We start from the raw sequence: 72,089 nt of genomic DNA, 5'->3' as shown, positions 1-72,089 counted from the left end.
ATTACATATTATGGTGTAATACAAGAGATATAGGAGGTTGATTATACCATCTTTACTATTCCATTGTTCAAAAATGTATGTGGGTTTACAATAAGAGTATTGTCAAAATGGATGAATTAAGAATGATTGTAGTTAATTTTCGAAAGGTGGATTATCGAGACGAGCCATTTATCATGTCACAACAAGCATCTCATGTTTTTTATGCTAAAGATCCTGCATCTGAACATTGGTTTGACGTTCTTCATGGAGAAAAAACAAATTGATGTTACTGAAGAGAATCTTAGTAATCTTAATATCACTAACACCCACCCATTTAAAAGAACGATAAATGTTGATGAAATCCCTTCAGTTGATAATGTACATGCAATTCGAGAAGATCACGATGAGGGAATATACATATGACCAATCCATAACTTTATGTATGAATTTCATATTCTTGTAAAATTTTACATGTTTTGTTAAATAATGTTTTATATGTGATTTTATATGTTGCTTATTAATGTTTTGTGATGTTTTCTTTTCATAGATATATGACTGAACATCATAATTCATTAGAGGATGAAACACCCACTAAGAGACCTACCAGAGGAGCCACTAGGTTGAGATAACTCTTAATTAGAAGACCTAATGGTGAGAAAACACTTGTCAATATTGACGTCGACACTAATATAACTATAGGTCCTCCTTTTGTGGACGTCTTCAAAAGCTATTTAGGAATATTGGCATGAGATAGAATATCAATCCTTACTCCATCTTTTGATTATGTGACTGAAGTTGATTAGAACATGATATGACAGGATTATCAATTACTCAATTGATAATTGTGTACATTGCACTAATTCATAAAAGTGGATTTTATATGTTACAAGAAAAGAGAAAAAAGGCTTAAGGAATAAAGGCTCTAAACAAAAATTAGAACATATTGTCTTGTGGTGGGTATAGAAAACCTAAAAAGAAGATAATGTCAAAAAAGAAAAAATTTAGGCCCCCACCTTCTGAGGGTGAGGTTCTAGCGCCTGCTTCACCGGCACACTGTCATGAAAAGTGGAAGTTAACTTGTCTACGCACATCGGTTAGCTACACTTCTAACACTGCACTTGACATCTTCAAGAAAATTATATGATATAATTTTTCTTTAAATATCTCATTTGTCATGTATAAGTCTTTTATATTGTATGATTGTCTATAACTTTTCTTTGTTACATTGTAGGACTCGTTGGTTGAGCAGAGCTCCCAAGAAGGATTCACTCCAGAAGGTTGTCATGACATACTTGTTGCTGCAATTAGATGGCTTGAGCACCGTGGACGTGTGCGTGGTGCTGGATCAGGAATTGGTATACACCAATATTTTGGTGCCTCCTTTCGTTAATCTTCATGCAGACACACAACTGACTATGAAGAAAGACTAACACAAGAAATCACTAAGAAGGTGACTGAAAACGTTATGCGCCAGTTTCGACAACAATTTGAGAGTTATGGCATTCGTCTACACTTATCTCCTCCACCATAACCATTTATGCCTCCCACGGGTAAAATTAACAATCTTTTTTCTATAAGTTATGAATTGAATAAATGATATTTAATCCAATAATTGAATAAAATTAATAAATCATTGACTTTGATAAGTAGAAGTGGAAATGATAGTTGTTCAGCTCCACCCATATCAAGGGATGACATGGACAACACTCATCCATGTCCGTTATATATTTAGGATTGTATAGTAAAGACACTAGTGGCTCATGGAAAAGAATTTGAGTCGGCCATAATTTTTCATGGTATGGAGTTATTAGAGGATGTGGTTAAGGCCACAATAGAAAAGGTTCTCGTGTTATTTGCTTTATTTCTTCTGCCAACAAATGAGGTATATACTATGGCACATGCATTCCAATGTTTCCTAGCATAACCTAGAGGTTTGATTGATTATAACCCCTCGGTATAGACTCTCAAACCCACCATGAACTAAATTTGTATGTTTACATGTTAATCATATTCAACCTTAAATTGTGTTCCATTTAACCTCAGTTGCATCGACAAGAAAATCCTCAACCAAAGAAGATTCCTCTCTCTTTGGACAATCCTCTTAGTGCATTACACCAACTTACTGAAATCATAAATGAAAAAGTCGATGCAGGTTCCTTGGGATTCTAATTTTTTGGGAGAGACCTTGAGATCCCACTATACTTGCATAGACAAGATGTCTTGGATCTTGCATTGGGAAAAAAGGAATTGAATATTACCATTATCTAGTTTTGGATGATGTAAGCCTTTCAGTTATTATAGGTATTTGATTTACTTATCTATTTACTTATATCAAATCAATCGTGTGTTAGGTATATGTGTGGTGTCACTGAAAATACGAGACTGAATTATCTATATGGATTTATAGACCCCCAACTCACTCATGAAAGCAACAAGTTTGATGATACCAAAAACATATATGACCAAATGCTTTCAACGAGGAAAATAAATTGATTTTGTCCCTTACATTTCAAGTTAAGTCATGTTTGTTAACTTGTGAATATAATTTGTCATTTTAACATATAACAATGAATTTATTTTCTTTTCAGGCATCATTGGTAGCTACTTGTGGTTTCTCTAAGGGAGAACTTTGCTATGTTGTTTTGCTCCTTGCACCTCCCTCCCCCCAACCATCTTAGACAAGAAATAGATTGGTAAGAACCTCATATGAATATTCTTTGTTATATAAAAGTATCCTAACACATTCCCTTTATCATAGTTCAATTATTAGACATAACATATTGTTAGGGAGATCAACGGCTAAGGCAAAATTATTTGCATGGTTGTCCCTCCAGGTTTAGTATTTTTATCCTTATAATTATAGTTGTTTGATTTCGTTTTCTTCCTTAATTATTCATAATGGTGTTGATATATTGTAGCGTAATAGACAAACTGACTCTTATGAGTGCGGTTACTATGTAATGCAATAGATGACAACCATTGTGTGTGCATGTATAACAACTAGTTGGGAAACTAATATATTTGAATTGAAACAAATACTTTGCAACGTTGCCTTTCTATATACTAATTGAAGTTAATGTATTATTTTGCAGTTATTGAAGACTACTGCACAAATTCCTGTGAAGTCCATAAAGTTTAGTAGGATAACATGTGTCAAAAACAAAAAATTTATTTAAAAAAGAAAAAATAGGACATATGGCCTCACTTGCTACACCATCTAAAGTAGAAAGTGACATGGCTTTGGTTTATACCATAACCGAGGCCAAAAAGCAAACCATATGGCTTTAATTCAGACCACAACCGAAGCCATATGCCACTTTCTAATAAATTCTAGACTATATGGCTTTGGTTCTAATAACAATGTGGGGTTTCTGCTTCGGTTCACACTAAAGGCCAAAAGCTTACCCTTTTTGGAATCAGGGTAGAAAGGTAAAAATAATGGTGGCCAAATCCCCTTCCTCCACTGGTACCTACCATATTTCTTGGTCAAACATTTTTTCGATTATCCTTCGGTTCTTGTTAGTTATAAGGAACACATAGGCTTCCTATTTTGTTATGTACCTAGGTATTTTGCCCTCATTCAATCCAAATCTCCCATCATTTCTTCAATTTAGCCTACCTCATTCACACAGGTTCCCCCTAAATTTGTTTGGCTAAGCTTCTTTTAGCTCATGTATATGTTGGCTTTACTAAAGTTGTTAATCTCTTTACTTCCAAAAAATCATTGAGGAACCTTTTCGGCCCATTATGGTTCATTCAGCTTGGGTTGGTCTCAATTTTCAAACCAACCCATGCCTTCGCTAGAGCGTTGTTTCAAGTGTTTATGAAGATACTCACTAGCAAGACCATGAAACTTTGGAACAAAGTGTATTAGTCTAGTCTTAAAAACAAATAGTACATCCTCTTCAGGATACTGGATACACAAGCTCTTATATGTGAACTTCGATGCAACCAACTCCCTAAGTTTCCTCCAATGAGGTGGAGGTTGAACCATATTACGAGTATGAAATTCCAATTGCCTAGATCGCTAAAAATGCTCGCAATGCACAAAATGCACATAATGCTTAGGATCCTCAAAGTCAGAACTACCAGGGAATGTAATAGAATACTCAGACTTTAAGATGCATTTCTACTATGCCTAAATTGATCCATGAAATGTCCTATCTATTTTAGGGTCAAATGGTTGTAAGATCCTTGGATTTCCCCTAATTATGCACCATATGCTGTAGAATGTAATAATTCATATAGTATCTAAACAACATAGGGTAAAACTACAAGTGCAATCAAACGAACTCCACATGACCTAAAAATTTGTGGAACCACTCTAAAATCATGAAAACCTACCACACAAAACGTGAGGTCAAAATTCAAAAAGTCTAACTATATGAACTACTTTCGAAATTTTGGAAAAAAAAAGAAAAATAAACAAAATGAATAGAAAAAAAAGAAAATGGCCTTTTTTTGAAAATATAAAAATATAGTCGACAAAGCGGGGATGCTAAAGCATTGGTTTATTTTTCTAACCCCAAATTCACATATAATTTGTCCAAATCTAACAACTAGAGAAAAAGTTATATGTGTTTGATGTTTTGCTGAATATGAGTATCAAAAATTTTTGTGACTTTCAAACAAAACCAAACTAAGTGTTTTTGGAGTTTTTTCACACAAAAAATGGATTGAAACAAGTGACCACACACAATTTTAAGCAAAAATAACAAGGTTAGCTATCAAAATAAAAAATCCTAATTAATTAGACAAAAATAAACACAATTCATTTGACTTAAACACTACTCATCTATTAGAACACTATTCATGTGACTGTCACACACCACCCAAAACACACTATCAAAAAATGAAAATTTCACTACCAAGAAACACAAACAGACCACAAAAAATAACACATAAAAGACTTCACAAAACAACAATAAAAATTAACTTTGATGAAAATAATGGTCCTTGACAATAACGCCAAATTTGACTAGTTTTATACCCAATCAAATTAACAGCTTAAAATGCAATACGAGGAGTTCTTCCAAGGTCTTCTCCTAGTGACCACTATTTTCAATCAAAGGTTCTAGCACAATTAAGGGGGTTTGATAGATTTAGAAACGTAATTAACTAAATAACGAACAATTAAACAGTGATAAAAGCGTATTGACTCCCTAATTCAAATGCAATTCCACTTATCATAGGTTACCAATTTATTGCTTTGTTAAGATCTTATTCCACACAAATTTAAACAACTAACCAAAGATTATACGAGTTTCATTATGCAATTAAGCAAAACATACATCAATTAATCTCACCCTCAATGATTAAGCAATTGTTAGAGTGTCAATAACACAAACCATAATCATTAAGCATGAACAAAAGCTTAGCTAACACAAATGCCCAAATTACATATTAAGCATTCACATATTCGTTTCACTAAATAAAGATGAAAAACAACTAGGAAGAACAAATATTGAACAAAACCTCCAAGTTTCACGCATTCTCTTCAAGGAATTAATACAAATGCTTAGATAGCCATGAAGTTGTTCTTACAACACAGTGGAAAATGAAAATGCATCATAAAGTGTAGAGAAGGCAGGGACAAATGTGAACCAAAGGAGAAAAGGAACACCAAAAACATGAATTGTGTTGAGTGTACAGAAAAACATAAAACCCTAGGCTGGGTGGTCGTTCAAAAAAGTTAAAAGTCATAATGAAGAGGGGAAAGGGGGTTGTATGTGGTCACATAACTAAACCCCACTAAACCTTAGATTTTCTTTGGTCTAAGCCCAAAAATGGCCCACAAATGCACAACCAAAAAATAGAAAAGCAAAGAAGAAAGAAAACCAATACTAATAGGCAGTTGATGTGGAAATTTGGCCTAATCAGATGTTGACATGGCAAAGATGACGTGGCACTCCTCTCTTTAGCTAGGAATAAACGCCTAAGCCAAGAAAAAATGTTTCACAACAAAATACGCAAAATAATTAATAAAATCTGAAATACTAGTCCAATGAAGCCCAATTGATGAAAATTCACTAACAATAGACAATTAAGTACAAATGAACAATTAAGATTGGTACAAAACGTTAAGAAAATAGGTGAAAATAATGGCTCATCACTTCGATCCAACCCAGGCATCTCTTCAACCTCAATCAATCTTTCTTTTATTTTCCCACTTATCAGTTTGTTGACAAAGGTGGGCATCTTGTGTTCTTCATCTTCTAGATTAATTTATTCAGGTGGATCTTGTGATTCCACCTTTCTCGAGATCTAAGTAACTGATCTCTCAAATCCAAAAAGTTTGTACTTACTTCTTCATACTTGATTAAGTCCTCTTCTTTGTTTACTACTCCTACTATACTATTTGGTCTCCCCTAACCATCCCCGAAGCTTTCAACATAAGCTACCAACTACATCAAGAAAGAGGAGTACAAATCCTTATCAACCATTTTCATCATCCATTTTTATGTTGACATCCACATCTTCTTTTGCCCTTAAAATGAATCCTTTGTCGAGGTCCATTTCGACTTTCCATGGAGAATGGAATTTCTTTGAATTAAAGTTCATTGTAGTTTCAAATTAGATCAACATAGGCCACATAGTGATAACATTTTTTTCTACCTTTTATTGGTATTAAGTTTCGTGAATAAAATCAACTTCTCAATAACTTTTATCTTGTTTAATCCTGAAGTTTATGTTGTTTTTGCATTGTTTTGTATTTTAGTTGTTTTATGCTTTTTACTTCTAACCTCTATTATGAGTGTGTGAAATAAAACAATAGGAAGCAATTTTGGTGGACGAAAACAAGCTGAAACTCAAGGAAGCATGATTGGACAAGAAAGATTGATTTTTAGACAAATACCTGTGTCGGGGGACATTGAAATCAAGCCCAGCACTGCAAACATGGACAAAGGACTAACCTATAGGTATATATTGCCTTAGACCACCTTGGGCAAGCTAAAAAATGACCATTGGGTGCCAGACCGACTCGCTAGGCGAAAATGATAGTCTAGATCTGTAGTATTCGAGTCGTTGGGCAAAAATATGGCTCGCCCAGCAAGTTACATGTTTGAAAACATCGATTTCAGGCCTCACTAGGCAATAATATCAATCCCAATACGCGAATATGATTATTTAATCATGTTTTTACGAGAGTTTTAAGGGATTCCTCTTTTTTGCATGAATAAAAACACTTTAGGTGCTTGGGAGAGGCTCTTGGAGGCTATTAGGGGTGTTGGGAAACTCTCCCTTCTCCTTCTTGGATTTCCTTCTTCATCCATGGAGGTTTTACCCCTTTTGGGTTGGAGAGGATAAGGGGCTATACGAAATTGGAGGTAGAGATGCGAATGAGATCAGGCACAGTTGGAGCATGAAGCAGTTGTCAAGAACCTTGGGAGAGGGATTGTTTCAACTTTATGGTTCCAATTTCTTCTCTATTCTTCAATTTTGTAAAACCCTAGGTTCTCCATCATGGAGAGCAAATTCTAATTGTTGAGATTAGATATAAAACATTGAATTCTTGTGTAAAATTGTGTTGTTAATATATATATATATATATATATATATATATATATATATATATATGCTTTACCAATTCAAGTTAGTATTTGATTTCCATGCTTAATGCTTAATGTGGATTGTTCCCATGCTTGATTTGTGATTCTTGAGATGTTGGGAAACATCTTTAGAATCTAGATTTGAAATTAAATACCTAATGGATGCTTGTATCTAGGAATAAAACTTGGTTCATTAGTAATGTTAGATTTTTGAAACTAATGCATGATTTCAGTTGTTGAGGATTCAAGGAATTGAAACTTGATGAGTGATCATAGGCTCAAAGGCTTTAGGAATAGGATTTGAGTATTCTTGTGAATTTATTTTAACATCAATATGGAATTGGGATAATTTATAATGCATGAGAATGAAATAGTTGGAGTCCAATCTTGACAAATTGTAAATACACTATATTAATTGTTTGTTGCACACCAACTGTTTGATAAAAATATAAAAAAAAGTTTCCATTGTGTTTGTGTGAACTTTGTGTCTAATTGAGTTGTGAATTGCGAGAGTTGTCATGCATTGCACAAGTCCCTTGGGAGAGAACGATAAAATACTTATTACTTGCTATGTTCGACCAGTGCACTTGCCGTGTTGGTTTTTCACTAACACATAGTAACTTTGATCTCCTAATATCACCTCGAGGTGCCCATTTAAATTTCACATGAAAAGTTTCTCATAGGCTATCGAAGTTATTGCTCCCACCCCATGGATAATTCTCTCCCTAACAAGACATTAAAGTTGGCTTAGGACTGGATGACCACAAAGACTATAGAGTGTTATCATCCCCCTTAAGCTCAATGATCTCCTATTGAAATCAATTACTTTGATGTTGTTTTTCACCAAGTCTTTTTCGCCCTCACCAATCCTTTTCAACATTGTTTTGAACAAAATGTTTACAATAGCTCCACCATTGACCAGTAATTTGTTGACCATATGTCCTTCAATATCCACTTACAATATCAATGGTTTAAGTTTGAATCTAGTTTCTTCAAAGCATGATTTGATATAAGTTGTATCTTGATGCATCCTTTTTGCATGTGGTTTTTTGAATCCACATTACCTTAGGCGCCATGTCAAGGTTATAATGATCCTTTCAATGAAATTTGTATAGCACAAAGCAATTTCGTGTAGACTTCCGAACTCCATAGGTAGAATGGAAATAACTCCTTCATTGAAGTCTCAGTAACTTTAGTTTGTGCTCCCAACCTGTGTAATTGAGATCTCAACAATGATTTTGTTGCTAGGATGACTTGGATTAACCTTCTCGAAGCCTCAATTATTCTGCACTAGCTTCCAAAATGGTTTCATCCACTTTCACCATGGTGCCTTTTGATGAAAAAAATCTTTAGAAGAGAATATTGCCCCATAGTTTGGACTAAAAGACAGCCTGTCAAACATATTCTTGCTCCTAGTTATTATTTAATTCCTAGGATAAAATCGACACCTTCCAACACACTTATTAAATGGTACTTTTGAGGAAGAAAAATATTTAATGGCTTTTGGCTTGCCTCAATCTAAGTTACTTGTTGTTTATCCTACAACATACTTGCTTTCTTTCTTTTCTCAATCTCGAAAGATTTTGTAACAAATATATCGAACACAACACTAAACATAGGGCATCCTTAACTGTATTCCTAAAATGCACACAACTATTAATCATATGAGCGTAAGTATTATGGAATTTACTATTATTTTTCCTTTCTTTTGGTTCCATATAAGGCAATTTATGGTCATCACTCAATTTAATTTATATATCTTTCAATAGCATATCAAATATTTGATCAACTTTTGATGCATCAAATGGATAAACTCTTTGAGCCACTTCATCATTTGCTTCACCTTTTTGCAATAACTTACAAGTATAAGGTGGCCATACTTTCAACTCGATTATATTGACAACTTCACATTTCCTTGCATTGCCTCATCAGTTTCATAATCCTTACACAAAGCACTCTTTGTTAAAGAACTCGGAAATATTTTATCTTCAAATTCTAACTTTGCATTAAATCTCCAAACTCAATTTAATACCTTGCAACATGTTCCACTATGGATTCACCCATTTCCCCCAACAAATTTAGTGAACTTGGGTATTTTATAACCTCTAGGAAATTCAGTTTCTTGTACAAAATCTCACAATGGAAATACAAAATAAGTTTGATTATAAAGCCCAATCTCCATGCCTAGATTTGGCATTGGATTTTCATAGTTCGTTTGTCCATTATTCATGTTATAATTATACCCAAAATCATCTCTCATGTAATTTATATTCCTTCTTTTGTTGTTCTCGTGTGTAAGAGATTATCAACATTTTGACCTCTCTTAAGCATTTGAACATTTCCCATTATGTTTGGGTTCAAATCAAGATTGCCTATATTCTTATGAATCCCAAAATTAACTTGTCTTTGTTAATCGAGATTAGTATGTTGCCTTGAGGGATCTCGACCATTTGTAGTAAGGAAATTGCATCCCATATTTGAGACAATGGGTCTGCTACTTTTTGAAAACTCTCGATTAAAGTTTGAATCAAAGGGTTCAACACAATGACCATTAGACTCGATAGCATGTTCACCATCTCATAGTTACTATCATGAATTTGTTGTCTTATGACATCCAAAGATATATTCGACAACCTTGTTCCTATAGTTTCGAGTTCTGAACTATCCCTCCTCAAATTGATTTGATTGGAGTTTGGTGAAGTAGGCATACCCCATAAATACCTCTCATTTGGCATTCTCATAGATCCAACTCCATGAAGGTTACTTACACTTCCACCATGTAGTGCATTTTCTATTTGTGTGCTTACAATTGGTCCAACATATGTTTTTATAAGGTTACACAAAGTTTGAGCAATGATTTGAGAACTCGAAACTCTAATGGTTTGCCCCTTAGTTTGACTAACATTCGAAAAAGGAGGGGCTACAAACTCATTGTTCGTGCATGATGTTCTACCTTGTGTATTCTAAGACATAGTTATTTTCCCACTAGTGACTAATTATTTTTTGTCTCTAAAATTGGTTGTTATTTGGTGATTTTCTAGTAGTGGATATTATTTAAATTCTTACCAAAAGGAATACATTCTTGTAACGCTTCCCATCAAAAACTTTTATTACCTCATAATTACCATTGTTATCACTATCTTCCCAGACCTCCTTCAAAAGTAGAGAAAAAGGTATGAGAAGAGAAATGAAGCTTCCCTAACATAATTTTGTATACTTTATAGTTCCCTACTTTTTACATTCCTTGAGTTGGATGCCTCTTGCATATTTGTTTATTGGATTAAGACTAAAAGGGAGTCATCTTTAGAAAAATATTGTAAGAGCATCTTACAACTTTATTTCCATCTTTTTGCTTCAATTATCTATACCTCTTTTTTTTCTCTATATATTGATTCTTTGATTTATGTTATGTTTAAGATGCTCTTATATATAATTCTTATAAGTTTTTTATTAAAATGCTTTGATTTATTAAGTACTCTTATATTTTTGGCTTAATTACTTCTTTTGTCCCAAGTTTAGTTAGAAAGTTTCAAGTAGGTTCCGTTGATATTTTTGTTTCAATTGAGTTTTAAATTTTTGTTAAAATGATTCTATCAAGTCCTTTTTTTTATAACAGAGCTAAAATCATTAACGAATGAATGATTAAACATGCTTATTTGGCAACTGTTACATACATGGCTCACTATTATTTTCTAATGTGGAACTCAAAAATTGGAAGTCCTTCCACATAAACAACACTCAATCTCCTCTCATTTTGTCCATTTCCAAAGAATAAAGAACTGAGAATAAAAGAAAAATTTGGAAATTTGTAGGCTCCAAGATCCCTCATTTTGTAAGAACTCATTTTGACTTTATACTCCAATCTTCATTTTGTGCCCCTCAAAGGGTTCAAATCCTCAAATTCACAAATGGGCTTTATGTTGATGCTAATAGACACCATTTTGTTCTTGTTCTTTCTTGTGATAGCAATGGTGGCCTCTTCCTTTTAAATGTTTCTACCTTTCTCATGATGCTCCAGGAAAAAAGTTTATACCTTTTAAATGGCGCTTTCTTTTTCTATTTTTCTATTTGTATTAATATGATTGCATTTTAGTATGGATCCTGTGTTAATATGAACGATTATGCTTTTGGGAGAAGACAAAAAATGGATATTGTTATCTTTTCTGATGTTTGGATATTTGGACCAAGAAAAGCTCTAACCTTTTGGAGTTACTTCAACCCATTCAATTATAACCAATGCTTTCTTTATTTACAAGGATCTGCCATTATTGTTGGTTATTATTACTATGTACTAGTACAAAAAATTGTCCTTTTGTTGTTGTTAGATCATGTTGAATTGATTTCATAGCTTACATAGACCTACAATGACGAGGAAAAAATGAGCTTGAAATTTTCATAATGAATCGAACATGAGAAAATGGAAAAAAGAGCATAACCGTAGAATCAAGTGGATAAAGAACCATACCAAGGAGCCCTCATGAAAGAAAATTTTTGTATGTTTTTTATTTAACTTTAGGTCCCCTTAACGACCACACTACATCCCCTTCCTCTATCCTTTTCCTCTTCTTTGATCAAACTTCTCCACTCATGAATTTAAATACACATAACACTAGCCCATCCCTTACTATTTTATTGATTTCAATTGCATTTCTCAATCCTATCGTGAGCGAGGATTATGGTGGTGTGGAGGAGCATAGGTGACATAGTTTAAGCTTCCGATTATGGCTGAAGTCATCGAGGACAATTTCAATTGGGTGGAGGTGACAATGTCTTTGTGATTGAGGAAGGAAGAAGCCATAGGTGGCTACTTTGGTGTCATTCGTGTAATGAGGAAGAAGAAAGAGCCACAACATTAAGGCAAACATCATAAAAGGCATAAAAGGCAAAAGTTGACATGTAGCACATCAAATTTAAAAACTTTGACACATATCCATTACACTTTGCCAAATCAGCACCCTCGTAACGCCATTTTTGGAAATTATACGAAAAGGACTTGATTGAAGCATTTTAACAAAATTTCGGACTCATTTGAAACCAAAATCTAAGTAGGGACCAATTTGAAACTTTCCTACCAAACTTGGGATCAATGAGTAATTAAGGATATATGTTTTTATAAATGCTTGTATACTTTCTTTGTGTTTGTCTATATTTTGAACAAGTAGATTAGACAAATTCTTTCGTAGAAGAAATTGAAATTAATATATTTAGGAAAACATGCTCTAATAGTGTCATAGTTTTTTTTTCTAAAACAAATTCCTTTTTTATTATACAGGCTTTGATTTCTTTGGAAAAAGATATCAACTATTTTCTTATAATCACAACTGTCATTTATAAGTTGAATTCCAAAAGTTCTGAAACATTTATAAATTTATGAACAAAACAAAGTAAATTATACGATAAGATAGACAATGAGTAACATGTTTCATTCTTAAACACAAAATTTGTATTATTTGTCATAGTGAAAACGAGAGATGTTATTAAGGTATACACAATTTGGTACATGAATAGATGATAGTTTTAGATGGTAATGATGCAAAGCGGGTGCAAGTTTTACTTCCCTATCTCCATCCTTGAATCTAGATCATCGTCCATCCACCCCATACTATTTTAAATATTAATTAAATATTTTTTACAAAAAAATATTAATAACACAAAAGGAAACATGATATTATCAATGATTCAATGTTAAAAGGATACACAATTTCTTTTTCCCAATGTCAAATATCAAGAAAAAAGTATAATTTCATAAATTCCAAATTGAAGTATCAAATAACAATTGGATAAAAGTCAAATAGTTATATAAATGAGTACAATTGATCAAATGTGAGCCCTAGAAGTAAGTTAGAAAAACTAACGACCAAAGACAGTTAATATAAGTTTTTAAGATTACCTAATAAACGAAATTTGTTTTAGTAATTTATGACGAGGATCTATGAGCGGGGACAAGTATTATGATGGTTATAGGGAGGAGATTTTGCAAATATGTACATCTATATCCTTGTCCCCACACCTAATTTAAAAAGTTTGACATTGATAGAAGCATCCCTCCACTCTCCGTGGCAGTAGAAGCATAAAACAGAAATGTATAGAAATTTTAAACATTTGCCTAGCTTCTCAATGGAAAACTCGGTACTAAAACCTCCCTTCCAAGGAAGATTCCTTGGTAGAGAGTCTAGAAGGAAATACTCCTACAGAGATGACTTTCGTGTACTTGAAGAATAACAAGATTGGCACACAATGGGGTTCTCAATTCTCATTAAAAGCAAAAGTTGGTGGTGCGATGTGCCTTTAGAAGGAGGGGGAAATGAATAGAGTCTGAAAACAAATTCAAAAGCTACGTGCACAAGTATACAATTACAAATGAATTCACTACTTAAAAATAAAAGTTTAGGGATAGAGAGAATGCACACAAAAAATTTGTACTGGTTCACCTCCATTTGAGGCAACGTCCAGTCTCTTAAGCAACCTACTTAAGAAGTTTCGCTACTCAACAACTTTGATTAGTAACGAGATTCATCATCTCCAGGTTACACGAGTTTTAAGCTTTTCAAGTACACGAGTACAACCTCTCCAAGCTACACTCAATATCAACCAAATTACATTCTTAGTAGGAATGTACTACAAAACTCACAAGTACAACTTCACTCAACGAAGGATAATACAACATTCAAGCTCTCAACCCAAATTCTTCAAGACAATATAGATATGCAAAATTTACAACACTTTGTTCTTTTTCTTTTCTCTTGTTCGTCTTCTTCTCGTATGGATCAACCTTCATTATATATATGTTACTTCAGCTAGCCTTTGAGACTTTGAATTGTAGCTCCTCATTTCATCTTTTTTATATGGAATCACATAATCAATTGTTTGATTCAATTCTTCAATTAGAATCTTCAATCTCTCTCTTCAATACTTCAATTATGAATCTATGAGTGCTCTTTAGGTTATCTTCTTTCCCTTTGTGATCTAGCTCAGACTTAATTTTGAATTATGCTCTTTTTGAATTATGATCTCTTCAACATTTACAAATTATCTTGTTAAGGAAACTTTGTGCAACATGATTCTCCATTTGAATTCTTAGAGCAATAACATCTTTCATTCAGTCAAACAATTCATTCATCATATTTCTCACAATATTTATTTCATTGGAACGTTTGATTCAAAAAAAGTCTCATTCTAAAATGATAGTATTCATTTTAATTCATATCATTGAATCTCTATTTTAAATGCTTGTATGAATAAGTTAATTCACATGATTAATTAAATATCAAAAACATGTTTGAGACCATCAAAGCATACCATAAAAATTCCAACATTAAAGGTCGTCTAACACTTAGATCCTCTAATACCTAAGTCATCTAATACCTAGGTCGTCTGACACTTAGGTTGTCAAATGACTAAAGTTATCTTGGGTTGTCTAACCCTTAATCATCTAATGCCCTAGTTGTCAAACACCTTAGTCGTCTAATAGAATAACTTAGGCTGTCTAGACACTTAGGTCGTCTAGTGCACTTGCTTGATGATTTCTATTGTTATATTAATCTTACACCACGACTCCTTTAATCATTAGACTCGCCTAATGCTTATATTTGGCCTTGCATTACCAAACTTATTGTTTTCATTTCTACACATAATGTATGATTATAAATCAATTAAGCACATGCAAGCAATACTACACATCATATATTTTGAATTTCAAACAACATTAATTAATTTCTCATTCTCACTACTTTTGTAGAAGCTCTCAATTAGTCGTCTAATCAATTTTCCTTTTGACCAAAGACTTACTCGTTTGGTAAAGTTCTTTTGCCATCAAAACCTTATTGATTTTTAGGGCTCATCTACGTAACAAAAGTGAGTACAAAGAGCGACCATGCCTCTTATTTCAAAGTGTAGAGTCCATAAACACTCTAGGATCTAGGGGATGTGGGACTAAAAAGCACAAAGTGCAGCTACACAAGTTGTTGTACAAGTTAGTTTTTATTCCTATATTCTAGCTTGATTTGCATCTATCTCAAAGCTCCCAAAAAATACTTTCTTGTACTCAAATTAAAGCTCTTTGAGTCTAGAATCCAACACAACGAGTTTCAACTCAATTAGACATATGTGGACAAAGTTATGACCAAAATAGTAAGCAAAGTTAAAACCTGAGATGGATTTTCATTTCTAGCCTTGTTCAAGTCCAACATCTTTCCAAACTTGCTTTTTCAAAGCCATTATGAGCTCCATTTGCAAGGATGAAGTGCAAGATTGTGTTAGCTACATGGAATAGTCATGACATGCTCCTTGTTAGACTCTACAATTAGGATTTTGACCACCTAATAGAAAAGGGTTGAAGTTCAGTGTCAATTTTAAAGCCTTGCTCCTTGAAGTCCCACATTGGATAAGTAGTGCTTCTCTGATAATTTATAAAACTTGGCTTGTTTGTTGATAGTATGGATGTGTGAATAAAGGCTTAGCTATCCATTATATCCTCAATGAAAACTCTTTGAACTCCTAATTCTTCCACTTTTTACAAAAGAAAATATATAGCTATACATGCATCTACAATATAAAATTACTCAAAACATATTTGTACAAGACTAAGAGGAAGGAAAAAATTCTTGCATTCCACTCTTCAAATGTAGAGTCTTCCTCCATGAGGCTTCATCTTCTTCTATTTTCTTAGTCAGGGTTTTGGTGGCTGGATGGTTTTCCATTAGACATTCTCATCCTCATACTTATACTAAGTTAATGTGGAGATTCTTTGTCAAAATTTGAATAAGTTCAAAAAATACTTGTGAGGATGGGTTCATTTTTCGTCCTTAATTATAGTTTAATTCTTATCAATCAATATAATCTTCTTAAGACTACCCATGATTTTTATGATAACGAATAATACTAAGTTTACATTCACTTAATCACATATACAAGTTTGAATAAGGAAAACCAATTTCATGATAGAAGAAAAATTGAGTCCAGAAAAGACCATAAGTCTTTTTAAAAGTGTAAAACAACTAGAATTTATACAAGACTAAATGAATATTATACGAAGACTATATAATGTTAGCACTAATTATACATTGAAAACATGTAAACCTGAAAAGACATAAATTTGATTTTAGTTTGTCTACTCTTCACCAACATTCACTTATGGATTCCCATGTCGATTTTAGCAACGCAAACAAATCCATTATGAGTTTGTATGTGTTGTAGGATGCACTAATTGTGCCATTGTAGAGGCCAGGTTGGTCAAGTTACAATTGAATCGTGGTGCTTGGGCTGCTACGCTCTTAAGTAAAAGGAGTTGTGTCCTAACTAATGGCTATAGCTTTTAGTATAGAGGTAAGCGATCAATCAAAAAATTGGTATCAAAGCTAAGGTCACAAGTTCGACTCCTAGTGCGACAATTGCTGGGGGGAGATTGTTGCAACGTGCACCAATTATCCTATGATGGAGGCTAGGTGGGCCAACTGGCGTGTAGGTTGCTACACTCCTAAGAAGAAAAAGTGTCGCCCTAAGTAATGGCTATAGCTTTTGGCCTAATCATAAGCACTCAATCCCAAAGTTGAGTGATAAAAGGAAAGATATTAGCAAAACAATCATACTCTAATAAAGAACTAACAAAAGGACAGAAAATTTCTATTAAAACGTTGGTAGTTTTAACCATAATTAAGTATGGAATCTATGTCATACTATGTGAACTAATTGATTTGCACACAACAATCACTTGTAGAGCTTCTTAATACAAGATTAATAGAATTTCTAATTGACAATATAAAGAGAGCGACATTTCTTTGTAAAACCATTACTTTGTGGAGTATTCTTCTTTTTAACAAAGATTGGTTATAGATTATATATTTTTACTGAGTTTTTTTTTTCTGTTGAATTTCCGTAAAAAGTGATAATTATAAAATTCTTCACTATTTTAGGCTTACTTATAAAGGATTAAAATTACCTTTATTAATTTTGTGTTTTTTTCTTTTCTATTTCTCCAATACTTTTTTACCACATCAATTTATTTATGAGCATTAAATAGTATTAACAACATTAATTGGCATGGAAAAATATTAGAAAAGCAAAAATCATCAAAAACTACAAATAATTTTAATCCTAGTTCCAAATATCACGAGATTAAGTTGAATATGACATAGATAATAATAAGATAAAATTATATTATTTAACATAAAATTAAAACTATATTTACCAATATTAAACTAAACTTATATTGAAAATTTTTATTTCAAGTTAAAGTTATCCTTACTTAGACTTAAAAATATTTTATTGAAACTTAGTTGAATTACTAAAGAGGTCATCAAAGTCTAGGACATGGTGAGGAGTATCAAGACAAAGTTCAAGGTTTAAATCTAAGACTTTGGTTTAAGGGAATTTTCTAACAAATAATAATTGTGTCCAACCATGTGATTATACCTATATGGATCCAAAATTCATAGTACAATCAGATGTTAATCTTAATGAATTCACTCATGATGAAAATAAAATGGAAAAGCGCACCTAAATTTTTCATTGGGAGTGATGTAGATAATGATATCAATAACGGGTATGGGATCTTCTAAATGTAAAGGACCTTACATATTGCTTTTGTTTCTCTCCTTATAGGGACGAAAAGAATACATAGAATATAGTGCATAATATTAGCTTTCATATAAATGGGGCCATATCCCATTTTGTAACTTTTGTCAATTACATTCCATATTTTAATAACTATAATTTGACCACTCATCAAATCAAAATATTACTTTATTGTATCTACACAATAAATTTCCATGACTATTATTCTCTCAGTCATAAATATAATATTTACAAACCACTTTATAACTTTAACTAAACATATAACGATCCTAACATACGAGCAATCTTCCATTGATCACATATGTATCCTGACAAATGTGTCAAACTTTATTATCTAAAAATTTTCCATTAGATACTTTAGATATATCAGTTATATCAATACATAGAACCACAACAATTTTCATTATATAAATTATAACTAAACTCATCAATGATTACTATTATTGACATAACTAAAAGACATAAAGTTAATTAAATTTGTAGCATGAAAATCACATGAAGGTGGGTTGTACATGTCAATTTTCAAACAGTAATAGTATTATAGAAGGTGTAATGATTGAATATCAAAATGTATATTTGGTCGAAAGAAATTATCCAAATACAAAAGTATGCAAACATAATACCAAACGTAGAATGTGAAATATATAAATGACTAACTCCCACCAAACTAAAAATTCCTTAAACTGTGAATACCTATCTAAATAGTATGTTCATGAAAGACCTTGGATGGAAGACCATTCATAAGAGAATCCACTATCATGGAGTGTGTTTGTATATGTTCTATAAAAATGTGTATATTGTGTACCATTCTCTTGACAACTAGAAACTTAATGTGAATGTGTTTTGACTTGGTCAAACTCCTATTACTATTGTAATATAAGATGACTAATACATTGTTGATAAAGCTCTTGTCACGTAGAGATTTAATCAAAACTTGATTTCCTCACTAATACTAACCAATATAGTATAGTGATAAAGCAAGAATAAATCTGAAAGATAGGCAAAAGCAAGTGAATGATTTATTGAACTTGTTTTGTGAAATGGGAGGAAATCTAATAAAATCTACTAAAACTGAAACTACAATGAACCTAAAATGGTATGAATGTAGGTGAATGCAAAGTGTTTGATGAAGTGCTTACATGAACTAAAATGCACCTAAAGTGTTTAATGGAAGTTAAAGATGAACTAAGTGTGTGCATATGCGTAGATCAACAATGTGGATGTCCTAGCACAATCTAAACATGCATGATGCCTCTAACATTGAAATGAAATACAATTCAACCACTAGAAATGAATTAAATCTCAAATATACAAGAATAAAAAATCTGGAAAAGTTTCCCGAGAACATTCATGTGCGTGGGTGCACGACAACATTAAAACTAGAATTCTAATGTATGAAATGAAAATATGATGATACAGAACGGTTCAAAGCAGTCTCTATTTATTATGCGAACAATAATCATGCAAAACAATTAAGTAAAGCTCAAATTCTTAAATTACGAAACCTAATTAACGATTTTAATGAACAAACACGTGAACAATGAATTGGATGCAATGAATGGTGAATTGAGTGTGGAAATGGTTCAGAAACATTATGTATAATATTACGATGAAGTTACAAACACAAATCAAGCATGAGAAACACAATATTATTGAATCTGAACTTGAAATACAAATGAAACAATGAACGTTTTCTACAAAATTCAGTTTTGTGATTCAAGTTGTATGGTTTATGTATAATTGAGCTTAGATAAAAAAACATTTGATATCTAAGTAAGGTGATGGTTGCACCTTTTGAAATTCAAGAAGGCTTCATCCAAATTTCAGTATTGAAGTGGCTCAATATCTCTAAACTAAGCATACTTGAATCACAAGTTCAATTTAGTAGAAGAAATGTGAAATCATAGCAGATGAACAATGGAAACATAGAGAATACATCAATTTATTAAAGAAAATCATGCTTACAATAATTGATTCAGTGTAATTGGATTGAATCACCCAAAACAACTCCACGAATCATCAAAACAATGGCAGAATGTGGAGAAAACAATGAAAGAAGAAACGTGGTTCTGTGGTGGAAAGAGAATGAATGGTTCGCGTGATGGATGGAATGGATGGTGTGTGTGTGTGAATGGTTCAAATGGATCTGTTTGAATGAATTTAGTGGCGCCAAAGCTTATACTATGCAACACTTGTAACTAGTTCCACCAGTTTTATTACTAACTAAACTAACCTACTTCACCTAACTACTTTGCAATATCAACTTTTAACTCAGGTGGTAGGTTTCCAAGCAGTTAACATTGGCTAAATCAGGTCCATTCCATCATGTTTGGTGCTATCTTGTACTCCAGGACTTGCTACAACAAGTAAGCAAAGCCCACTGGCTCACAACAGCTTTACCTTTCCTTCTTCGAAGCCCTTCACAAGCTAGGCCTTCTTTCAACTTTTTGCCGATTTAATCATGGTCAACACTTTCACCAAAAAGTCAACTTTGCCATTTTGGAGCAAATTGACTGGATCATATTTCTCTTATGGTTTTCCATGGACATTTGCAATCTTCCTTGATCTTTATCTCTGTATCAAACTCAAAAACCTCAAAATTAGATGTTAGGCACACTAAATGCTTCCTAAAAGCGTCTAAAACTAGACTACCTAGACCAACTCTATTTCTATGCCTATATATCTAACCTAGAACCAAAATAATATGCTACTATCTATTTGTGAGCCTATCTTATATGCTAAACTAGATCGAACTAATAGTACTTCTAAGGTTTATACTAAAAATGCATTAAAAACACCTAATTAAACTACTTTTGCAAAACTAGACTAGAAACCGAACTAAACTAATTCAAGACTAATAACTCCTAATTAACATCTTAACCTACCTAAAACAATGCAATAAGGTAAGGAAAAACTCTAGAGATAAGGGACTTATCAATTGTCACAATATAACTTAAATGATCTTTTAATTCCTTTCAAGACTTGTAACCTAATGACAAAGTTCCTTAGCCAAATCCCATTATTAGATGGCTCATAACAAGCTACAAATTTTGTATCATGGTAGATGATGTAGTAAACGTTTGCATGGCACTGTGCCAAAAAACAACACCAGTAACCAACAGATAGATCTAGCCTAAAGTGGGTCTCAAACTACTTTTACATTTAGCAAAATCTTAGTCAAAATATCAAATAATCCCCTCCTGGTTTTGACCTCTCATATGTGAGCATGTAATCCTTTTTGCTCTTTATATATCTCAAAACCATTTATGCTACTTTCTAATGATTCATTCTTGAATTGCTTAAATATTTATCCAACATTCCAACCATGTATGCAATATCTAGATCCACACACACTTGGGGAAACATCAAACTCCTTGTAGTTGATGCATAGGGAATCTTTTACATTTCTTGAATTTGTAAGTTTCTTTTTGGGCATTGATTGAATTAAAATATTCTACCTTGGCAACTAGAGTATCCCTTTGTTAGGACAAATAAATTTGATGCTTGGAGATTTGATGATGATATTGCATAAGCAAACTTGATGAAGATATGAAGTGTTGATAGATTGATGAAGACTTGAAGAAATGGTGTGTTGATCAAGCTTGATGTGTGCTTAATCTGGCTTTCACATGAAGATCTTGAAGCCTGAAGATTGGAGCTCCATATGAAGACAATTTGACATAGTATAGGTGTCTTATGTTTGGTTGTAGTTTTTTAACTTGTTAAATGGGTTTTAACAGATTAATTAGCTAGCCGTTATAGTTTTCTTATTAACATATTCACTCAACTGAATTAACTTTCAAGCAACTAATTTTACTTAAGTCAAGTGAAATCAACAAATTAAATAGATAAATTAACCTATTGAATATGCTAACAGATAGAATATAAAGTCATGATTTTCAAAGAGAGCAAATATAGTTGACATTTTGAGCACGAAATTAATGTGAATACTTTGGAAAATTCTCTATCTCTTAACTATATAGATCTACAATTGTTCGGGTGGTGATCTTTGATTTCTTGGAGCATTTTTCTTGGTGTAGAGACTTGGAGAAAGAGGTTTGGTTGGCTAGTTAGAGCTATCACCAAGGTTTGATCTTTCTTAGCTTTCTTAGTGTTGCTTGGTGGGATTCCAGGTCTATAAGTAGGATTCTTGATGTGCTTTGTTGAGATTCTTATGGGATTCAAGAGTCTTGGTGTTTTTTTTTTGAAAGTGTAATCTTGGTGGATTGTGTAGATCTTTTGAAATACTGCAAAGTCAGGCTCAGGTTGCCTTGACGAACTAGATGTAACTCAAGTTTGTAAGTGCGAGCCTTGATGTGCTTTGTTGAGATTATTGTGGGATTCAAGAGTCTTGGTTCCATTTTTTCTTTTACAAAAATGTAATCTTGATGGATTGTGTAAATCTTTTGAAATGATGCAAAGTGAGGCTTAGGTTGCCTTAACTAACTAGATGTAACTCAGTTTTGAGTGAACCAGTATAAAAATTTGTGTGCACGTGTTTGATCTTTCTCTCTTTGATTTTTATTTGATAAAAAGTTTCAAGAAATTTATTTTTAGTAATCTTTGTATGGTATTTAGGTGATTTGATATCATTTGAAGCTCTAGCTTTATTTGGATTACTGATTGGAATCAATCTTGATGAATTGCTAAAATTGTTTGAGTTTATCATCAATTTCATTTTGGCATAATTTCCCATTATTTCAATCGATTGTTTCTGTCTTTTAGTCTGTTGAAAAATATTGATTTCTTTGGTTGACTTTCTGTTTAATGAAATTAACTTGTTAACTCTATCTTCAACCGATTGAGAATGCATGTTCCAGAACTAATTGTATACAAAGTTCTTGGTCATTCTGATTCAATCAATAGTGTTTTTACAAGTTTAAAAGGAACTAAAATTTTCGAAAAGGCTAATTCAACACCCCCCCTTTCTTGGCTAATCACTTCTTTTATTACTTACAATTGGTATCAAAGTCGGTTCTTAAAATATATTCAAGTTTGATCCTAAAATTGTTTTTGAAATGGCTGAAAACAAACTTCCTTTCGTAGAAGGTGCTTCTATGCATAGGTCTCCTATGTTTAGTGGTGTGAATTATCAGTTTTGCAAAATTTGAATAAAAATTTTCATTGAATAAATTGACCAAGGAATTTGGAATGCAATCATGATATGGACCATTCATTTCTAAGCATATAGTTAATAATGAGCAGAGTGACAAGCCTTGGAACCTCTGGATTAGAGTTTCTTAATGTGGTTGTGCAAAGAATATGTAGGATGTGCTTAAGGTCACACATGAAGGAACCAATTATGTGAAGAGGGCTAGAAAACATGCATTGAAACAAGAGTATGAGTTTATCAACCATCTCAAAGGCTTGGGAAAGGAATTTGACAAAGAGGAGCTAGACATCAAGGTCTTGAAGTGTCTTGATAGAAGTTGCAACCTAAAGTCATGGCCATTTCAAAATCAAAGGATTTGTTAACCATGACCATTTTTCCTTGTTAAAAAGCATAAAAAGCATGATATTGAGATGAATATGTTGAATGAAAAAGATAGTAGTAAGAAAAAAGGTGAAGAATATAGAATTGAAGTCAAACATCAAGAAAGATGAGGAAAATGATGAGGGAGTGGCTAAATCAAGTGAGAATGAGAATCTCAATCTACTTGTCAAGAAGTTTGAAAAGTATCTCAAAAGAAGAGGTAACAAAGGTAACCAAATGAGGTACAATTCTAAACGCAATGATTCAAATATTACTACTAATTTCACTTGTTACAATTGTGGTAAACAAGGACATATAAAGATTGAATGTCAAAATATTAATCTAAACAAAGAGAAAGGTGTTTACATGAAAAAGGAAAGCAAGCCCAAGGAAAGACATGCTTATATTTCTTGGGAAAATAATGATGATTCAACAACTAACTCATCACAAGAAGTAAGTGAAGAAGCAAACTTGTGTCTCACGTTGGATATGAGTCATCATCATCAAGCCAAGTAAGTTCTCTATCATAAAAAAACAAGCATGACAATTACCAACTTGTGTTTTTGGAAAGGCTGGAATTGGCTACAATTCTTTTAGTGAAAAGAAAGTCAATAAGTTTGCTAATTTCTTTTCCACTAGCAAGAAAGGATTAACCATGTTGGACCCCATCTATCAAGGGTAACATGTAATGTAAATCTATTTTGCAGGTCATAAAGAGTGACAAGAAAGATTTGTGGTATCTAAATAGTGGATTTTCAAGGAATATGATAGGTGATCAAACAAAATTTGCAAAGTTGAGCTTGAAGGATGAAGGATTTAGGATTTGTAACTTATGGAGATAACAACAAAGGAAAAATACTTAGAACTAGAGTCATAAGCAATGGATCCTCATTCAACATAAAAAATGTGCTCCTAGTTGAGGGGATAAAGCTTAATTTGATAAGTATAAGCCAACTTTGTGATAAGAGATATAAAGTAGTGTTTTAACCTAGTCATTGTCTTATCTTTGATGCATGTGGTAGCATTGTATTAACAGGAAAAAATTTAACAACATATACTTGTTTGATATGCAGCATGCATCAAATAGCATACATTATTTTCTTACAAAAGAATATGACAAATGGTTATGGATAGAAGATTTTGTCACATTCATATGCCACATTTAAACAGGTTGAATAGAAAACAATTGGTTGAAGGACTACTAAAACTTAAGTTTGAGAAGGATAAGGTATGTGAAACATGCCAAAAAGGAAAACAAACTAAGGTCTCTTTTAAACCTAAAAAGTGTGGTTCATTTGAAAGACCTTTCGAATTGTTTCACATGGACCTATTTGGACCTTCACGAATCATGAGCCTTGATTGGAAATTTTATGCATTGGTAATAGTAGATGATTTCTCTAGGTTTACATGGACACTGTTTTTAGCATCCAAAAATGATACCTATCATGCTTTCAAAAGACTTGTTGCCAATGCCAAGATCAAGTGGTAATTGATGTAGATGAAGATGATGATACTATTCTAGAAAGTAAGTTGGAATAGAAAATGAATCAACGAAAAAAGAAAATCAATCAACTAAAATTCATGTTAACAGTAACTTACCAAAGGATTGGACTACTCCGAAAGGGCTGCTAAAGGACAACATCATTGGTGACATTGATAAAGGAGTATCTACTAGACGCAAGCTTAATAACTTTTATGAACATGTTGCTTTTGTATCACAAGTTGAACCCAAAAATGTAAATGATAGTAATTGGATCATTACCATGCAAGATGAACTTAATCAATTCACTGTAATGGTGTATGGCCTCTAGTCCCTAGAAGTGATGATATGAATATAATTGGTACAAAATTGGTGTTTATAAATAAAATGGATGATGATGATAACATAGGTAGAAAAACAAAGCTAGTCTAGTAGTTAAAGGTTATAATCAAGAGGAAGGTAATTTTGATGAAACATATGCATTTGTCGCTTGGCTAGAAGTTGTGAGATTTTTATTGGCATATGTTTGCATGTGTAATTATCTTGAGTGGGAATATTTTGAAGAGGCTTTAAACTTGCTTTATCAAAAGGAATTATATGAATCAATTTTGGAATTGTTACCAGTTCTTCCTCTAAGACAAAGTTCCTAACCTTGTTCTTCCCCTAAACTCAATACCTAAAACAATGTGGCAGTTCCTATCTGAAAAAAATTCTCTTCAATTTGGGATCACAAGATTTAAAGACCTTGAATCTTTCAGAATAACCAATAAAGTAGTTGCTTATTGTTCGAGAATCCAAGATTCCATTTGTCACAAGTCGATCAACTCAATTTATAGAGATGTGACCTATGAACCTATGTCATAATGCAAGTCAGTATTGTCAATTTTAGTATTGACCTTATGACATACTAGAGACAAAAAGCATACATTTCTTTGCACGCCAAACATGATAATTGGTACATTTCTTCTTTATATGTCCAAGCTTACTACAAAAGAAATATTTGTTACCCTAATTTTGTTTCTTTTGTGTTAGATCCTTAGCAACTTCATTCTTAGGATCTCAATTTTCTTTTCTTTTTGTCCTTGTCATTAGAGGTGCTTACAAAATAAGCATTTTGTGTCATCTTCTATTTCAGCCTTTCCATTTCTTGAACATGGTATGAAATGAGCTCATTAAGAGACTATTTCTCCTTTCAACAGTAATAAGATATCTTAAAATAACCAACTTCTCATATAATTTTTGTGGATAAAATTGCAAACTCTTCCCATTCAATTCTTTTGTTAATAAAATTACAATCCTTTCTCATAAAATATTTTTTGGAAAAAGTTGCATCTTTACTACCTTAAGTTATGAATCCATATTTGACATTTCTATAATGTACTCCCTTGCATTTCTTTCTCCCTTATACTTTATGGAAATTAAACTCTGAAAAAGAACATTTGTTTCTACCTTATCGTTTTTTTTTGTTTGCAAATTTCTTTTTTAATTTCAATCAGGGAAACCTTTGACACTTGTTATACCTTTAGATATGGTACCTGTAATGATCACAAGACTCATGAGATTTGAGCAATCTCATTTTCCGTAATCTCTCCTCTCTTTAGAGGTACTAGAGCCAATAAGAGAAGTGAGTTTCTCAATCCTTAATGCAAGATCCATGCACCCAAGAAAAATGTCCATGTTCTCTTTTCAATCCTTGAAATTTATTCCATTAAGATTTGGAATCAAATTCAAATTAGCAAATATTAAAGCAATAGTAGCTTAATTAAGATCAAAATAAGTAATGTGATTATGTTCACAACATAAACAAAATCCTATCACTAATACATTCGAATAATGCAATAATTCATCTCAAGACACCTAATGCACCAACAATGTCAAGTCTTTGGACAGTGATGTTAATTGCTAGCGGTACATAAACATAAATAGATAACATTTTTGACAAACAATTTTATACAAGAGAGATCACTTTGATGATTTCTTATTTTAATTAGCTTATTTAAAATGCTAAAATTTTGTACAAAATAACAACGACTAAAATTTGAATGTTGATGTACCAAATTCAAAAAAAAATAACAATAAAATAAAAATTAAAAGATTTAAAAAAAAGAAATGAATTATAATTTACATTGGGTTTCATCGTGAATTTGGAAACCATGAATCTTATAACATATTGATAAGCATAAGAAAAACAAATTTCAAAACTTTTAAAATCATACATGATTACAATAATGAAGGGTTTTCTAACAAATCATTATTGTGTCCAAAAACATGTTTTTAGCCATATACATCCAAAATTCACACCACCATTTAATTCTTAATGAATTCATATCTAAGTTCATGATGAGAATAGAAAGTGAAAGCATATCTGAATTTGCCATTGGGATGGTGTGAATAATTATATCAATCATGGGTATGTGATCTTTCAAATATAGAGGATATGGATAATGATACTAATAACTCTCCTTATGAGGATGAAGAAAATACTTAAAATAGAGTACTTAATTCTATATTTTAATAATTGTAATTTGTGTAAAGCCTATTAATTTCTGTCCAAATAGTTAAAGGGTTGTCCCAATCTTTAGGGCCTAAGGTCGGCCCATGAGGTGCCCAAAACCACCTAAACCAACCCTAACACCCTCATTCTGCCAACTTTTAGAAAAAATTGTTCCTCTACTTACTTGTAGCTAAAAACGTAGAGCTCTATTAGGGCATCATCGGAGCAACCACTGTTTCACTCTAAAGTCTCCTCCAGTTTTACTTCACTGGTTTAAGTCGTTGTACTCCCCTCTTATCAATGGACTTCTATGCTAGCATTTTTAGCCCCACCCGAGGTAAGGGAAGCTAGGGTTTTTCATGTTCTTGGCATATTATTGGTTATTCTTCTGTTGTTTCATGATTCTTATACTTGTATGATGTTTGGATTCGTATGAAAATGGTTTGGACATTCTGTTGGATTGGTGTGTTGCCATGTATGCGTGAACAGGGGCGAGAACTGATATTTTCGCCCAAGCGAGCTCGTCTCGTCTAGGCGAGAATAGCAGAAACTCGCCCAGATTTCTGCTCGAGCACTCGCCCAGCGAGGGGCTATGTCTTTGAGCGATGAAGTTTCTCGCTCAGGCGAGACAACCTCGCCTAAGCGAGAGCTCTCGAAATCCCCAGGGTCACTGTCGTAGTCCCGCTTAAGCGAGAGTTTACAGCTTGAGCGAGAGCACTCCTCTCGCCTTAGCAAGGGCTTCCAGCTTGAGCGAGACCTGGTAGACTCTTTAGAGCATCAACAATTTGTGATTCAGCACATGGGGGCTCAAGGTTGGTTGCTGAGGATGCCCATAGGCAGCACATGGAGGCCCTCCGCTAGTTGGAGGAAAACAGGACCGCTGCCCCTGTTCACGGTCCTGAACTAAGACCTCTCCATCGGGAATGGGGTTTGGAAGACTTCCTAAAGCACCATCCAATCAAGTTCAATGGAAAGACCAGTCCAGATGTCGTAAATCAATGGCTAAAAGACATTGAGAGAATATTTGATGCTAAGATGTGCCATGAGGAGAGTGGGTTGGCCTCTGCGGTGTACATGCTCACACGTAAGGCTGAACTTTGGTGGATGAGTATGAAGTCTATCATGGAGGAGAGGTAGGAACCAGTTACTTGGGATTTCTTTAGGAGAAAGTTTCTCTTCGAGTACTTCCCCGACAACGTCAAATATGCTAAAGAGGTGGAGTTTCTACAGTTGACTCAAGGGAATAAATATGTGGCTGAGTACGCAGAAATGTTCAAACATCTCAATTGTTTCTACACCTTATCGCTGGATGAAGAGTGGCGATGCACAAAATGCGAGAACGACCTCCGTGGGGATCTTCATTTCATGGTGGCTCCGTTGTCCATCAAGGACTTTGCAGCCTTGGTGGAGAAGGCTAGGGTCATGGAGAAGATGAAGGTGGAGGTGGAAACCCAACACCCACACCAGCAGAGAGTGGGAGGGCCATCTGGGTACAGGCATACGCACAAAGAGAGAAGGAAACCCTATACTTGGCCTCATTTCTAGTCTCAAGGGTCTAGGGGGTCTTCTTCCCAACAGAGTAAGATTTAGTGATACCAGTGTGGGGGACTACACATGAGGAATGTCTGCCCCCAACTGGTAGGCTTCAAGAGGTGCAACAATTGTGGAAAGGAAGGCCACTTTGGCAAGGATTGCCCCACCCTTTCGAAGGCAGCGACACGTACCCTAGTTCAGGTCCTAGCCCAGAACCAACAGAGGAGGCAAGGCAATTTGCCTCAGGCAACAGGCAGAGTGTATGTCGTGACTAGAGAAGAGGCAGCGGGCTCAGGTAACCTTGTCATGGGTTGTTGTATGATTGTTGGTGAATATGTGTGTGTATTGTATGACTTTAGAGCGACATACTCTTTTGTGTCTGAAACTTGTGTGCAAAGATTAGGTCTGTCGGTTTGTGAGCTACAATGTGACCTTGTAGTATCTACTCTGGCATCCAGTTTGGTCAGGACATCGTCTTTGTGTGTCAGGTGTCCTGTGGAGGTAGAAGGACGTGTGTACAAGGTGAATCTAATATGCCTACCTCTATAGGAGTTGGAGGTAATCTTGGGAATGGATTGGCTCTCTGCCAATCGCATTCTTATAGATTGTCAAGAGAAAAAGTTAGTGTTTCCCAACTCAGAGGGGCCTGAGTTGTTGTCATCTCAAGGGGTTATGAAGGAAATACAAGGTGGCGCTCAGTGCTTCATTATCTTCATGTATCTAGATGTGGAGAAGGAGGAAAAGATGTATGATATCTGGTAGTGCACGAGTTTGAAGATGTTTCCAAAGGAAGTGCTAGGGTTGCCTCCCAATAGAGAGGTGGAGTTCTCTATCGATTTGGTGCTAGGAACCGACCCAATGCCGATGGCTCCACATCGTATGGCTCCAGCAGAATTGGTAGAACTCAAAAGTCAGATTGAGAAGCTTTTGGGAAAATAGTTCATACAACCTAGTACGTCAACATGGGGAGCACCAGTGTTGTTGGGGAAGAAGAAGGATGGAAGTTCACATCTGTGTGTGGACTACAGGCAATTGAACAAGATGACAATCAAGAACAAGTATCCCCTTCTGAGAAAAGATGATCTGATGGATCAATTACATGGGGCGTCAGTGTTCTCAAAGATTGATCTACGGTCAGGGTACCACCAGATCTTGGTGAAACCGGATGACGTATAGAAGACAGCCTTTAGATCCCGATATGGACAATACGAGTACGTGGTTATGCCTTTTGGTGTGACCAATGCTCCGGTTGTTTTTATGGACTACATGAATAGGATTTTCAGACCAATCTTAGATAAGTTTGTCTTAGTCTTCATAGACGACATACTCATCTACTCCAAGACTTTGGAGGAGCACGCAGAACAGCTGAGGGTAGTGCCTAGTATCTTGAGGGAGAAGCAGTTGTATGCTAAACTATCCCAGTGTGAATTCTGGATGGGAGAAGTGCAGTTCTTGGGACATGTGATATCCGCCTAGGGTATAGCAGTGGATCCAGCAAAAGTTAAGGCAGTGGTAAAATGGGAAAGTCCCAAGTCGGTAACTAAGATCAGAAGTTTCGTGGGTCTAGCTGGCTACTACAGGAGATTCATAAAGGGATTCTCCAAGATAGTGGCGCCTCTAACGCAGCTTACCCGGAAGGACCAACCTTTTATTTGGACGGATAAGTGTGAGGAAAGCTTTCAGGAGCTTAAGCAGAGGTTGACGAGTGCTCCAGTGTTAGTCATCCCTGATGTTGGTAAACCTTTTGAGGTTTACTGTAATGCTTCCCACCTAGGACTTGGTTGTGTGTTGATGCAGGAGAAGAAGGCAGTGGGCTACACTTTTAGGCAACTTAAGGTACATGAGAGAAACTACCCCACTCATGACCTGGAGTTAGCAGCCATAGTGTTTGCCTTAAAGATCTGGAGGCACTACCTCTATGGTGCCTAGTTTCGCGTGTTCAGTGACCATAAGAGCCTAGAGTATTTATTTGATCAGAAGGAGTTGAACATGAGACATAGGAGGTGGAAGGAGTTCCTAAAGGACTATGAGTTTGAACATTTGTACCACCCAGAGAAGGCAAATGTAGTAGCAGATGCCTTGAGTAGGAAGACAGTGCATACTGCACACCTTATAATCAAGGAGGTGGAACTACTAGAAAAATTCTGAGACATGAAGCTACAGGTGGAGTTGGGATCTGAGTTCATTAGATGTAGTACCCTGACTATATCTAGTGACTTTCTGAACTTAGTCAAGGAAAGGCAGTTGGCAGATGCTAGTCTGCGGGAGTGAGAGGAGGCTTGGATCAGATGAAGCGAGGGATTTTGCCTTGGGTAGTGATAAAGTACTAAGATTCCAGGGAAGGGTGTGTATACCTGATGATACTGAAGTGAAAAGGTTAATCCTTGAGGAAGGACTCCAAAGTCGTCTTGGTTTGCATCCTGGCATGACTAAGATGTATCAGGATCGCAAGGAAACCTTCTGGTGGCAAGGTATGAAGAAGGATGTGGCTCAGTTTTTATCCGCCTGTTTGACTTGTCAAAAGGCGAAGGTAGAGCATCAGAGACTCAGTGGGATTCTACAGTCGTTGGACATACCCGTGTGGAAATGTGATAGCATAGCTATGGATTTTCTGACCCATTTGCCACGAACCTTTAGAGGTCATGATAATATTTGGGTTATAGTGGACCGACTAACCAAGAGTGCTCATTTCTTGGCAATGAATCTGAGGATGTTTATGGCCAAGTTGGCCCAGTTTTACATTAAGGAAATAGTGAGGTTGCATAGGGTACCTTCGAGCATAGCCACAGATAGAGATTCGCGGTTCACTTCACAATTTTGGCAAACGCTATAAGGTGCTTTGGGTAGCAAACTAACCATGAGTTCAGCATATCATCCCCAGACTGATGGTCAGTCTGAGAGGACGATTTAGTCGCTTGAAGACTTGTTGAGAACATGCATACTGGATCATTTCTGTGCTTGGGATGAAGTTCTACCCTTAATAGAATTTACGTACAACAACAGTTTCCATGCGAGCATTGGTATGACACCATATGAAGCTCTCTATGGCAGGAGGTGTAGAACCCCTTAGTGTTGGTATCAGGATGGGGAAGCAGTATTGGTTGGGCTAGAGGTACTAGAATAAACTACTGGGAAGGTGAAGATGGTAAGAGATAGAATGCAGGCCACTCAGAGTAGGCAGAAGGCTTATGCAGACCACGAGAGCAGTATTCAATTTGTGAACTGTGCAAGTCAACTTGTATTTTGCTGAAACAAATAATGTGTTCAAATTCAATCAAGACTGAATCATTCTCTTTTAGATGCTTTTTCTCATCATACATTCTTTTTCCACTGATTTCTTTCTCTTTTGCTTTTCAGCTCTCAAAGATTTTAAACACAGCTTACAACAGTGCCAATGTGCTACTGCCAAATCAGTGATCAAATGCATATAACAAAGTTCAAAGTTGATTCAACTTAAAAACAATGGAAACAAACATACAAGAAAGGAAGCCATCGGCCAATAGATATAACTCAGCAGTATGCAGCAGAATTGCGTCAACCAGAATCCAGGTAATATGACACAGATTGCAACAAGAATCAACAAAGAAATGCACAGCTAGTGCAGTGAACTAGCAGAATTATGCATCAAAGTTCACAGAAATTGTGCCAAAGACAAACTGTCATAGATGATTTAGCAGAAATAAAGTGCTTTTAGCAAACATAGATGCACATGGACAACATAATAGTGTTGCATAACAGATACAATCTGATGTGGAGTAAAGGAAACAGATTTGGCCAAACAACTTCACTCAATACTGAAGGCCTGAAATGATGCATCAAAAACAGACTATGCAATATTCAATGATGCACAACATGTTATAAAAATTTGAACGAGTGCACATATGTTGGATCACAACTAAAAATACAAGCATGCTACAATGCCATCAGAATCAGGACTCAACCAAAGATGAATTTGAGCAATTATGCACAATGAAAAATCCTGATTCATAAGACAAAAACAAGCACTACAACAGAGACCAGAAATGAAACTATAGGAAAAGAAATCTAGGTTAATCACAGATCAACAAAAATTGTGATATAGCAAACATACTACAAAAAAAACAGATTACAATGTCAATGATGAACAAGGAAATATCAACGAAGACTCCAGAGCATAAATTTGACTCTGACACAGAGTTAATGGTTCAAACAGCAACTGGAATCAAGTATAAAGGCACCATATCATAGAATAATCACTGAAAAGAAGAAAGGGTGTTGTAGCTTTCAAAGAAAATATACTCATGCAGTTTTCAATTCAACTTCAAGTATCAACATGAATTTGACAACAAACATAAGGATATGGTTCAAATTCAAAGCACAATGACACAACAATGGAATGGAATTGCAACATGCGAATTCAGCACATGGATATAAATTGATATACTCCACAGTCAGAATTTAATACAGGCAACTAAAGCAATGAATCAATTATTGAAATTCTAATTTGTATAACAACTTTGAAAGCAACTAACATTGAAAGAAGGAATGATTATCACTGCCTATGCACTGATTTTAGCAATACTGAAGGTCCATTTGAACAATCTGAACAAAGTCAGATATATGATTAGTTCAGGGGAATACAACAGTACTATCAGCACAATCCTTGGCCAGAAATTGCATTGCAGAAACAACACAAGAACAACGAGCATGAGTTATGAAACATGAACAACATTGGAAAGCAACAAGAAGACATTAGCAGCACGAATAAACATGAATCAATGTAAGTGTGCACTGCAGATAGTTGCTAAAATTCTAAAAGCAACTCTCGAACATACAAAACAGACACAGGAACATAATTACGTGAATGAAAACAGAACATGGACTGAAGCAAATGCTTAAACATTGAACAAAACACAAATCAGCACACAAAAATTAGGGACAACTCTATGGAATCAATGAAATATAAAAAAACTACACAAACTAAGACAAAACAAAGATTATAAAACCAAAAGCTAGGTAAAGCAAACGTGAATCAATTTCAGCAGGAAAAACATCAATAACATGAAATCAACGGAGAATCAGACTAAAATAATCACGAACAAGACGAAATCGAACATATAAAGAGAAAAACAATAGAGATAAGGCTCGAATACTTAGCTTTGAAGACATTCGAGAACCGAGTGGCTCTGATACCACTTGATGAGGCTCCTCCGTCGCGATACTCGCCGGAAAAGCTCTCCAATCAGTGTTCCACCGATTGAAACTCGCGGAAGGCAAGGGAAAACACAACAGAAGGCTTGGTTATGGTGTTTAAGCTCGGATCTCACTGGTTTGGTAAACCCTAACAAGGCTAAAACCTAATCTAGGGTTTAGGGTGAGCTAATGAACGGAGGGAGTGATCTCTACCAAAAATATCATTCATCAAAGCTGAAGTTACAATGAAATGGCTTGCCCTTTATATTAGAGAGGCAACCGGAAAACAAAAGGAAGAAAGGAATGTCGTCTAACAAGTTCCTAACGGCGAGAGAGAAGAATGAAGAACCCTAGGCTAAGGTTTGGGTATTGACGACGTTATAGAACCCTAGCATAAGGTGTGAGACGCGTGATTTGCAAACCTATCAGAGGAAAAGTGGAACGCGGGTTTGAAGTAAAGAAAACCCTAACAATGTTGTGAACCCTAGCTGCGCTGCATGAGTGAAAGCATTTTGGCAAAGTGATGCACACGCGGAGAGATATTGGGCTGCTGATTGCAGACCCAATATTAAGGCTTTAGAAAAGGATGCACGCGTGACGTGAAGAATGTTCTTTAGGTGTTGTTTGCAGCCAAAAATCAACAATGCTGACGCGTGAAGGAAGATATGAATGCGTTAGATGTGTTGTTGGGCTACATTTGTTACTCGTGGAAAGGATTTCTAGTTGTAGGCTTGGTGGAGCTCCAAAGGTGCATGAAGAGCTCCATGGGCAGCGGAAATGGATGAAGGAATGGAGGCAAGTTGGAAGGCACTTGCAAGCAATGGAAGGTGAAAGAGGTGATAGGATTTCCTAATCTATGCTAGCCTAAGGAAGGTGGCTAGAGGTAGAGAGAGGAAATCTCTAGAAAGTGGTGACTCTTAAAGGCAATAGAGGGAGGAGTGCTCTCAACTCAAGTTGCATCTATTGCTTAAAATTTCAAGAGTGTCTACAAATGAGTGAAAATTTGGCTTTTATATGAAGCCATTAACACATGAGAAAGGAGAGCCATTGGATGGAGTGGGCCTTGATCTTGGCCCTTAGATTAAGCTTGGAGAAGGAGGCTTGATCTTGGCCATTGGATGATGCCTTGGAAAAGGAGGAAGCATTCCTAACCCTTGGATGCTTTGGATCCATGAGGTGTAGGAAGAAGTGTTGACTTTCACTTAGTCCACCTTGGCTCTTTTGATAGTTCATGGCCAAATCTCCTATTGGGCTTAGTCAAGCCCAATTTTATCAATTGAACTACTCATTGTTTGACTTATTATTCTAGAAAGCAAGGCCTAAACAATGGGCCAATCTTATTGCTATTCTATTGCTCTTTGATACATCTCTTCAAATCTTCATATCTTCTTTGGCCAATGTGAAGAGTGTGAGAAGCCCAAGTGGGTTTAGGCCATCTTTAATGAAGCCTAATTGGATCTTTTTGAGCATGCTCCTTGTTATTGGGCCTCTTGATGGGCTTGGGCTTGAAGGTGAATGTGGGCCATGTATTGGGCCTTGAGCGTGATTTAGGCCTAGGCGTTGACCCAAGCTATAAGCCTTGTTGGGATCACATCAAGGCCCATAAATGGCTCACTTAGGCATATGGAGGAAACGTGTTGGATGCTTGTTGGATGTAATCCACTCATGTGCGCTGATGTACGTGGACTTGCTTCATAACAGCTATGTTAACTTGGGCTGGTGGACTTCAAAGGCCTACAAAATGGGATCCCAATTGGGTGCACATGGATCAGACGTGGATCATGATTGGTAATGGGCTGCGCAATAAAAAGGCCCAATTAGATGCACTCATTTATTTAATTAAAAATAAAGAAAATAAAAGAAATTAAAAGGAATGGGCCTAGGCGTTGGCCCAATGCTATAAGCATTATTTGGATCACATTAGAAGGGCTCTCTGCTCAAGAAAGTTATCACCTAAGTTCCTTGGACCATATCAGATCTCGAGGACGATTGGGCCTGTGGCTTATGAGATTGTCTTGCCTCCTCAATTGGTTAATCTCCATCCGGTGTTCCACGTGTCACAGCTGAGGAAGTATGTTTTTGATCCCTCTCATGTGTTGGAAGCCGAGGATGTATAGATCAGAGAAGATCTCACAATGGAAGTACCACCCATATCTTTATAGGGTAGTTGAGTGGAGGAACAACGGGGTAAACCAGTCAGTCTAGTCAAAGTCATTTGGGATCGGAGGACTGATGATTCTACTTGGGAAATAGAGGAGGATACAAGGAAGTCACACCCGCACCTGTTTTCCTTATAAGTTTTCATTTTCGAGATCGAAAATTTTTGTTGTTGGGGAGAATGTAAAGCCTATTAATTTTTGTAGAAATAGTTAAGGGGCTGCCCCAATCTGTTGGGCCTAAGGTCGACCCATGAGGTTCCAAAACCACCTAAACCAACCCTAACACCCTCATTCTGCCAACTTTCAGGAAAAATTGTTCCTCTACTCACTTGTAGCTGAAAACGTAGAGCTTTGCTAGGGCATCATCGGAGCAACCACTGTTTCACTCTAAAGTCTCCTCCGGTTTTACTGCACTGGTTTGAGTCGTCGTACTCCCCTCTTCTCAATGGACTTTTGTACTAGCATTTTTAGCCTCACCCGAGGTAAGGGAAGCTAAGGTTTTTCACGTTATTGGCATATTATTTATTATTCTTCTGTTGTTTCATGATTCTTATACTTGTATGATGTTTGGATTCATATGAAAATGGTTTAGGCATTTTATTGGTTTGGTGTGCTGCCATGTATACGTGAACAGGGGCGAGAACTGATATTTTTGCCCAAGCGAGCTCGTCTCGCCTAGGCGAGAATAGCATAAACTCGCCCAGATTCTGCTCGAGCACTCGCCCAAGCTACGGGTTGTGTCTTTGAGCGACAAATTGTCTCACTCAAGCGAGACAGCCTCGTCTAAGCGAAAGCTCTCGAAATCCCCAGGGTCACTGTCGTAGTTTCGCCTAAGCGAGAGTCTGCAGCTTGAGCGAGAGCACTCCTCTCGCCTGAGCAAGGGCTCCCAGCTTGAGCGAGACCTAGCTCGGGCTCTTGTGTTTTCCTTACATGAATGTTATTGGTTGTTTGATTGGTTGGTTTGCTTGGTTTTAAACATAAAGGGAGTGGATATGCATGTACTACGTATGTTATGGGTTGGAACTAATGAGTTGGTATTGAGCTTGGCATGAGATATGTTTGATAATTGGTTATTTATACGAAATGACATGTTATCGGTATGCATGGGAACTTCATGATTGGTTGGTAAGGCATGAATAAGGTTTGGGTAGGACGTAATCCATGACCCTTGTAGTGGAAGCTCATGGTGGTGCCTCATCATATGGACGTAATCCCATGGACCCTCTTAGGGGGAGTCCATGGTTGTGCCTCATCTATTGGACTTAATTCCATGAACCTCGGGATGAGAGTTCATGGTGATGCCTCAATGTAAGGACGTAATTCCACGAGGGTATCATGGTGGTGGCTCAAGGCCAGGACGTAATTCCACGAAGGCCTCGTGGTGGTGTCCCATGTAAGGACGTAATTCCACGAAGGCCTCGTGGTGGTGCCTCACTGTTAGGACATAATTCCACTGGTCCCGTGGTGGTGCCTCATTATACGTATCCGGATAGTCAAGTCTTGGAGTCTTAAATGGTTTGGTATGGATATGTTTGGTATAATGTATACCTTCATATCCCAAACTTTGTACTATCTGAATATTTATGTACGCAACATTTTATTAATTTGAGGTTATCCAAGGGACGTTACAATTTGGCATCTCATAAAATTAGAATATTATTTTATGGTATCTATATAACAACTTTTCATACAATTATGTCATTAATCATATAATATTAAATTGATAATAACTTTAACAAATTTAAATTATATGTATGTGACCCAAAAATACTAACAAGGTTAACTTGAGAAAAGACTTTTAAAAAGGTCCACAACCGAAGTACCAAAATAAAAATATTAATATTATTTTTGTAATTAAAATTTGTATCCAAAACCATTTAAAATGTATAAACTTAACCACTAAAAAAAATTACCTTTTTGAAACATATAAACATTGTAATTTTCTTTTATTTTCTTACAAATAAGACAAAATCTACCAAAATAACTCTAAGGTTATCTCTATTAGCGTTTTTACTTTTATCTCATGATTTTATCAAAAATTTCCAATTCTTGTGACGATCGTTCTTAGATTTATCAAAACTTTGATTTGTGACATTTTTCTTTATCCAAATTTTCTTTATTATGTTTTCAAATCCTAATTTCCTAATTTAATTAATTATAATTCCTAAACGTTTACATCAATTCTATTTGGAATTGTATTAATTACTCTAATCAGTTTCCATTAAAACTACCTTAGGTAAAATTGAATTAAATTTTCCTTTACTCAAAATCAAGTTAAAATTACATTTTTTTAACTAAAAAAGAAAAGATTGAAGCATTAGAAAAACATTTTTAAGCCAATCATAAGTTGATCTTTCTTAAACCTTATAGTAGGTGAAGTTGCGCAGATGGAAAACTTTTACCCCCTAAAAAGTTCCTAAATCATTACAATAGACCAATTGAACAAACTCCCTTTTAGAACCAAATTTAACACTCCAATCTTATCGCCTAAAGTTGTGGTCGAAGGTTACTTACGCAGATTGCGTTGGTTTATAATCTTTGAAGCACGTGTTTCAAATTTTGCTATGTGATTCAAACGCTCTTGCAGGGTGATATTTTGGCCTCAGTGACTACACAATATATAGTGATGGTCTTATTCACCTTTTGTTTCTTTCTCTCCACACTGCATATAATTTCCATTGTACTATCAGAGTACTATCGGTACACCTCACAATAAAGTTTTTCACTGAAAACAAAAATATTATGATTTGTTAAAATCGTTAATTTGGTTCACAAACCTCAAAATCATATGTTTAAGTAGGGTTATAGTTTCTGGAAACCTAAACTACAGACATAGAGTTGTATTTATCTGAGACAGTGTGTGTAAACAGAGTGTTGAAACAGTGATTCATTAATGCATGGAAGTTTTACCGGTCAAAAGAATTTAATAAGATTCTATAAATGGGAAAAGATTATAAAAAATTAAAAAGAAAAAAATGAATGGGAAGCATTGAAAGTTAGATAGAAGTTATCTCCTAAAGTAGCAGCAACAACCTTGTCCTGATCCAAAGTAGGCGACATGGTGAAAGCAAAGAGCGAAAGCAGAGAGAGCCCCACCGTTTGTCTGATGAAGGTGGAAAGCAAGGACATCACTTTCTGTTACCTTGAAAAATTGCATAGCCCTTTAAAAATGGGGCCATGAAATGAAAGGTGGATAAATGATTGAAAGGGTTGCATGGCCCATGAAAGTTCCTACAGAAGGGTACCTTTCCATTCTGGCCTCATCCCCTCCTACACAACTTTCCTTCACACTGTGCCCACAACCCCAGCAGCAGCCTACCAAATCTCCCTCCACCTTATAAAGGGTATTGGATGCCGTACAACTTCCACCATTTCAAATTCTTCCTGGGACCCTTCTTTCTACACTTTTTTCTTTTTCATAAATCTTAATATTAACAAAAATTCATACTTGTTTCTACATATTATAATATTCCTTAAAAAACTATTATTCTTTTAGGTTATAATATGAATGTATTTTTTTATCTTTATTCTAATATTAATTTTGGCATGTTCAAATAACCCAGGTTGAATCATCTGGTAGACTAATGGGTTCTTCCACTTTTAAAATGAAAAGTATAACATAAAAGAAATAAAAAGTGATATTATTTTATTAAAATATGGATCAAAGTTTATCTATCAAATCATTCTATACTAAAATTATATATATATATATATATATATATATAAATTAAATTTGTTACTAAATCTTAAATATTTACAATTACTTTTTATTTACTTTGAATTGAAAAAATGCACCACAATAATTCTTCTAATTACTGACATATTATTATCATGACAATTAATTTATCGGTAAACTTAAACTATTAATGAATTATAATAGTTATTATTGATGAAATATTACTGATAGTCTAAATTCATCGTTAATACCAACGAGTATTTACCAACGAGATTTTTTAACAAATTCATAACCATATGTAATAACCAGCGAATTTTTCTATCCGTTCGTATTCTATAACAGATTTCTCTATTCATGTAAAATATGGGATGAATCTTCTATTTTATAAACTTTCATCATAAATATAACCACAAATTTTGACCTTCACAACATTTTAAGGTATCAATTGTAAGGGAAGCTTAAAATGGATGATGGAGAGAAGGGGATGATGACTATGTGGGAAAGATCAATATGAGCCATAACTTTAATGAGTGGTGTGTAATAGAAGGAAAGAAGAAGAAAATATGGGAGAGGGAGAGAACTTTTTTGCATAGATATGAGAAGAATTGTACAAAAATGCAATACATTAATACACATAATATTACATGGTAAAAAGTAAAGGAAGAAAATAAGTATTTTTGTTAGAGAAATGTTAGTTAGGACATTATTTAAGTTATAATTAATTATCCTTGATTCTATTATATTTATATTGAAACATGAAATAATTAATTTCACTAATTAAAATAATATAAATGAGGAAAGTTAACCAGTCCCTGTGAATACTGTTTAAGGTATGGTTAATAATTTTTTATTCCACTATATTTATGTTGAAATCGAGAATAATTAATTTCACAAATTAAAATAATATAAATTCATATAACATTGTAAACACAAAAATACCCTTTTACTTTTTATGCCTGTAATTGTTTTATAAACACAAAACAAACATTTTAGAATATGTAATATTTCTAAAAAAACAATAAAAATATTTTTTTATGCTTAAATATCTTTCTTAGTGAAAACTTGAAAAGTGAAGGTTTGAATTGTTTTTTTTTTTCTAAAATATTTAGATATTTAACACTTAATTACTTAATAGTGAGTATACAAAGTTGTTTACTTTTTTTCATTTTCGTTTGTTGCTTATTTTTTTAATTTAACTTTTTTATGTTTAATTTTTTATGACTTTAAAATGAAAGAGAAATAATACAAAAGTGTTACAATTAACTTTTTTTTTTGTGTTTCAAATAAATTATCAATTATAATTATATAATACTTATAGGTATTTTTATCTTCTAAATAAAATAAAATAGCATTGATGATTTTTGAAGTCAAAATTCATTTAATGTCATATTTAACTATAATTTTTTGTAAAATTCAATGTTTATTAATTATTTTTAATTAATTTTCTTAAAATACTGGTTAGTGGAATATTTGTAAGACTCACTTTTTCTGTTCCTTATTTTAAAGGGCTGCCCCAAATCAGTTGGACCTAGGGCTTACCCATAAGGAGCCAAAGATCCTAAACCAGCCTAACACCCTCACTCTCATCTCACTTTCAGAAAACATCAGTTCTCAAACCCCCTTGTTCTCAACAGAAGCTCTACTAGGGTTTGATCTTTAGCCTCCGTCAAGTTTCCTCAAGCTCTTTCGACTCCACGTAAGTTGTTCCTTAGCTCATACTAGATCCACTCTGGTCTTATTTTCGTGTTTACTCTGAGACTCATCTCAATGACCTCGTTCTGTTCCATTCTGCTATGTTTCCAACTCACTAAGTCATTCCCGGAGTTGTGGTGCTCACTATTTGCGTATGCGAGTCATTTGTCTAGTTATTTCCAAGTAAGGGAAGCTAGGGTTCCTCATATTTTCTAGTCTGTTGCCTGTTTTTGATTTGCCTCAAGCATGTATGAAGTGTATGATGTTGTGGTTAAATAAAATGCTTTGTTCTGTGTTTTAGGTATGCAAGTATGGCTAATGTAGGTACGAACAATGGCGAGGACTGATAATCTCGCCCAAACGAGCATGTCTCGCCTATGCGAGACTAACATAGGTTCACCCAGGTTTCCTGCTCGAGAGGTCACTTAAGCGACAAGTCCCTGTTTTGAGCGAGATGCAGTCTCGCTCGGCGAGGAGGGCTCGCACAAGTGAGATCTCGCAGGAAGCCACTGTTCCCACTCCTCGAGCTCTCGCCTAAGCGAAGTGAGCTCGCCTGAGTGAGAGAAACCTCTCGCCTAAACGAGCACCTTCAGTCTGAGTGAGAGTTGGACGAGAATGCGTTCTTGTTTTGATTTCTTCCTTGTCTTGGATGTTTGACACATGATTGATTGGATTATTATATTAAGAGCATGAGGTGAATAAATATGCATGAGTGAAATGGTTTCTGGGTTGTGAATAATAAGTGTAATGTGATCTTGGCATGTGGCTCGTATGGGGTGTTGTAATATTCTTTTATTACGATAATTAATTACGAGTCATACGTAATTTATCATAATGTATTATTTTTTATTTTTTTCAAAATAATAAGTAATAATTAATAAATGATATTAATGTTAATAAATACACAAACAAAGCCATCTTTGTTTTTTCATGTCTTTTACATTTTCAATGAAATAATTTCTTTTTCTACTCATTTATTACTTTTCTTTCTTTCTTTTTATTTATTTTCATCGTTCTCTATGAAATAAAACATTAATTGAACTTATTGAAAATTTTAATAAATATAGAGTAAACATATTTGTTTCTCAAATAGTCACCATACAATTATTTTATTTTAAAAAAAGAAAAGTTTATTGAATTTTAGGCCATATTAACTGAGTCATAACATCATAGTATACAATACCAATTTTAAGAAGATCAAAATAAATTGTGAAGCTAAAGAAGTGATTAGAAGTTGAAATGTTTAATCAAATATGGTAATGATTCAACCTCTGAATATAAACATAAAAACAAGGTATGCAAAAAGAAGAGTTATTGTCTCTTTACACATAATTTTTCTTTTCTGCATCAGAAATTGATTTCAGAGTTGACATAATTTTGATTTTGATACGAAGGTGTGTTAACGAAGCTGGGAAGCATATGTGAGTTTGATTAAGAAGGTGGGACCCACATCATGTGAAACTGAGGCAGTGGCAGAGGGTGGGGCCCAGAGGATTTTGGGGAAGATGTTGAAGGAAAGTGGAAGATGGGGTCGTATCGATATCTGACCCAGATTTCATAAGTACAACCAATATTGTAATATGGTTTTGTGTCACAACTTCTTCTCCATAAACTATAGTGGTGAAGGAACAATAATCCACTCAATCACTGTGAATGTGCAGTGTTTAAACCAACAATGGACCAACATCAATAATCACCATAAAGAAAGCTCTGCCTATTGACGAGACAACTGACCCTATTGCACTCATTTTGGTTATTTATGTATTGTAGAAATATCTATATACCAGATTTTGCGTCGATCAATTCTGTAAATAATTTAAAGAAATAAAATTAGATTGATGAGATTTAGAAATTGCTCCCATTGTTTCAAAGTTCTTTCGGTAGTCATTGTTAGAATAATTACTGTTTTTATAGGAATTATGCGTTTTGAAACTGTGTAATTTTATCACGATTTTATTTTTATAAAGTGTTTAAAAAGTAAAAAATGTAAAAATATTTAAATTGTGTTTGATTTTTTGAGTAATACGAGACTTATTATAAGTACCCGAACATGGTAGAAATTTCTACCGATAAAAACTAATAATTAATCGATAAAAAAAATCTATTATCAAATGCTAAAGTCTAACCGTGCTAAAGGTTCTAATAAAGAAGAAATGTCATGATGTGGTTAAAGATACATGTTTGATATTCAATCCACTTTGTTTTGGTTTATCCATTCGCAATTTTGTTTATTCCATTATTCACGTACTGCTGAAGGTACAAGAATGGATATTTAATCATATTTGTTTGAAAGGAGTTTTTCAACGTAACTATGAATATGTTTGGATTTCGATCCTGTAAAGGTTTTGTTAAATACTGTGCTAATAGGTTTGATAATTTTTTAGATAAAAAGTAAAATCAACCCCAAACTTTCGTCAACACAAAAGACATAACAAAGTTGCTTTTCAATTTCAATTGCTGGAATCCAAATATTTATTACATTAAAAGCCACCGGACCCTAGCAAGTAAAAAGTGTAGAACAGAGAAAAGACAAAATTAAAATTTAAAAATCAAAACCGTAAATAATTGTCATGTGTCATCTAAACGCCGAGAAATAAATACTCATCAGTTATTTTGATATTTTTAAGCAAGAATCGTAACGTCCCAATTAAATAGATAAAATTAATTTAATAAAATGTGACACATATATAAATATTCAGAAAGTATGGAAAATTTGGATATGACGTAGAGAGTACCTCAAACATATTCATAACAAAAGGAAGAGATTCCACAAGGTCTAAAACAAGGTACAGAGTCTCGTCAAGGAGCGAGAGAAACTTAAACTACTCAAACTCCAAAAGTTGTGGGCCCTTAAAGTGAGTCCGATACTTGTCCAAGATCCTTTCAACTGTGGCATCTCTATTATCGTTACCACTGTCAGAGGTTCTCACATATGCTCACATAATAAAATTGATGATCATTGCAAAGGAGGAAAACCACACACAACAATATAAACAAGCAAAAGGATAAGCTAGTGCACAAAATTCTTACATCATAGCACTCAACATTCAATTTACATAGACAAGCATAAATAACGAGAAACTCCATATGATATACCAAACCATTCAAAACTTCAAGACTAGACTATCCAGATACACATAATGAGGCACCACCACAAGACAATGGAATTATGTCCTAGCAGTGAGGCATCACCATGAGGCCTTCGCGGAATTACACCCTTACATGAGGCACCACACGTGGCCTTCGTGGAATTACATCCTTGTCTTGAGGCACCACCATGTTACCCTCGTGGAATTACGTCCTGATCTTGAGGCACCACCATGAACCCTCACCTCGAGGTTCATGGAATTAAGTCCAATAGCTGAGGCACCACCGTGGACTCCCCCTAGAAGGGCCCACAGAATTATGTCCATATGATGAGGAACCATCACGAGCCCCCGTTACAAGGGTCATGGGATTACGTCCTACACAAACCTTACTCACATTATCAACCAATCATGAAGTTCCTATGCATACCATTAACATGTCATTTAGTATAAATAACCAACCATCAATCATATCTCATGCCAAGCTCATTACCAATTCATTAGTTCCCACCCATAACATACAAAGTACATGCATATCCACTCCCTTTATATAATAAATCAATGAATCAGCCAATCAAACAACCAATAGCATTCATGAAACGAAGCACAGCAAGAACCCAAGCTGGGTCTCACTCAAGCTAGGAGCCCTCGCTCAAGCGATAGGAGTGCTCTCGCTCAAGCTGCAGACTTTCGCTTAGGCGAGACTGCGACAGTACTCCTGGAAGGTTTCGCGAGCTCTCGCTTAGGCGAGCCTGTCTCACCTGAGCGAGACAGTTCGTCGCTCAAAAACACAGCCCCTCGCTTGGGCGAGTGCTCGAAGTAGAAAACTGGGCGAGTTCCTGCTAATCTCGCCTAGTCGAGACAGGCTCGCTTGGGCGAGAAGACCAGAACTCTCCACTGTTTGCATAGGCATAGTCAGGTATTCGAATCAAACAAGGTTTAAATAGTTTCCCACTCCATTATAATAGTAACCAAGCATTTCAAAACAATGAACAGAACCAAAACTCCAGAAAATCGAATAAAACAATGAGTCCTAGCTTCCCTTACCTAGAAAGGGTTTAGCATAGGACCTCGACACCACAAGAGTGAGCACAACAACTCCAGAACAATTTAGGGAACTGGAAAAATAGCGGAACAAAACATAAGAGGAGCTCCCTACAGAACCCTAGTTGGGCAAACATGAAAATATGGCAAGGGAGGGATGGTACGAGACGAAGGATAACTTACATTGAGCAGGAAGGAGCTTTGAGCGAACTTTACAGGAACGAGGAATCAAACCCTAATAGAGCTTCTCGTTGTGAAAGGAAGAGTTAACAGCTGTGTTTTCTGCAAAGTGAGAGGAATGGAAGGGTTAGGGCAGACTTAGGGTCTGTTTCCCTTTGGACCAACCCTTAGGCCCAAGAAAAACAGAAAAAACAGAAAAAAACAAAGTGGGTACGGATAGTATAATACCCGTACCCGACCCGTTTATAAGCGGGTATTAAAATACCTGTTACCCGCTACTCGTGGGTAATAAATACCCGCGGGTACTAACTATTCACCACGGATTTTATCCGCAGATATCTGCGGGCACGAGTATTTTTTACATCCCTAATTGTGACAAGACTTTTTTAATATAGCCTAACACTGAAGTCGTGCCATTATGGCAAGACTTTCTTTATACCAAACACACTGAAGTTGTGCCATCATGGCAAGACTTCTATTATAGCCTAATACTGAAGTCGTGCCATCATGGCAAGACTTCTTTTATAGCCCAATACTAAAGTCGTGCCATTATGGCAAGACTTTCCTTGTTAATGAAGTCGTCCCATTATGGTGAGACTTTGGTTCGATCTTAATCAAAGTCGTCTCATATTTGGACGACTTTTTCATGACAAAGTCGTGCCATTTTGACACGACTTACCTCTGTGGAGAGTTTAAAAAAAAGTTCACCAGTTTGGGAAATACCGATTAAAATTGCACCATTTGGGGAAAAAAATCGAAAAAGTCTCATCATATCATACAATAGAAAGGCACACGTGATGGTCCTAACAATTGGGTCTAACATTTGCACGCAGGGCTTCTCCCTGCATTCTAATGGTTTCTCCTGTATTTTATAAAAATTTTGTAATTCCTCCTTTGTTCTTTATAGTAAGTATCTTAAGGTGTCTTGTTGCCACACATATTGGCCACAACTGATAGAGCACGTGCAGGAAACGCCAGATCACACACTGTAACGCCAGGTCACACACTGTAACGCCAGGTCGAGTTCCCAATACAAACATAGCTCGTAACGTCCCAAGACTACCAAACTCGTCAGCTAATTACTGAGGAGGGCAATCTATCTGGACCCATCCGTGCAGGCCACAACCAGCACACTCACACCGACAACACTCGCCAACCCGAGCCACAACTCAAAAGTTCTTCGTGTTCATCCGCCATCCTGAGCCACAACTCGAGGGATGCCATTTCGAGCTACAACTCAAGGAACGCCACGTGCTTAACCCCTATCCCGAGCCACAACTCAAAGGATATGTTCTGAGCCACAACTCAAGGAACATCAACAAGCTGACCTTTAAGTTATCCTAGAAGCCTTGTAGACCACGTAAAACAAACGAGCAAAATATAATTCTACTGCAGCAATATCGCCTAGCACTGCTCACGAGGCGCCAACACCTCCCACTTCCAGACTACCTGGAGGGTATGATGAGTTTGAACCTTTGCTCTCATTAAGTGTTTAAATTTTTGGGATTTAATATCATTTTTGCGCTTAAAAATTGATTTTAGTTGCATAATATATTATTGGATATTCGTGAGTTTAATAATGCAACTGGAATTTAATTTAGGTCCTTAAGAGTGTGAATTGGGAATAATTTAAGTCACAAAATAAGTCCCAAAAATCAAAATTTTGGAGAGGAATAGTTCAGGTACTAAATGCACCCTCAGTTTTCATTTTTACACCCCCTTCTGCAATTGGGCTATCTATTTCTGAAAAGGAATATTTCTGGAGCTAAATTGGCACCTCCAGTTTTTATTTTCCACACCCCTCTTAAAATAGGGTCTTCTAACTCTGTTCTACACCCCTTCTTTTTACTAATTTGCACCTTAATATCACTTACTCTCCACTCAACCAGATTACGCCACGTGACAATCCTTCACTCATTTAAATAACCAATTAAAGTTTGTCACATCCTCAATCCTCCACTCACTAAAATAACCACTTAAAACTTGCCACGTCATCAATCCTCCACTCTCTAAAAATACCCAACCAAAACATGACACCTCATCGCCTTCTCTCCTTCACACATCAGAAACCCTAACCCTAATTTCTTCTCCTCTCTCACCCTCACCATGCCGCAGCCGCTGCTGCGCCTAAGGCTAGCCATCATCGCACTGTTGTCGACTTCCTCCTTCACGCTTACAACTCACCGAAACAACCCCCATTATGTCGCGCCACCGTCGTAGTCTTCTGCCGCAGCCCAAAACGAACCTCCACTGCGTGCCACCGTCTTCTCTGACGCATCACGTTGACACCACCATATGCACCTTATTGTTTAACGTCGCACCGAAAAACTACCACTACTGCTCCATCAGAGATCGCGAGACCTACAACAGCCAACATGGAGCTCCGCTGCGTTGTCTTCACACCACCATCGTCTCCCCCCAAAGTCACCATGCTCGACGCCGTCAGCCATGGAAGCCACACAAAAAGTTATTTGCACGAACTGATGAAGTCATCTTCTTCCTCACTGCAACGAGCTTCGTCCCTCACACGAAGCCACCATGAGCTCGCACCTGTAATAGAAGCAGTGCTTCACCATCAATGCAACAACATGAGTCTCTCCTCCCTCTCACACTATAATCACGCATATGAAGAGACGAAGCACGATAACGAATCTGCACGCGATTTCTAACCTTCACAGATCTACACCAGTTCGAACCAAACTAAACACCACCACACTATTGTCGTGAGCCTCGCAAAAATGCATTCAGAGTCATCACGACACACATGGGAAACCCTAATTTTGGGGAGAGAAAGCGCACTGCCACATGTTCGCTTCTCAATGGATAGTCAACGAGTCAAAACTGGTCAACTTGGGACAAGGATTGGCCAACGTTGGTCAACCATACTATCTGGCACTATATTCGGCAGGTGGTTTTTTTATCACATAATCAAGTACTCTCAACCACTTGAGCTAGTACATTTCCATGTCATATAAATTAATAATTAATGTATTAAAGACTCCCACTACCCGCATTTATTAATTAATTAATTATTTAATTAATTAATTTTTACGGGTCTTACATTATGCTTCTTTTCTTTTCTTATCAACTAAGATCACTCAACCCTCTCTCTCACCTTCTTGTGCAGACAACAAGACAACAATAAAACCCAAGAAACCACAAACTATAATTGGGTCCAAACATCCCACAAAGCAGAAATGACAAATCTAAAAAATGGCTTGAGTGAGCTTACGTATGATGGTCTTCTTTTCACTCCTTGGGCTTTCTTTCTCCTGATCTAAATTCCTCAACCTTCAAACAAAGTGACTTGCTAGGCCTCAAATTCCTCTTGCTCATTGCCCATTTCGCTTTGCTGGTTCTAATTCTTCTGAAGGTGGTTCTATTTCTTTCTCTCATGGTTTTAGTTCTTCCACTAGTAGTTTTGATTCTTCCTTAGGGCTTCTGGTTTCACTAGCAGTTCTTATTATAGGTTGCAAATGTATTTTCTAAAACAAGTTCAATGTAGATGTGACACTTCAAACGCACAAGACTCATCTTACTACAAAAGGGTTTCATCAAACCTTAGGCTTTATTAAACTGAACCATTCATCTTTGTCCTCAAGCATGCTATTATTCACATCATTCTTACCATCGCTCTCACCTATCAATGGTTGATTCATTTAGCAGATGTAAATAATGCTTTTCTCCATGATAATCTTGAAGAGACTATATACATGATTCAACCACCAAGTTTCACTACTTCCAACTTTGATATTGTTTTTAAACTTAACAAAGCTATATACGCGTTAAAACAAGCACCACAATCTTGGTTTCATGCTCAAAGTGAGAATATTTTTGGAATATTAGGGTTTTGAATTGTGCGAAGATGGAAAACAAGTTTGAGTTAAGGTTTCTTTGTAAGATTCAAATTTGAGAGGAAGGTTGTGGAAAGTGAAGGAAAGTGGTGGAAGGTGGAGATGGATGAATGGTGGTAAAGAGGGAAAAAATAATCTAAATTTTGATATGCAATACTTTCGAATTACATAACACCCCTTAATAGAAATAAACTAAAGTAAATTTTAATCCTTAAACTTAAATAATGAAATTAATTTATTAATTAAAGCTTGAATTTATTATATAACAAATTTAGGATAATCCAAGAAAGAGATAAGTAATATAAGCGTGTCAACTTTCTTCTTATTTCATCCTGTGTTTGACAAAGAAACTAATCACATATTCCCACATTTATTTCATTCCATGTTCTCTCGAATAAACATAACCAAATGAGTATAATTCACACTCTTCTTTCTTCACGAGTAGTTAAGATGAAAACACCAAAAGCGAAAAAAAAAAAGACATAAAAAGTTTAAAAACCGAGACATTAAATCTTGAAAAATAAAATATTTTTTTATATATAACCTCATGCTATCATTTTGCAAATCATGAATATTTTATCAATATTAAATAAGAAACATATAAATTATTTTAATATTTAATAACTTATTTTATGAAAAATTTTAAATGCAATCATTTAATTTGTAAATTAACTTTATTATATTTTAATTTTTTAAAATTAGTATGCGAAAAATGTATACATTATTTACATTTAATTATGTAAATGAATAAAAGTTTAATTTTTAAATAATTTTTTTTTTATTTTCTATTTCATAACTAAAATTTTTTTTTGTTAAAATATCTTGTTGGTCCCAATTTTGGTCAAGTTTTGTCAAATAAATCTTAATTTTGGATTTGTGTTCAAATAGGTTCCAATTTTCATAAATTTTATTCAATTGGGTCATTTTTTTCTAACACCGTTTAAATCATTAACGGTCATGAATAGTGACTGCCACGTGTCACTTCGTGATTTTTTTGAATTTTTCTTTTGAATTTTTAAATTTTTTTAATTTTTTTAATTTTTTTTAAATGTCCACGTGTCAACCCAGTAGCGTGCCACGTGTCAAAGTCAATGTTCTATATTCAATTTGGCCCCTATATTTGTTATTTTTGTTCAATTTAGTCCTAATTTTTGTTAACATGAATCAATTTGGTCCCTCTCCAAATTGAAACCAAATTTAATTTTTATATTAAAATTCAATATTTTTATTAAATATTTTTATATAATATATTAAAATTCACATCATTATAACTTTGATATAAAAATTAAATTTGGTCACATCTTCGATAGGAATAAAATTGGTCAAATTTAAACAAAATTGGGACTAACTTGAACAAAACTAACAAATATAGGATCAAATTGAATATAGAAAATTTACTTTGATACGTGGCACACTATTGGGTTGACACGTGTACATTTAAAAATTTAAAATAAAAAAATCAAAAAAATCATGAAGTGACACGTGACAGTCACTCTTCATGGTCATTAATGATTTAAACGGTGTTAACAAAAAAGGACTTAATTGAGCAAAATTGACAAAAAATGAGATCTATTTGAACACAAAACCAAAATTAGGACTTATTTGACAAAACTTAAAGAAAATTGGGAAAAAAAATATTTTTACTTTTTTTTTTCACTCATACTAATTCTCATTCAATTTTAACTAAAAATGTTTTAATAACTTAATATATTATCTAGTTAATTTATTTATTTTCTCTATTACAATAGTCAATCAAAAAAGTTTTCAATTATCTTTCTTCACTTTTTCTCGATTCCAACAATTTCACTATTGATTCTTTTATTTTTCTAATCCTTAACTCATTCAAAGAAAGCATAAGTGCACAATCACAACACAATCCAAAATCTATTTTGTGTTCTCATCTTTTGCACCACTTTTTCCCAGTTGCTGATGCACTACTATGTCCTCTTCATCTTCCCAGTGTGGGACTCACTGGGACTCCAAACGTCACATTCACCCCAAATCCAATTAGTCAACTATCACAAATTTGTCCATAATCAACCACTCACATCAAATCAAACATTAAAAATAAAGCAAAAACAAACCCCATATGGCATTTATGCTAACATACAAAAAAAAAAATGTATCATAATATAAAGATCAAAAACTAAAACATAAAAAAAAAGTGTCTTTGATAAATTGCGTAAGGGAGAATATGCAACTTCATATGATGTTGACTATAAAATGTTTCTGTTTACCATTCTAATTTTAACATGTTCTTTCAAAAGTTGAATAAATAGTCAAATTGTTATTTATAAAAGGAGTATGACGACTAATAATCTATTATTAAGATTTGCAAGTAAATGAGATATTGAGACAACAATTTGATTTTCTCTAAACTCTTTTATGTGTAGTTGATATTTGATGCATTGGAATAAACTCTGCTTTGTATTTGATATAGAATGAGTTATATGTAAGTATAAATTTTTCAAATAACCATTTAAATGATAATTTTAGTAAAAATTAAAACCTCCCAGCATTAATCTTTCGGAACCGATTTGAGTATTTATTTATTTTGAATTATTTCGAACTTTTAGAATTTAGAATTTATATCTTCAATTTGCAAAATACTGTTAACTTTTTGCCTTAAAATTTGATTTTACATAAATTACCTAATTTTTAATTAATTTTGAGTTGTGTATTTCCATTAATCATTCACCCCCCATAATTATACAATAGTAAAAATTTCTTTCCATCCATTAAGTTAAAGGCTAATTTTGTTTGTTATAATTTAATTATAGTTGACCAAACAAGCTTTTTATACACAATCGCAATTAAACACAGATTCTCAATTACATAGATATTTTCACAGAATGTGAGCATGTGTATCTACCATTATGTCAATTTAGCATTTACTTAAACGTATATGTCCACTCTTGTGTATTGTTCCACTCTAAGTGGCATTACATATGATTACAAAATATATATATATATATATATATATATATATATATATTATATAAAATAACAATTTTATTGATTTTGGTATTTTAAAGTATATTAAAAATATTTTTAATACATTGCAGCGTAATAAATTCTCAACGGAGTTTTAATCTACCCAAAAGGTTTAGTTCTACCAATACTTGTAGTATATCATCATTTTGAACTAATACGGATTTCATAAGTTAGGTCCCACACAATTGAACATTTATTTTTTATAATCTATGAAAATTTTAGCTTATAAAAAATGTTAAAATTGAGATTTGCGAGTCTAACTCAGTTTTCTGAACTGTTACATCCCTTCCATTCTTACTAATTAGAAAAACTGAAGGTGTGGAAAAGAAAAGACTCTATAATTACCACTAAATGGATCCACTCAAGTAGTTTTGCTTTTATGGGTCCATCGAGATGGGTTCAAATTTTAAACAAGATTATTTCTTTCTGTACACTCCATAATTTCTTTGCGAACCATCATGTCAGAAATTTTAGCAACTTCATACGATACGTTGTTTTAAAATTTGGATTCCATTTCTATCTTTCGGAATAACAACCGAAGTTATGATAATAGTGATCATAATGTAATATAATACTTATTACTATGGTACAATTACATTGCGTAAATATGGACTTAAAAAAGTTAAAATAAAACTTTAAAAAAATTGAACAACTTTTACTTATAGATTGTGTGATCTAGAAGTTACAAATTAGCTTTTGGATCGCATAATGCATAATACAAATTTGATTTTAGGATTGTAAATCCAAAATATATTTAAAATTTCATAATGTATAATCCAAAACTTAAACTTACATTATGCAATCAAGAAGTCAATTCAAAATACATTTGAAAGTTTGAATACACTCAATAGTTACACATCAATTAGAAGTTGAGGTCAAGGAAAGTATAATAGCCCTTTGAGGTGTCTTTGTACTAAAATCTTTATAAAATAAAAGATAATAAAAACTTATAATATTTACGACATAACAACATGATAGTAACAACAATATATTATTTAATCACATTAATCATATATTTTGTTGATATATGGCATAAAAGAACATTTATGATATCAATATATCATATAACAAAACTATCGAGATTTGATCATATATACTATTAATATACGATAATGAGACCAACAAATATTTTTGTTAATATTGTTTAGCCACTTTAGGCCAATAAGGCTAAATGAGCTTTGTTTGGCCATGCTCTTAGGTATATTTGTAGGGTTGGGTATGTACACAATTCCCCTAAGCTTGAAAGTTTGATTGGTAGGTGGAGGAAGACTTTAACTTGTGCTACCGGCTTAGGTAGGCTCGTGTACTGTCGAAGCAGACTTTAACTTGTGCTACCAACTTATGTAGACTTGTCTTTAACTTGTGCTACCAACTTAGGTAGGCTTGTGTGTTGCTGAAGCAGGCTTTAACTTATGCTATTGTCTTAGGTAGGTTCATGTGCTATCGGAGTAGGCTTTAACTTGTGTTATCGACTTAGGTAGGCTCATGTGCTATCGAGAAGACTTTCAATTGTGCTACCAACTTAGGTAGGTTCATAAATTGTCTGAGCAAGCTTTAACTTGTGCTACCTACTTAGGTAGGCTCATGGCTGTCGGGGCAGGCTTTAACTTGTGCTATTGACTTTGGTAGGTTTTATGTTGTCGAGGTAGGCTTTAACTTGTTTGGATGTTTGTCCTTACACTTTGTTTCCCTTTAGGTTTGTCTTTAGCTGACATCGTTGATTAGCTTTCCATTAAGATCTTTGTAGCTTGTAAGCTCTGTTTTAGAAGGAGTTTGTAATGCGATATGGTTCGTCCCGATTGGGTGCAAACTTTCTTTCTACTTAAAGTCTCGAGTGTCGTCAAATTTTCTCCATAGTAGGTGTACTTTCTAGAACGTTCTTTTTTGAACATAGGTATTGTAACATCAGGTTGCTATCTACTTAGCCATTGCTTTTCTTAGAATACACCCAATTAAAGGCCTTTAACTCAATGGGATGATCAACTTAGCCACTACTTTTTTTTAGAAATGGGTTATGATTAGGACAAACCTCTGACTCAATGGGATAATCAAATTTCTTCATTCACTTTACCTTCTTAGAATACACCCAAATCAATGCACCAACAAAGAGAGAAAGAACAAAAGCACCAAAAGTTTCTACAACACTAGATGCTGATGTTGGTGGAAGTGATGTCTTAAAAGTCATAAATGGCTTATGATGACATGTACAAACAAGATCACCAAAACCACATGTACTGCACAGGTGCCTCATTATTGAACTTGCAGTTGTCGATCACCGTGTGTTTGTTGATGGCAATATGGATGTGCAACGGTGTGGAAGTGATGTCTAGTCTCACCACCGTTTACGAGAGTTTGTCATTCATTGTTGGAGATGTCGTTGAAACTATTTGGATGTGCAAAGCAGATCTAGTTTCACAATTTGGACTTGTTCTAGTGAGTACTCGTGCTTTAGGCTTATATGTCGTATTGTCTAGCGATGCATGAGGTGATTTGGGTTGCTTGCATGTTCATATGGTCTCTAGCAAGGTCGAACGGTGGAGCCTGTTGCATTTTGTGGTGGAATTCACGTGATAGAAAGTTGATCAATTAGTGTTGTATGGTGATGCTCGCTCTTTTTGGTGTCACGATCTATGCTTGCTTAGTGGAGAGCGTTGTGTTTCCGCTTCGACCAGTGCTGCTCTGATGGTTGATTTGGTTTGTCGTTATCTGATGCTTGCATTATACACCAAAAAAGGAAGATAAAATTATTATTAATATTGTTGGAGATTCCACATCGACTAGAGATAAGACGAATTTGTAAAATATAAGTGGATGCAAACTTCACCTTATGATGTGAATCTAGAAGGGTGGATTCGTTTTACTGATCTATCAAGGTTGGAATGCTAATAAGCAAGAAATATGAGCAATTTTTTAAAATGAGAAAATAGAAATAGATAAGAAGATGGAGTGGAAATTGATAGACGTCACACTTCCAAGGATGGAAGATAAGCCTAAGAGTTTAAACACACAAAGGTATGAAGGACCTTTGATAAAACTCAGTGATTCTTGAATCATTCAAGAACTTAGGAGAATCACTCTCACTAAGATAGAAAAGAAAGCTATAATATTTTCTGGAAAAAAAAAACTCAACTTGTCTTCATTGATAAAATGGTTTAGCTTATATAGAAGCTTTAACCACTGGAATTAAAAAAGTCCCATAAATTGCAATTATATCCCACTTAAGCTATTTATGATCCCATTACTTAGTGGCTGATTGTAACTACAAATTTGGCAGCCCAAAAGTCACCCCAAAAGCATTCAACTATTCATCCTCTTGGTCTTCCCAAAGGTTGATTCTTAAGTTGGCAAATGAGCTTTTATTACAACTTGAAAATAAAGCAAAATTAAAGTCCATTAATTGGTTAATCAAAGAAACAATTTGGTTAGCCAATTTTACAAAGCATTGGGCCCTTATTTAAATAAAAGAAATTGCATCAATGTGGCGCCTTAGTCCTCCTCCATTTGGGTTATTATGCACTTCACATCACCTTACAAGCTAATTTTTGGTTTGGTAAGATTGAGTTAGGCTTAAAGTCTTTTTCCTAAGATGGTATTAAAGCCATTTTCAAGCCTATTATAGCAAGATTTGTTGTTTATTAGACCTATCATGCCAATTCCTATCGAGCTGCTATTGTACCACTCATTAATGTTTATTCTCCCACTCGAGATGTATATGCCTTGGTGTTAGGGGATGTCTTATAGATCCCACATCGACTAGAGATAAGACGAATTTATAGTATATAAGTAAGAGCAAACCTCATTTTACAAGTCAGTTTTAAAAAGTTGAGTTAGGCTTAAAGTCTAGTTTCTTAAAATGACATCACCCATTGACTAGAGATAAGGTAAATTTATAGTAAAGAAGTAAGTGCAAACCTCACCTTACAAGCCAAATTTTTAGGGTTGAGTTAGATTTAAAGTCTAGTTCTTAAGATGGTATTAAAGTCACACGAAACCTATCCTAGAAAGATTTGTTATTTTTTGGACCTATTGTGTCACTCACTATCGAATCACCCATTAATGTCAAATCCGGCACTAGAGATGTATATACCTTGGCGTGAGGGGATATGATGGAGATCTCCCATTGATCAGAGGTAAGACAAATTTACAATATATAAGTAGGTGCAAACCTCACATTACAAGCCAGTTTATAGGGTTGAGTTAAGCTTAAAGTCAACTTTTAAATGGTATCACCCATCAACTATAGATAAGACAAATTTACAATATATAAGCAGGTGCAAACCTTACCTTACAAGCCATTTTTGTAAGGTTGAATTAAGCTTAAAGGTCACTTCATAAAATGGTATTGTTCACCGACTAGAGATAAGATAAATCTACAATGTGGATGAAAGCATGATCTTACAATCTAATTTTGTAGGATTGACTTAGACTTAATATTCACTTCTTAAAATGGTATCAAAGTCATCCAAAACTTATCATAACAAGATTTGTTATTTGTTGGGTCTATAGTGTAATAGATGGTTATACACTCAAAGTACATTAAATTACGTATTCCAAATATATATAAAAAAACAAAACTTTCAGCAAACATCTCTCAACAAATGTGCTTTTCTTAAGTACGGTATGTTTAAAGAAAAATGAAAGGGACAAAATGTGAGTGAATGAAATAAAAGTATAAATTATTCGGTTAAAAAGAAAAAAATAAAAGTAGAAACTATTTGATTAAAGAAAAATAAAATAAAAAGTAATTTGAGATTATTTATTAATATTATCACTTGTATTTATTATTTAAATAAAAAATTATACTTGGATGAAGCATTTATAAATACATTCCGCGTTGTGTAATAAAATATTTCATTTCCAAGTATATTATCAAATCTAAAAGCTGATGCATGGAGAATTAAACTTCTCCCATACCCAAGTATAGAGAGAAACATTTGCATTACCTTGCATTCAATTCTAAACTATTGCTTACTAAACCTCCACAAATACTACCTGCACCCACATTATATTAGAAAAGAACTTAAAACACCTTTCATCACCCTACCATATCACACAATCATTGTCATGTCACCGTTGTCGTCGCATTAATGCTGTAGAGGAAGAAGAGAGGGAGAATACTATAAAGAACAAGAGAGAAAAAGCAGAAAAAAAAAAATCATTGGAAAGCTATTTTCGAAATGTATTTAATGTGTGCGGAAAGTTCTTTCTAGATCACAATTCATGCAAGAGAATTGTAAATAACTCATTCCAAAATACATAATATGCATTCCAAATGTTTCTTCCGAAAATTCCATTCTGAAAAATTTATTTCGGAATGTATTTCATGCATTCTAAAAATTTATTCCAAAAATCTTGTTTTCAAAATTTTCAAATCCGGAATATATAATGCAGAAGTATCTTTTATGGAGGGTAAAATGATTATTTAGAAATTGAAAGGGTGAAGAAAATTTTTTGGAGGTGCAAGAGGTAAAATCCTCAATTCTACTGGACATATATCCAACTTAAAGACGTTAAGAATATTAGTATTTATAGGATGATACAAGCATGCCCCTTTAATATTATTTAGCTGGAGATTCAGAAGAACATAAAATAAAATGTTTCCCTCGTTACTGGAAGTAACTGAAGTCTCCTTGATGATCTCAAAATCAATATTTAACTAAGCATATAAATTAGCATAACTAAAAGAGATAAAAGACCTTAACAAAGCAAAGAACTGCACTAAAACAGTAAGGGCAGTTGCTTCGAAAGTTTTCATTGATGAAAAAGAGTTAACAAGGAAATGAAGATTCCATTCATTCCTTCCAGTTATAGGAAGCTCGGTCAACAACTAAATAGTCTCCCCGGATATCCTTTACAACTCGAAGGTCATCATCGAGGTACACAGTATCAAACCTGCAAAAACAGGACACAAGCACATTACTGCAATAAAACTTCTCAAGACTCCTAAACAACAGACTCTAATAGAACTGTTCTTTTATCTTTTACAGATTACACTCATAGGAACTTGGGTATAATCACATATTAAGTCACATATCAAGTAGTATAGGAGGTTCGGTAGAATTTAAAGTATTTGGTTCTTATTTATTACCAGACAACTTTCAAGAGTTGGATTCAAAGGTTATTCAGTATAGTGTCTATGAAATACCATTCACTTATCGTTAGCCTGGTAAATTGTATCAAGAACTTAGAAACACAATTCATGTTAAAGAACCTCGAATTGGATCGTGTTTACTAATTTGCTCTTTATTCCTGAATCAGTTCACCTAAATTTGTTATGCAATTACTGATGAACCAGTATACTTTAAAACTTTAAAGCAAGAGAAAAGAGATGAGTAAAAATTGTGAGAGAAGACGTAAAGTTTGGCCTGAAAAGTAAAAAGGAGAAACAAAGATAAAATAATTATTCTTTTTTGAAGCAAAAAATATTATAAGGGTTAAATTATTTGTATATGTTACAATGCTATTATGTGTAACACTTTCTTAATGAAGGTGAAATAGTACAAAACCACATAAAAATGAGACAAAAGTTAGTAGCCGTACATTAATTTATGTATTAGAACTTATATAAATTTAAAATTTAATATAGTCTACCAATACGTACGGACTTTGAATAACCCCTATTAATCAATTCATTGTAAGGTTAGGGCACTGTGTTGGTGTTTCAATAGTGACTTAAATTCTCACACTGTGAATACAGTTTAGTTTTTTACCCACTCTTTTCTTCCATACCTATATAAAGTTATCCTTCAAGAAGAAGAGCAACGAGTTCAATTTGCAAAAGTGTTAAAATGTTGCTAAAATGTTTTTGTGCCCTAAAAGCTTTGTAAGTAAACCCTATTGTGTTCGTTAACAAACTAATAGAGGGTTTAAACATCGTACACTTAGACATTGCCCTTCTCTTGTGAGCAATCTGTGATCTTTCAGATCACATCTTAAACGAACCTTGTCTTAGATAGGAGTTACTGTTTGTTAAACACTACTTAGTGGGCTAGAGCGACTACATTCCAAAATAGTACTCAGGCTTTTACCCAAAAGTGGCTAGGTATTTAAACAATACTTCACAAGTTAGTCAAGAGTGGCTAAGTTTTGAAACAATACTCAAACAGGTCAACCAAGAGTGTCTAGTAGCCGAAACAATACATGTGTTGTATCTTGCATCATTAGTTTGAAGAGTAGAACTCAATTTGTTGATTGAGAATGGAACTTAATTTGCATTTGCAAACAAACCAATATAAATTGCACCCAGTAATTTCCTCCTTATCTAGTTAAAATTGCATGTTATTATGTCTACACTAACCTAAGAAGTTTTCAAACATAGGTTTTAGAAACGTTTGAAAGATCATCAATCAAGTATAAAACTATCACTTGGATTGTATATCATCAGACAATGTTTGCAAAAAATTGAAAACAAAATTGAAAACACAATTCAACTCTCCCATGTTGTGTTCTACTTATTTGTCATATAAGTAAGAATGACCCAAAAGTTATTGCCCAACGGTTTTAAAATGAAGGTGATGTCATGTAGACACTTAGCTCTTGGTCCATTAGTAAAAGTCTCCCCATTCTTTTTTTCCCATAGACTACCCAACACCAATGTACAAAGTAGTGTATTCTGAATTATGTAACTTATATACGTACACTCTAGCTACAATCACCCTTTGAGAACATTCTAGCCTCCATTCTCAATTATTATATATTGTAATTTGGTCTTATCTCTAATCGATGGAAGATCTATTACACAAACCCCTCACACTGAGGCATATACATCTCAAGTGTAAGACTAGACAATAATGGATAGTTCGATAGCAGGTGACACAATATGCTTACCAAACAACAAATCTTATTAGGATAGGTTTCAGATTACTCTAATACCATCTTAATAGTAAACTTTATGCCTAACTCAACCTTACAAAATTGGCTTGTAAAGTGAGACTTGCATCCATGGTAGTCAAAATGACATTTCAACACGTAAGATCGTATGAGCTTATGATCTTCTTCTCCTTCCCCGATTTCGCGTCACTTGAATGTTCCAATTTTTACGGATCGTAAAGGATCACCATTGAAAATTACAACTCATGAGGAAATGGCAAGTTTCACGAAGCGTTGCAGCGGAGCTCATCACAGAGATGTCACTTGTTGTGGCACTTCTCACAGCTCATAGCCTGGATGCTTGCCTCTCGTAAGTGTTTGTGTGTAGAAGACAACTATAGGGTTTTTTTAGGTGTTTCATTTTAGTGGGTTGGAATTGGGTTTTAAACCCTAATACTTTAGCCTATTTTTTAAAACATTTTAAAGTCCAAAATGACTACAATTAAAACTGCAACCAAAAACTAAAAAGATGTGACTGAAGGCTGTCAATGACCCAAAAGGTAAAAAGTAATTTTTTAATAGAAAGTGACTTCCTCTTGTCCACAAGAGAGAAAAGGCGCCACTGTGAAAGATTAAAAAAACAATAAGCGCCACGGGTAAAAATTCAAAAAAGTAGTAAGAGTAAATTGGCACTTGCACCTAATGATGTACTCTTTTATTTTATATATTATTAAGTTTAGTTATGAGTTTTGAGTGATAATAAAATTTGTAGGATCTTACAATCCGTGTTACGATCTTCTGATCTACGATTTATATTTTCCTTTCCAATCTTGAGTAAGATCTCGATTTTGACTACCTTGCTTGCATCCACTTATATATTATAATTTGACTTTATCTCTAGTCGATGTAGGATCTCCAACAATATGGTTACCAATCACACGTCATGATGTCTTTTTACTGATAATGTTCTTTTTCATTAGATTAAGCCATTTCCAAATCCCTTGTCTTGTGGTACCCTTTGTGTAAAGATGTCAAAATAGATACAAATTCGTGAGCAAACCTAGCTCATCATGGGTTTGAGTCAAATTGGGTTGGAATATGTTCAACTTTCTTAAATGTGGGTCAAAATGAACCCGACTCACTTAACTCAAATTGAATGAGTTCAAGTCGAGTTGAAGATGGGTTGACCCGTAACCCCCTTCATTATTTTTATACTATTTTTTCATAATTTTTTTTATTATAATTATTTACTACTTCTAATTATGTAAGTTGATGATTTGAATTTTTTAAACACTATATTTTTTAATAGTTTTGATGTTTAATTTATTTGTTTGTCAAATTATGTAGATTGATACTTTAAATTTCAACTATTATCTTTATAATAATGTTTGGTGAAATAGGTGAACACTTTGATTGTAATGTTATAAAAAAATGAGTCTTGTCAATCCACTTTGATTGTGTTGCAACCATGTTAGTCAATATCGAGATCCTACCCGGATCGAAAAGGAAAATATAAATCGTAAATCGAAAGATCGTAACACGGATAGTAAGATCCTATGAAGGGAAAAGAGATGGAGTGGTAGTTCTCACTATGTAGTAGAAGTAGTTGTGCAGTGATAGGTTTCCCATTTATAGAAGAGAGGGAATAGTTTTAATATCATAGAAAGAATTACTATTTTTTATTTTTTTAATATTAAGCATGGGAGTTTTTATTTTTTTAATCTTTCACACTACCGTTTTTAATATTTTAATTTCAACCTCGCCTTTTCTCTCTTGTAGAAGATAGAGAGTCAATCTTATTTTAAAAGAGTTACTTTTACCTTAGTCGTAACTTTTACAATGACTTCTTTTTACCTTTCAGAGTCACTAATTGGACTTTAAAATTGGGTTTTAATATGTTTAAAAAACTAGGTTAAAGAATTAGGGTTTTAAAGCATGTCCCAATTCCATCTCCCCTCGCAAAGAGATGTGTAAAGAGGCCACTAGCATCGCTAGGTACGTTGATGTCACCGCGAGAGTAGTCGTCGTGTGAGTCGCCGTTGATAGAGGCAGCACCACCGCAACGTCTATCCGCTTATTCTCTCACTGTTGGAAGGGAATGCAACGCGAGGCTGCGAGAGAACCACCATTGCGACTCTATCAACTTCTCTTTTGCTGTTGGGAGGCACTGCAGGTTACAATGACAGTCCAATACGATCCGTGAAGATCTCAAGTTTTAAGTGAAGCTAGATTGGGGAGGGAGAAAAAGATCATAGACTCGTAAGATCTTACGTTTTGGATCACGATTTTGACTACCATGGTTGCAACATAAAATAAATTGGAAAAAAAATCATCTTAAATGAGTTAGTCCATCTAACCCACCAACTCATGGTGGATCAGGGTAGGTTACAAAATATCTATCTCACCAAAAAGTGAGTTGAGTTGAGCTGACTTTTTTTTAGCTCAATCCATGGTAAACCAACCCGTATAAGTCGATTGATTCACTTTGACACCCAAATTTTTGTGCCAGACTTCAAGTTTCCTTTAAAATCATGTTTCATGGAGACTATAAAAAGAGAAATTTGTCTGATCGTTATGGGTAAAAAGTATAAAACATGATATATATTTATATTAACTTACATAATAAAAAATAATAAGTTTTCACCTAATAATCAGGAATTAATGATTTAATATCCTAGAATACGACGTAACAACTAATAATTAACAAATTTGTAAGAGCTAATGACTAATTACATTCCAACACTCTCTCAAGTTGGACCATTGGATCATAAAAAGAAATACAATATACGGCTAGTTTCTATATTATCCACAACAGATACATTAATAAACAAAATATATGAAGAATTAATAAAATATATATTAATATTAAAATTATAATGTATATTTCACTTTCAGCTCAAATTTAATACAAAAGCTTTTGCTACCCCTAAGCTACAAACATTTAAGTGTAAACATTGAAAGTTAGCCATCCTATAACCAGGCAAGCTAACAATCATTCTTCTATGCTAATAAGCAAAATCATTAAATTTGAAGATAGGAAAATGTGGAAGAATGAACTTTGAAATCATTTGTTATCACGTAAAGATACATATGAGAATGCTTATCAAACATATTCTTATATAATTGAACTAAAAAGTACTTACCAACCCTGTCCAAATGGTGGCAATGGTATTTCCCAGTTCTTTCCACGTAATACTGCACTTGTAAATCTAAACAACCAATGTCAGCCATCAAATGTATTAGAATATTTCTTGTGTAAGAAATCTAAACTCATTAAACTTTCAGTTATGTGCTTTCAAACACCTAAAAATACTATCAACAATTTTGACATGAAAATGAATATAAGAGACTTTAAATGAAAAAATATTACATTGATATGATGAATAAGGGATAAAAGGTTGGCTTGTGTCAAGACCGTGCTGCTCATTAGGTATTTTAGGAAGTTTTTTACTTATCCATGATGTAACTTTATTCTTTATTACTTAGGACCAATGACCTCATTATTGAAAAACAGAATAAATAAATATATTATTATTTCTAAATTTATCGAAGCTCTAGATCTTTGGGAGTTTCTAACGGTATATATTAACCCTAAAACACAACCTTTATTGTTGCACCACTCTGATCATATTGCAACCTTTATTTCTGCATAATCCACCTATATGGATGAGATCATGAATTCTAGAATGGAAATTGGGGACAGATCTCAAATTGCTGGAGAATTAAAGAATGTTCAGGCCACAGGTACGTGTTCTCTAACAAATTTCGATAAGTTTCCATTTTCTTTTGGTCTTAATGCTTCAGATACACCTTCTTCTCACTATTGGATAGTAGACTCTTGAGCCACTAACCATATGACCTTCAACCCAAATACTTCTCCATACATTTTGTCCTAGCAACAAGAAAATTTTCATAACAGATGCAAGTCTTATAACAACAGCAAGACAAGGAGAGGTTGAAATAAGCCCATCCATATCCTTAAAAAGTGTCTTTCATATCCCTAAATTGTCTACTAATTTGATTTTTGTAGAAAATCTCACAAGCTCTTTCATGTAATGTTGCTTTTCATAGCAATTCTTGTATTTTACAGCACCACCCCTTGGAATGAGCTCAAAAGGTCCTAATGACCATGTCTATAATGGTGCCAACAAGTAAGATTTGCCAGAATAAGGTGTGTGGGCTACTCCCGTCGATCCTAGTGGTGGCGTGTTATCATGTGTGGAAACTCTGTTACCAATGCAACTACAAATATCGTGATCACTGGCATGGCGAACTCCTTCCTAGCCAACGAATGACCTCAACAACGATGGCCAACAGTGGCAGTCGCAGCGGTTAATGTGGCAACTACTGCATCTCATCATTTCTATTTATAATAATCAATTTAAAATAGGAAAATAAAAATATACTGAAATGAATAAGAGAATTCTACATAGCAATATGGAGATATTGAAGATATTTTTATCATAATAATTTGCTATTTACAACAAGAGTATAACAAACAAAAAGCGATCCAAAATTTAGGAACTTCGTAGCAGAGAATCAATTCAATAGGTAAACGAAGATGGTACTACAATACAATGTCAAAAACCATCTCAGAGGCAAATAAATTTCATATTAAGTGTTAACAATATAAAACTTGAGTAATGCTAGACAAATTAATGACAATGGGCAAAAAAAAAAAATCAATCAAAATAGGCCAGTAGGCCTTTTGGGTTTAGTTTTGCTAGAGGGTAAATGAAGGGAGAAGGGGAGGGGATATTTTAATTAGAACTCTTTCATTTAGAAATTAGGAGAGGAGAGAAGGGGAAATTAGGTACCAAAATCTCCCCGCTAATGTTTGGAGGGATTTAAAGGAAAAGGAAAGGGGGTGATTTCTTGTATGCAGACAAAATATTGCAAGATTTATTTTGTATGTCATCTTCTCCATTACTGATTATACGGATAGAACTGTATATTTGTTTTCCCCTCACTTATGAAGTTAGGATCAAACAAAGTATGTATTTCTTTCCCTCCCCTCTCTCTTTCGAACCAGCCGAGGTTAATTGGTCAGATATCCTTAGGGAAGAGAATGATGAGAAGATTTTCTCAACTTTAGACTGGTCATGAAACTGTCGTTTTTCAATAGTAGAAGAAAGTGGTAGAAAATATACCAACACTGCTTGACTTCTTGCTGACAAAAATTCCCCTACTCAAGATTGATAATTGCAGGAGACAAAGTGACAGAGTACACTCGTTTTTCCAAGAGTCAATAATAATAAGCATACTATACCGTTATCCACATGCAAGGGTGTGTATGACACCAAAATCAAACTCAAAAATCAACTCAATTAATTTCAGATGAACAAAAAAAATCATTATTCATTATTGTTGTTATCATTATTAAGCCCAATTATTCACCTGAAATTCACTCTCTGCGGCGACGCAACCTCGATACTGGATCGAACAAAGAAAACGCCATCAGGGGGAAATGTGATGACGTTGTTGAGCGTCCCATTCCGAACATCTATGACCTGTAACACGTCGCCGGCTCGGGTTCCAAACAAGGGAGCCTTCTCGATGATGAAGAGTTGCTCCTTCTCTGTCGTCCACAGCAGCCGCCACGTCGCCGACAGAGAATCGCCGGTGGTGACGGAGCCAGCGCCTACGACGGCCATCGCGTCGATGGCTTCGACAATTGCTGCTCGCTTCACGGGATCGCTCTGCGTCCGGAGGCCGCGGTCCTGGTCGGCTATGAGGGCGAGAAGGTGCTCCTTGGCGGATCGGGATTGGGTCGTGACGGAGGAGCAGGTGAACCTCCGGTGAGAGTAGCGCGGGCCAGGGAGTTTGGTGTTGAAGGGGTTGGGAATAAGGAGCGTGGCCATGGGCATGGGTGGTGGTTTCGATGATTGAGTTCCATGGGGTCTGTGGAGGGAGTGAACTTGAAAGAATTGGCGGTTGAGAACTCAAATTTCACACAGGGGAAGATATTGTGGGAGCCACGTGGAATGCACGTGGAGATTAATTATGTGAGATTTTCCCATTGTAAATTTTGTGAGTTGATTAAGTGCACAGTCCACGCTCAATATTAGAACAACAAATACAAACAAATCTTACTGAACGTTATTTTACTTTTAAAATGATTTTGATGTAATTGCGTTTTTTTTCTTCTAATTTTCTATATCAAGATTCGAGTAAAAAAAAGCTTTAAAAAAATAACGACAATTAATGTTTAAAAATGTTTTTACTCTTAAAATTTTGTAAACCTCTCCCGTATTCATTCATTTAAAATCTGTAATATTTAAGTTGTTTTATACTATGATTTATACTTATTTTTTCCAATGCAGTGAGTTATATCTAATATTAACTTCTATGGCGATTATATTTTATGTAGATTTTATTTTATTATGTGTGAGACCCTTTTTTTTTTTCTATTTTACACTCTGTTTTAAGGATGAATTAGGCTTGGTCTTTTTGAGGACCTAAGATCAGCCACTTTAAACTTCCAAGACTCCCTTACAGTTCCTCACTCTTCATTTTGTCTCATATTATAGAAAACAGTCCCCTCCCTCTTCCAACTCTTGAGCAGCAGCTATGCTAGGACATAACTAGAGTGTTTCTTAGAGTTAGTCTAAAGTCCTCTCCAAATAAGTAAAACGCTTGAGCTTTGTATTTGTTCCCTTCCTTTTCTGCTTAGTAGTGTTGGTCCAGCTTGGGGTTGCTCTAATAGTTTTTTTCGTGTACCTCAGATACATTACAACTTCTTAATCTATCATGGTGTTGTGTGAGCTGCTGTTAGGGCTCTCGTTTCCTTTAGCCCTCTTTTTCTCAGGTAAGGGAAGCTAGAACTTATTCTTTTTCTTTGAATTAGAGCGTACTTATTTTGGTTATGGAATGTGTTGAGTATGTTTGATTGATGATTGCATTGAATTGGGATGAATTTCATGTTTAGGTATTTATAAGTTAGAGAATTTTATGTAGTTTAGATTACAATTGGAATAAGAGATATTGATTGTTGCAATTGTTCAATTTGGTATCATCTGTAAACCACTTTGAAATGATTTTGAGAAGATAAAAGTGCAAGATACCAAATTGTGCAGTAGAACAAGTCAAAATCTCACAACCAAGAAGCATATGGTGTGGCGCTACCCATTTTCCTACACTGTACACTTTTCGTAAAATGAGGGTTCCTACTTCGTTAACCGTTGGATCGACCTGAACCTTAACACCTAGTTCTTCACTTTGACCGATCGGATCTTGAATCGGAGCTTTGTAGTGAGAGCAATTTTTATCGCAAGGTCCTTGTAGTTTGGTTGTTGACAGCATTAACCTTCATTGCTTGTTTGGTGCATAACTTACTCTATAGTTATTCAATTAAGCTGGTTCTTGTTGCATTTGCTTCTTGATTCAATTATCTTTATACAAGCTGCAGTTTTATTTCTAAAATCCCAAATCATTTTCATAATGTGTTGTTATGTAAGGAGCCATGACTTGGTTGGGTTGGACATTGGTATGCATTTACAAAGCATGAGATTGAATGGGATCTTGTTATGTTGTGTATGAAATGGAAAACATGACTGTATGGTTGGTGGTGGTTTGCATGAGAATGGAATGCTTGATATGGCATGTGGATTTTGTTGGTAAAAGAGTTTCAAGGGAAACTCTTGGTGATGGTGGTTAGTGTATACCTTGATATAGGAGATGTCTAGATAAAGGAAGGTATCCTGAACTCTAATAATTATTCACTCTCACATAGAGTAAAATAATTTATGTGGTGAGAGTGGCAGGAGGTCCTAGTCTTGGGACATATTGGGCCCAAGACATTAGAGGATTAACCTTGTGTGTGGTTGGGTGATAACCCCTTGCGTCTAGACTCTACAGAGTTTAGAAACTAGCACAGGTGCATACTTCCTTTAGAATTCTATATCAAGCGTATTATCCGGATATTGAGTCAAAGCGTCTTGTAATTGTTTGCTTTCACATGATTTGGGTGCCTACTGCTTTGTTTGATTATAACCCGTTTTATCATTTGCTTGCTCGATAACATGTTAAAATATTTTATTCTAGCTTACCCTTTCATTTGTGTTTATTCCTTGCTTTTCTTTCTCTTTTGCGATGATCACCTTATTGTTGAGAGCAGATAGGGGAAATCTTGAAGGTAGATCTGAAGGTGGTGACGATTTAGTTTGGATTTGTTAGCTATGGCTCTTATGAGCAGTCCTAAGGCCCTATTGCCTTTGTAGTTCCTTGCTCTATGAGCAATCTTTTGCAAACTGTAAAAGTCTTTAGTTATATTTGGTATGGCATCTTGGTGTGCCTTGATTATCTTTCCTAAGTATGTTTATGGATGATTGTACTGGTGGATCTTCCTATACTATTTATCTGATTGCTCTTTAATATTATAATTGTGTGAGATTTTATTATTCTAATTGGGATGTCACACCATATCACCTTTAAGATATTTTTTGTTAATTTTTATTTTAATATACAAAGATTTTATAATGTTGTAACTTCTATTTTAATATAAATTTTTTTATTAGACTAATGGTTAAAAAAAATAGTTTTAAGATTAATGATCTTAAATTTAATGACATCTATGTTGCATAATCTAATGTCTTAAACTTAAGATTATGGTTAGGACTCTTCATTGAAAATGTCTTTGAGTCGTTTAAATAAAATAGTCACGTGAGACACATCATTTCAAGTGTTTTAGCATTGTGATACATGTATAGTAAACTAGATGGTTGAATGATTGGTAAAGAAAGCTCAAATATATTATTTTCTTTGTATGTAAAAGATCTTCTGTCTTAGATGACTCAATTTTTATACTTCTATCTTATAATCTATTGCATCTCTTTTGAATTATCATTTCTTGTATTCCTCGTTCTTAGTTCACTTTTATCATTTGTAGCAATTTCAGAAGTTGTTGCAATAAGAGTTTTACAACTAAGAATGTTTTAACCATTGCTGATTGTTTTACTCATAAGTTTTTTCACAAATGTCCAATTGAGATGAAACTTGTTGTTTTGCATCTTACACTAAAAGAACTTTAATTTGAATACAAGATCAAAATTTTTGGAGTTCTGAGCTAAGTGCAATGCAAGTGGGAAGCTCACAATAGTTTGCAAGAAGTTGGACGTGTTCTAGCCAAGAATATCTTCATAAATTTTAGTCCAAGTAGCAACTTTTTTATTAGAACACTCCTTTCTACTTTGAAATGATCTAGAAGAGGCAAAGGGGTTGAGCTAAGGCAACAAATCCCATATTGCCATGTCAGCAGACAAGAGAATCAAAAAATCAGTAAAGAACAAGTCACATAAGAGCAAAAGCAACTTTTTGGCAGAGAATTTTAGAACCTTTTCAATATTCAATTAGGAATTTGCATTGTATTGAGTAATAATGTACCCAAACACGGAAGAAAGTAAGGTACAAGAATTTTTTCTCTTTCCCTAGTTTTTAGTTTTTCCTCTCAATGATTCTTCAATGATTATGAGTTGTTCTTGATGGTATTCTATGTATCTTTCTTCATGGATAAAGCAACAATACTCATAATTTCAGTTTATTTAAGTTCCTCTGTATCATTAAGGTTTCTTTACTCTTTCTATTCACTTTTATATTCCCATTTGCTTATGTTCTCATTGATTAAGTTATGTTTTCCACATACTTATTTAGTAGTTGTTAATCTTCAAAACTTGTTTTATGTTTTATAGTCCAACTCATTCATGAATCCCAAGCCACTTACTTTTGTGTTTAGTTCATTACAAATGTTACATATGCTTGTATTTTGTTGGGGAATTCATATATTAATGCTTGTTGTGGTTAAGAAATCTTTATTCTCTTCTTCATTTCCTTTAACTTGTTATCATTGCTTTAGTTACTACTTCAATAGTTCCTATAATCATCTGTATTGTCATTCGAGTTTATGCCAATAATATTTTCTTTTGTTGTGTAAATCAAAGTTTTATGTTTTTCCCTTATTTATGTGTTTGGATCATATTTTGTTGAATGTCTTGTTCTTTTACTCGCATAACATTTTCTTGTTTTAACTCGTATAATGGTATTGTTTACTTATGCTTGTGTGAGGCTTTACTGTTGCACGTCATCTAATGCTTTGTTTATCTTAACCATTTGATACTTTTCTGTTTTAGTAGTCTAATTCTCATCTTTATATCAAGTAATGTTTTCATTTTGTTTCTCTTATCAACTAATGTTGAAGCCTTCTAATCCTTTATTCTTGTACATCACCCAATGCATTGTATTATATATTCCTCTATTTTTAGATCGTCTAATGCTAAATGGTTTAGTCCTTTATCTCTTTAAACTCTATTGTCTGTTGTAGTTTGAGTCGTCTAATGTATCCATGTTATTATTTTTGCTCACATGGTTTCTTTCATATAATACTCTCTTTCCCATTGCAGTTATTGATTTCCAACTTCTAGCTTCGGTCAATTCTTCCAAAATACCCCAATTCTTTCTTTTTAACTCGATCAACATACTCAATATGTTATTGTGTTTCTTGGACTGGCTTGGGTTAATCTATGTACTTTATTAGTAAGGAGGAAGCTCATTTTTTTGTCTAGTAAGACCTATGTGACAAAGTTTGTTAACTCACCTTTTATAGTCGTTTTTAGAGTTAAACAAAACCAAAATCCCTCTTATGAAGTATAGGGAAACCTTGGGTATCAAATCCAAGAAAATGGTGTATATCGATTCTAGCTTGCATAAATCTTGCTAAAAAGAAAGAAAATAAAACTAAAACAAGGGAAACTAAATTAAAAACAAAAGGAAATGCAAAATTATCTTTAATTGAAGCAACTAAATGTATGAATGAAACTAAATTATGTTATGCATGCATGAATGCAATGCTAAATTGAATTAAATGAGAATGATGAATTGAATCTAAAATGGAATGAAAGATGAACCTAGAAGATGAGTGGTAAGTGCTATTTCAAATCCATGTAGATGGAACATGATGCAATGGCAAGATTAGGTGCGTGAATGAGTGAAATCTAGTCACATTGCATTCAAAATTGGAAATCACTTTTAAATGTGGTAATGACAACATAGTGCATGAAATTTTTGAATGCAGGTTTGAGACAGAACTGAAAATTGATGTGGAGGAGTGGAATCATGATTAACACAATACTAAGAACCCATGTGATTATGCAACAATGTAGATGCAAAAACAAATTAGATTTTGTTTTCTACAATCAAAGGGACATGTACAATTCTAACATGTCAAGGATGTTATGTAAGAATGAATGCATTCTAGTTGCACAAGAAAAGAATAGACCCTAATATCTCAGTCCCCACCTCTTAAGAGGATAGCATTATCAAGGCCTATGTGCATATACATAATGCAAATC

General features: G+C 34.4%; 1 protein-coding gene across 1 annotated transcript; it reads right to left on the bottom strand.

Moving 5' to 3' along the window:
* Positions 1–58,472: 58,472 nt before the first annotated feature.
* Positions 58,473–66,670, bottom strand: LOC114183983 (probable plastid-lipid-associated protein 11, chloroplastic). Its single transcript, XM_028071205.1, has 3 exons — positions 66,145–66,670; positions 63,891–63,956; positions 58,473–58,830 (listed from the first exon to the last, which is right to left on the bottom strand). The coding sequence occupies exons 1-3, from the start codon at positions 66,612–66,614 to the stop codon at positions 58,731–58,733; spliced, it is 636 nt and encodes a 211-aa protein (XP_027927006.1). The 5' UTR covers positions 66,615–66,670; the 3' UTR covers positions 58,473–58,730.
* Positions 66,671–72,089: the final 5,419 nt, after the last annotated feature.

The sequence above is a fragment of the Vigna unguiculata genome, chromosome 5, assembly GCF_004118075.2.
Source record: "Vigna unguiculata cultivar IT97K-499-35 chromosome 5, ASM411807v1, whole genome shotgun sequence".
In the NCBI taxonomy this organism is placed as follows: domain Eukaryota; kingdom Viridiplantae; phylum Streptophyta; class Magnoliopsida; order Fabales; family Fabaceae; genus Vigna; species Vigna unguiculata.
Note: the sequence above shows the minus strand (reverse complement) of the source record. Positions and strands in the feature narration are given on the sequence as shown.

What these genes read in the sequence shown, in the direction of transcription:
- LOC114183983 (XM_028071205.1), bottom strand. Translation starts at nt 66,614, where the DNA reads ATGCCCATGGCCACGCTCCTTATTCCCAACCCCTTCAACACCAAACTC. An exon ending in CCGCAGAGAGTGAATTTCAG is followed by an intron (nt 63,957 to 66,144) that starts GTGAATAATTGG and finishes TTGGTTGTTTAG; the next exon opens with ATTTACAAGTGCAGTATTAC. An exon ending in CCACCATTTGGACAGGGTTG is followed by an intron (nt 58,831 to 63,890) that starts GTAAGTACTTTT and finishes CTGTTTTTGCAG; the next exon opens with GTTTGATACTGTGTACCTCG.